The sequence below is a fragment of the Phyllobates terribilis genome, unplaced genomic scaffold (genome assembly GCF_046119375.1).
Source record: "Phyllobates terribilis strain yellow unplaced genomic scaffold, ASM4611937v1 Scaffold_99__1_contigs__length_5935540, whole genome shotgun sequence".
In the NCBI taxonomy this organism is placed as follows: Eukaryota; Metazoa; Chordata; class Amphibia; order Anura; family Dendrobatidae; genus Phyllobates; species Phyllobates terribilis.
Window position 1 is genome coordinate 5,406,905 of NW_027362859.1, and position 72,089 is coordinate 5,478,993.

The following is a 72,089-nucleotide window of genomic DNA, read 5'->3' on the forward strand; positions in this document are numbered from 1 at the left end:
GCGGCTTTCAGATCTCGGAAAGTGGCGACACAAGCAAATTATTTTTATTATTTTTTTTACAAATTTCTGAATTTTTTTTTCATCACTTAAATATAAATCCTATAAATCGTCACTTAAGTAGAAGAGATGACGCTTTACTACCTCCTGCTCCAGTTCCAGCACTTCACCGCTGCCGCTGATCTTTAGTCACTGGCTTCAAGGGTGACATCATGACTGCAGCTCCGCAGCCAATCACTTGGCTCAGTGGCCCATGCTGACAGAGCTTCTAAGCTCAGTGATTGGCTGCAGCAATGATGTGTGCTGAAGTTGAGCCATCACCCCTGCAGCCAGTCACAATAGACCACCGGAAGCGCTGAAGATCCAGAGCTGGAGCAGCAGGAGAAAGTAAAGCTCTGTGTGTTTTCTCTATCACTGGGAACCTCCTATATATTAAATAAAAACATTCCTGAAAACCCCTTTAATCTGACGTTATAGAAAAAGTCTATATCCGGCTACTGTCCTCCCCTCATGAATCACAAAATATGCCAAGTGTGAACAACTCCTGTCCCCAAATGAGGACTTGCAGGTGATCAGTTGATAGTCGGGGGTCTGGCAGTGAACACCCTCAGCAATCAGCTGTGTTTTGCTGGACGTAGTGGCCTCTCCAGGACGCATGTGGTATTACATGGTGCTCTTTCAAAATAATATGTAATATGTAATACATGATATCTTGAAGTCTTCCAGAACAAGATATTGGCAGACAGGTAACGACTTATTACCTACCAGCCATTGTCTCCTTTATCACTCGCTAGTTCTACACATTTGGATGATGTCACATCTTCGCTGGAAGCCGTATTAGGAACCTCCATCGCAGATTTTATCATACAGGACGAGTTCTCAGCCAACAGCTATTTGGCCATTGTTCACATAACGTAAGCCTATGTTATATACAGCAATATGCAGCAGGGTACACGAGATCCAGGGAAATATCCAATCGCCAGAAATGGGGTCAGGAATGGTATGTGTGGCCTTCTCATCCCCCAATCCTGGTATGTGTGGCCCCCTCATCCCCCAATCCTGGTATGTATGGCCTCCTCACCCCCCACTCCTGGTATGTGTGGCCCCCTCATCCCCCAATCCTGGTATGTATGGTCTCCTCACCCCCCAATCCTGGTATCTGTGGCCCCATCACTGCACACACAAAAAATAAACACTTATACTCACCTTCCTTCCTCACCTCTGCTCCAGAGCTGCTGTGTTCTGTCTGCCAGCAGCTCATGTTGGTATCTGAGCAGCGCGCGCTCTCAGCTGTCGAGGTGAGCTGCTGCTGCTGCTGCCGGCATATTAACTCCTCTCCACGCCGGGACTATGAGCGTTGACAAGAGTGAATATGCATTCTCTTTAGTAGCGGGCACTGTAAGCAGGAGCCACGGCTCAGCGCTCCTCCGTGCCCGCTACTAAAGAGAATGAATATTCCCTCTTCTCCACGCCCATGAAAGTGGAGAAGAGGGAATATTCATGTCCCTTTAGCAGCGGGCACACATGATAGCTACAGCAGTCACTACTGAGTTTGCCCGCTCCTCCGCCGCCGCAACCTCCCACCCCCCCAATACTCACCTATCCTACTCGCTCCCCCGAGGCTCACGGGCCCCATAGCAGTGGTGTGGCCTGCCACCATTGGCGGTACGCCACTGATTATGGCTTACAGCCAATGAAATCACAAAAGTCATTATCTCAGTAAATTAAAATACTTTATAACATCAGCTTGAAAAATGTTTTTAAAATCCGAAATGTTGTCCTACTGAAATGTATGTTCAGTAAATGCACTCAGTACTTGGTCGGGGCTCCTTTTGCATCAATTTCTGCATCAATGCGGCGTGGCATGGAGGCGATCAGCCTGTGGCCCTGCTGAGGTGTTATGGAAGCCCAGGTTGCTTTGATTTGGTGTCTCTCATCTTCCTCTTGACAATACCCCATAGATTCTCTATAATAGATTCTCTATGGGGTTAAGGTCATGCGAGTTTGCTGACCAATTAAGCAGAGTGATACTGTTGTGTGTAAACCAGGTATTGGTACTTTTGGCAGTGTGGACAGGGGCCAAGTCCTGCTGGAGAATGAAATTTCCATCTCCATAAAGCTTGTCGGCAGAGTGAAGCATAAAGTGCTCTACAATTTCCTGGTAGACGGCTGCGCTGACTTTGGTCTTGATAAAACACAGTGGACCTACACCAGCAGATGACATGGCTCCCCAAACCATCACTGATTGTGGAAACTTCACACTAGACCTCAAGCAGCTTGGATTGTGGCCTCTTCACTCTTCCTCCAGACTCTGGGACTTTGATTTCCAAAGGAAAATTGGAACTCTGGGACCTTGTGGATGGTGTCAATGACTGCCTTCTTGGCATTTGTCAAGTCAGCAGTCTTCCCCATGATTGTGGAGTATACTGAAACAGACTATGGGACATTTTTAAACACTTAGGAAGCCGTTGCAGGTGTTTTTTGTTAATTATTCTAATTTACTGAGATAATGACTTTAGTGTTTTCATTGGCTGTAAGCCATAATCGTCAACATTAACAGAAATAAACACTTGAAATAGATCACTCTGTCTGTAATGACTCTATATAATATACGAGTTTCACTTTTTGTATTGAAGAACTCCAATAAATTAACTTTTTGATGATATTGTAATTTAGTGAGATGCACCTGCATATGATGACTGTTGCCCCCAGTGGAATATATGCGGTGTCTATTTTGGGATATTTTAGTACACCCATGATGATACTATAGACAGCCATTATACCTGGAATGGCCCCTTCCTTGCGTGCCTTGCTTTTTTTTGCTTACACGTCTAACAATCACATATGTGTTGTGTCCCTTCCCCCATCATCCTATTGTTCTATTGCTGAATAAATATGATAGATTTTATACTCCCTGGACTCTTTTGATGGTCTTTTACCCTGCGGGGTTTTCTTTCATATATGGACTCGCTGTGTGGTGGTGATGGTAGAGGACATTGTGTAGCAGGATCATTTTGGCCTTGTATAGTAGTAATTTTGGGAATATTGGTCTTTGTATAGTGTATTTTAGATTAGCAGCAGTGGTATACTGTAATTATATATGTATAAATCCTCTTTTAAGTGGCAGGGAGGTTATATGGGGAAACATGTACTTTGGGGCTGGGGTCCCTGACCTCTTAGGACCCCAGCAACGCTCCTGCACTGGGGAAAAGCAGGGTCTGGAGGCCACTTTAATATGATCATTTTATGGATATGACGCCAAAGAAACTAATGAAGTGCTTTGCAAAGTGCCATAATTTTCACAATTCTGAAAATAAATTGTAAGTTTAGTTCCACTATAAGTGATCTTAATTCTGCTATGAGAGCTAACCTTCTGAGACAATTTATCAATGCGGTGTGTGAATTGTCACATTAAGCTTTGCTACATCTATACATAGTGAAGTTCAGGATCAAAATGCTGCAGGTCCCATCTCTTCTACAGAACAATCCCATGGAAATAAAGCTGATCATTTTATCAGACGTGATAATTAGAATTTACCTGGTTGGATCCTTTGTTTCTGGTGGTTTCTTTCCCAGGTCGTCATTAAGGCCCTTTACAATAAGCTCCAAAAACTCATCGGACTTTCTGAATCTTTCAAGCGTTTTCTCCATCACAGAAAGGACAGAAAGGAGGCGCTTATCCCAGCAGAAGAGAATCAGAGATATATTGTTCTACATCTTCCAGATATTTGGATTTATTTACAGACTAATGATTAATCTCACATGAAGAATGATAATATTATAAGAGATCACAATTTTGGGGTAAAATTATTCAATTTTTAAAAAATATATATAGCAATTACATTATTCTGACAAGAGCAATTTTATGTTTTTTTCCTCCCCTTTTTCCCAAAAAAATATAACTTTGTTTTTTCATTCACATAGACGGAGGGCTTGTGTTTTGTGGGACTAGTTGTTGTCTGGAATGACAACATTCAATTTAGCACATAAAGTATTGAAAAATGGGGAAAAAATCAAAGTAAGGTTATTATTTTTGTTTGTTTTGGGTTTTTTTTATGAACATTTAAAAAGAATGTGGTTTGTGAGACCATTTTCATCTTGCGAAGACCTAATTTTATAAAATGATCCCATTGATGGAGTTGTCGGCCTTTTCTTGTGGAGAGATCAGTAGTTACAAGTTTCTGATTGCAGTTTTGGGAGGGAAGTAGAGAGACCCAAAAACCACAACCACAACCATGGCACTTTACTGTCCTTTACAGCATTGACCCGACGTGTAATAGATTTATATATAATGAAAGATTGTACTTATGTCAATGCAGCAGAAACAAATATTGTTTTACGCTTTTTCTTTTTTTATAGTTGGCCAGAAAACAGCAGAACCTTAAGCAGAAAATGATATGAATGAGAACATCTGCCCGGCTTGTACCGGATCCGGGGGTGTTACGTACAAGGCGAAGTCCCCAGAATAAGGATTTGCTTCATTTTGGTGCAGAGTTTCTAGTAGTTTCTGGTTACTACTGTTACAGGCAGATGCCGTCTGCATAATACAGCCAGCACCGCCTCAACCCCTCCATGCATGTGGACCCCGGCACAAACACTCAGGTCCATCCTTTTATGCTAAGACATTAATAATTCTACAATTATCACACACAACTTATATACAGAAACCCCCCAACCGTCCCCGATCCAATGGGACTGTCCGGCGGTCGCTGGAGGTCGGGGCTATGTGCTGACGAGCTGTGTTCTGTCAGGACAGTCTGTGTAGTACAAGAACGTCTCATGCCGTGCTGCTGTGATCGCTCCTGGAGAGGGGCAGCATCCACTCCGCACGCCTCGTACACGCCCGGCTCCGCACGCCTCGCACACGCGCGGCTCCGCTCCGTACGCCTCGCACACGCGCGGCTCCGCTCCGTACGCCTCGCACACGCGCGGCTCTGCTCCGTACGCCTCGCACACGCGCGGCTCCGCTCCGTACACCTCGCACACGCGCGGCTCCGCTCCGTACACCTCGCACACACCCGGCTCCGCTCCGTACACCTCGCACACGCGCGGCTCCGCTCCGTACACCTCGCACACGCGCGGCTCCGCTCCGCACACCTCGTACACACGCGGCTCCGCTCCGTACACCTCGTACACGCCCGGCTCCGCTCCGCATGCCTCGTACACACGCGGCTCCGCTCCGTACACCTCGTACACGCGCGGCTCCGCTCCGTACACCTAGTACACACGTGGCTCTGCTCCGTACACCTCGTACACACACGGCTCTGCTCCGTACGCCTCGTACACACGCGGCTCTGCTCCGTACGCCTCGTACACACGCGGCTCTGCTACATCCACACTGTAAACCCCTCCTGACCCCACACATAAACTTCAGCTCATCCAGCACCATGACAACCAGCACAGCAGAGTCCTGCATCCACTGAGGCCCCTGATCATGTGACCCCTGACTCCTCCCCTCCTGTGACCTCATCACAGCTCCTGTGCGCACAGAGCAGCCATATATGTGGTGGCGGCTCTGCAGGTGGAGGTATGTGGAGACCCCCATTACTGGGCGCAGGGGGCATTAACCCCTTTAGCACGGAGACTCTTTTGGGGTCTTGTGTTGCCCCTTTATAAGAATCATAAGGTTTTTGTTCTGTTTCCTGTAATAGATACATACGACCCAACTATGGAGACAGGAAGGGAGGAAACGTATTGTTCTCATAGTACAGGACCCCTTTACTGCCCCACAGTGTAATGCCCCCATTATGCCCCTTATGCAGGATGTATGATGCCCCCACACAGTGTAATGCCCCCATTATGCCCCTTATATAGGATGTATGATGCCCCACACAGTGTAATTCCCCCATTATGCCCCTTATGCAGGATGTATGATGCCCCCACACAGTGTAATTCCCCCATTATGCCCCTTATGCAGTATGTATGATGCCCCCACACAGTGTAATTCCCCCATTATGCCCCTTATGCAGTATGTATGGTGCCCCCACAGTATAATGTTCCCCCAGTACCACCTGAGGTCCTGCAGTTGGAATAATCCCTCTGGAATTGGTTTTCCCTTTGGCTGCTCCCCTACATGTATACCCTCGAGCATGTATACATGCATGTAGGGGAGCAGGCCTTACTAGATATCGAGGCTTTATACAGTAATATACCGCATGAGGATGGTATCAGAGGAGAAAGACATTTCTTGAAATGGAGATCAGTAGAGTGTAGCAGACATAATGACTTCATGGAGGATCTTCTAAAATTCACTATTACTCTTTTTGACAGGAAGTACTTCCACCAGCTCAGGGGTACTGCGATGGGGAGCCCCTGTGCCCCCTCGTATGCTAACCTATTCCTTGGCTGGTGGGAGGAATCCACAATATTCAGGGATGATCATAAGTGGTGGCATCCATATATTGGGGTATGGTACAAATATATTGACTACATTTTTATCATCTGGTCGGGGACGAGTGAACAATCTTTTGAATTTGTCAGGGAACTCAACATCAATAGAGTCTGCCTGAGATTTATATCAGAGATTAATTATTACCAGTTGCCTTTCCTGGATGTAATAATCAAGAAAGTACGAGATGGGACTCTAGGGACATTCATCTACCATAAACCTTCAAGCACTAATAAACTATTGAAGTGGGATAGCCACCACCCCATCCCCATAAAAAGAGGAATACCCCGGGGCCAGTTTTAACGGTTGGGTACTGCCATAATGTCACAGATTTTAATATACAGGCAATAGACCTGAACATCAGATTCAGGGAAAAAGGGTACACCTGGTACATTTTGGATTCCACATCATCGTTTGCAGAAAAATGGGAGAGACAGACACTTCTCCATACCTATCCAAGAGACCAAGAAAAAGATGGTATAACACGAGTAAGAAAAGCTTACAACCATCAGAGTGACTGTATCTTTCATATCCTCAGAAAACACTGGGATATACTTGTGGCTGAACCGGACCTGAGGGTGCTGTAGGATCTACTCCCATAATAACTTTCAGAAAGGGTCTGTCAGTTAGGGACCATTTAGTGCATAGTTTCTGTCAGGAAAATATTGAGAAAGTATTAACAATTTCTCTCTATCCCTGAAACCCCTCTTCATCCCTCTCTTATCCATCATTTGTCACCAGAGGAGAGCTGACACTCCACGCAGCTGTTGGTATGCAAATACAAGTACAAGAAGCTCAGTAGCCTATTCTACTCAACATACGAATGATTCTCCTCTTGGCACAGACCTGGGATAGATTGACACCTTCCAACATAGGAGCAGAGATGGAAGGAAAGAGGAAATTGCTCTTTTAGGCTCAAAAGGGGTTTAACAAAGACTGCAGGATCTTCGGAGTCAAAACAAAATATGGAATAACTAAAGTTTCATAATTCTGATAATGATGGGACCCATATTTTTAGTGACAGGGTCAGCTAGGGAATGATATATATATATTTTCCTGTCTCTGTAGGCCCCTCTGGGGGGGCTGTGGTGCAAAAGTCCCAAAATAACAGATCGCAGCTATATCGTGTGAGGTCTCTGGAGAAAGGTAAAATCATAGCGGAAAAAATTGTATCACTTTCAGGTCTCTATGATCAACCCACGATAAGATATCACTAAAATCAGATTTCTAATAAAGATATGAAGGCTGGAGACCAGCCCCTGTGATGTCATCCAAGGGGTGTGTGGGCAGGTCTTTCCCTTCAGCAGCATAAAATAATCTGCTGAGGTTAGAGTAGTATTCATTGCGTTAGTATATATTTATTATAGCAACTGATCCTGCTGAGTGTCTCCCCTCCACCTATATTGAATCATCTCAGCGATCGTTATAGTAAGTTTTCTTTAATCCTGTTTATTTTGTGTAACTGCTTATATATTGTATTGTCCCCTTTTGTAAAATCTTGTATATTTTTCATAACACTGCCTCCCTTTTGGTTTAAATATAAAATTTAATAGTGCTGTTTCTTTTGTGCTGTAATTGTTCCCTCCCACGAAGCCATACGCTACCAGAACGCAGGCGTCCTCCCAGGCCTGTATTATAGTTCAAATCTGGAGGGTGGTGGCAGCGAGTAATATTAAGTGGGCTATCGTGAAGCTGACAGTGACCGTACAGCGGCATATACACATGTTCCATGCGTTGGAATCCGGAGATGTGATGCCATATGCTCACTGGTCGCTTGCTGATACCTATGTAGTGGATAGTCGGGATCGTGTGCTCCCCACTCCCTGACGAAATCCGGACAGAGTGACGGCAACGGTGAGATATTGTGTGATCTCCCTGGTGGCGTCGCTGCGGAACCCTGACAAATTGGTGCCAAGTGGTGGGATATTACAGAACATCAGTGGTTGGATTGAGCAATCATTCCTGTCACTGAAAACTTAAACGGTTCTTGCGAGAATACTGTGCAGATTTTTAAGAAATAAGAGTCAGTGTTTTAATATTTTTTTATTTGGGACATTATCTGTACGTATAGCAGTTGCATCCCCTACCCCTCTCTTGTTTTTCTGTCCTATATTTTATTTGGCAATGATAGCTACATGTGAAGAGCCCTGGTATCACCAGTAGTCAAAGGAGACTCTCACTGCTCTCTGTGAGCTGAGACAGATCGACCCCACAGGCAAGACCAGGCACCAAATGATTGCTGAACTGTTGCAAGGTGCTGCAGAGCTCGGATGATGGGGTGGCCAGCCAAGTCCCGGATGGTACTGCTGCAGGGGTCCCACCAGTGATTGCCAGCCAGACCCGCAGCCAGGGTAGTGTGGACCCCCACCTGCAGATGGCCTTGGAGCTGCTCACCGCAGACAATCGTGATGGACAACTGCAGCTGGTCCTGAAATTCCAGGAGCGAGCAGAGCAGTGAGCCCAAGCTGACCGAGAGGCTGCTGAGCAACAGGCCCAAGCTGACCGAGAGGCTGCTGAGCGAAAGGCCCAAGCTGATCGAGAAGCTGCTGAGCGACAGGCTGAGGCTGAGAGAGCTGAGCAACAGGCCCAAGCTGACCGAGAGGCTGCTGAGCAACAGGCCTAAGCTGACCGAGAGGCTGCTGAGCGACAGGCAGAGGCTGAGAGAGCTGAGCGACAGGCCCAAGCTGATCGAGAAGCTGCTGAGCGACAGGCCGAGGCTGAGAGAGCTGAGCGACAGGCCGAGGCTGAGAGAGCTGAGCAACAGGCCCAAGCTGATCAAGAAGCTGTTGAGCGAAAGTGGCAAGATGAGCAGCGGTACAAGCTGGAGTTAGCCCGAATCCAGCTGCCGAAATCCACCGCATTGGGCAATGAGACCGGCAACACCAACTGCTTTAAACCCCGTCCGGAGCATTTTCCTGTAATGGAAAAGGACAGGGACTTGAACACATTTCTCTGAGGATTTGAAAAAGCCTGCAGACAGTACCAGCTGCTTGAAGCCCAGTAGGCCAGGTATTTAACCCCAGGGCGCCAAGGATAAGCTCTGGAGGTGTTTGCTTCTCCAATTCGAAAACAAGATGGAGACTATGAGGCCGTCAAGCAGGCCAGGTTAAAAAAAAGTACCAGCTGACTCCGGAGGTTTACTGGAAAAAGTTCAGAGCCCTCCAACGTGGACCACATGACTGCTACAGTGACGTGGTGGATGGGCTCAGGACCAACTTTGAGCAGTGGGTCCAAGGACTGTCAGTTACCACCTTCGAGGACCTGAAGGATCTGATGGTGAACGACCAGTTTCTTGGTCTTCCAGTGGAAGTTCAACAGTTTGTGCTTGACCGGGAGCCAAAGGGGGCTGCCAAAGCAGCCCAGATCGCAGATGCCTGTGAGGCCAACCGCACACCAGAGGTGCGTAAGTCAGCCGCCGCCAGCTGGAAAGGGGGTAAACCCACAACCACCCCCAGTGTTCCAACCAGCTGGCCCTCAGCGGGTTCTGCCCCATCTTCCAGCACCTGGCCTGCATTTGACTCCCATAAGTGTTATGTTTGTGACCAAACGGGTCACACAAGCCTTGTCTGCCCGGAGAGGCAGAAGATGAACACCACACCTGAGGCCCCAGGACCTACTGCAGCCATTCTTTATGTGGGTGAGGCGGTTGGCAGGGCCCGGGAAAACTTACAACCTGTTACTGTGGGCAACACCGTTGCTGTTGGCCTTAAGAACACTGGCGCAGAATGTACCCTCATCCGCCCTTAGTTCGTGTTACCAGAGGAACTCATTGCTGGGAAGACCCTGACTGTCACTGGGTTTGAGGGTATTTGCCGATAGCCCGAGTTTTTCTGGACTTGGATGCGGGGAGGGGGTTAAGGGAAGTGGGGGTGTTGGAGATTCTCCCCACTAATGTGCTATTGGGAACTGATCTGGGACAATTTATTGCCCGATACATCCCTGACCACCCTCCCAGATCTGATATGTCATGTAATGCCACTGTCAATTGACGGTAATGACAATAATGTAAATTTCATGCATAATAAAAATGTATGTTGTGTTAAAGGGAATTCAGCCACCTCACCCTGCGGGGTGATGCTGCTGAGGATCCCCTAAAGCGAGCCAGCATAAGTGCTATGGGCAAGGGGAGCAGGCACGGACACATCAGGAAGCAGGTTGTCCCGTGCGGGTGACCAGTGTCACTCCAGATAGTGACCTGGTCAATGGTAGCTGTCCCATGACTAGCACAGCTCCAGAGGTGATGAGCAGGGATGGGGAGAAACATGGGGATCATAGGGAAAGTGGTTCCGTGCCGCTGACCAGTGTCACGACGGACTGTGACATGGCCGGTCGTAGCTCCCCCCTAGTGAGCATGGCTCCCAAGGTAAAAATGATGGTAGGAAGGGTAGGCCCCACAACTGGGCAAGGTAAAAGAAAGGTGTGTCCCCCCCCCTGTCTGTCAGGAGTATGGGAGGAAGGTACCCATAGCCTGTAAGAGGTGTGGGGAAAATGTACCCCGAACCGATCAGGGTGATCGGAAAGCTGGATCTCCATTCGGTCAGAGTGGGGGGCAAGTTGGGTCAAAGGCATTTGGGCAGTATACGCCATGGTTGGGACACCCCATTAGCGAGACACATGAACAGTGTACATTGAGATCAAACCGAAGACATCTCCTTTTGTATCATTGAGATGATTAAACCCAACGTGAGAGGAGGTGATCACAATAGATGTATCCTCAAAAAAGAATGAGTGGATTTCCAAACTGGATTCACTGGCCCCTAAGGGACACAATGAGCAAATTTCTTATGCCTATTTTGTGTGAATACAGCCCCATTCTGGATTACATTTTTGGATTGTATACTCTACCCATTACTACTCAGTTCCCTGTGAATGAGGTTCACATATTGTTGTACTTCATCGAGATATCTGAGCTCCTATATCAGAATTATTTCTTATCAGTTATCTCCCACATACTATTTGTAATTAACAAGTGTGGTGATCCTTGTGTATCTCTATTTGTGCAATAGAGGTCAAATTTGACCATTTAGGAATATACTGTGGGCCATAACCCCATATCTTATGTAGTGATAAAGTACATCTACATGCCTATTGGGAGGATGTGCAATACTTGTTTTTAGTCTCCCATGACGCTGATCTCAGAGACAGAAAAATCCTATGTTGGTGGAATGCAATCCAAAACCATTAAGCGCTCCGGCGTGGATCGCATGCTTCTGGACATGCGCATTTGCAGATAGGAGACCTTGATGCACTCCGGCATGGAACGCACATGTCCCGCCACATTTGAGCTTTCTGCCCGCCCGTTGTTTTGTGCTGAATTGTGGGGAATACTTGAGAATTTATTTTTGTTCCATCTGTCTTTAGTTGATCCCACTGATGCATCAGATAAGTCCTCAGAGAATTATGATTAGAGGAACCCATGGACACATTAGGATTTGTGAAGCTGACCTCCGCTCTCCTCTATTTCCTTTGAATTTATTGTGTGACCTGTATTTCAGAACAGTAGCTCTTGGTTTGTTTCATTTCCATGTGTAAATTGAATTTGACTCGTAGTCTTTGATATCTCTTTCAAACTTAGTTTTTTTTTATGTCTGAGATCCGTCCTCCAGACTTTGTAAATTTTTTTACATACTTTGTTTGAGTTTTGTATTCAAAAAGGCTTCTACACTCGGTGGAAAACTTTCACCTAGGTTTTTTCAAGAAACAAATATCAAATGCAATGTGACTTGATTATCCTTGGTTAGGGTTTTTTTTAATTTAGATTGTGAGCCCAATGAGGACAGTGATGATAATGTATGTAAAGCGCTGCGAAATATGTTGGCGCTATATAAAAATAAAGAATATATCTATAATATAATCGTACAAGCGTCCCTCTGTCTGAATCCTCTATAGACTGCGCAAGCGTGACACGCCTGCACAGTCTGGCTCTTACGGGTAAGAGGAGTGTGTAGGCACTGAACACATACCGCGATCTCCGGCGCCATACTTACCTGACCGGGAGGAGCGTTGCCACAGCGCCTCTCTTCTTGCCGGAGACTGGGGCAGTAGTGAAGGCGTCGGAATCGGCGCATGTGCATAGCGCTATCAGGTGCCATTTTACTGAAGACACATTTGCAGTGTGTCTTCAGCAAAATGGCACCGGACAGCGCGGTATGGGCACGTGCGTACTCCGGCGCCACACTCCTCTCCCCCGGCTGAACAGGACACCACAGCGCTGGAGCATAGGGAAGAAAGGTGAGTTTGTGCTTTTGTTTTTTTTTTGTATGTGTGCAGCGTGAAAGGGATGAGGGAGCCACCCATACTAGGATTTGGGGGTGAGGAGGCCACGCATACCAGGATTGGGGGGTGAGGGGGCCACGCATACCAGGATTGGGGGGTGAGGGGGCCACGCATACCAGGATTGGGGGGGGGGTGAGGAGGCAACGCATACCAGGATTGGGGGGGTGAGGAGGCCACGTATACCAGGAATGGGGGGTGCTCGCCACCCGGGTGTAGAAAAATGCTCGCCACCCGGGTGTAGAACGGGCTCAATAGCTAGTTTATATATATAAATGTGGACATACACCCTGTAAAGCATGCAACTATGTTAATAAAACCGACAAATTTGAAGAAAATCTAATGGGACAACAATTTGCAATACACAATTTCATCAATTGTACCACTATAGGGGTCATCTATTTAATAGAGTGTATAAAGAGTTACCTGCAATATGTGGGATGGACGTCAGTTCCGCTATAAACATGTATTAGAAGACATTTATCTGACGCAATCAATCCCACAACATTAAACCTGTCTGTGGTTTCAAGACACTTTTCACAAAAACATAAAGGGGATATCAGATCCTTCAGATATTAGGAATAGAAAAGTCTTATAAACCATTAAGAGGTGGAGATATGAAAAGAAAAATCTTAAATAGAAAGTCATATTGGATATTTAAATTACACACTAGAGCCCCACAGGGAATGGACATCAGACAGGATTAATATTACAGTACAATTAATTGTATTTGTCTTTGATTTCCAGTGATTTTATTGAATGTCTCATGCATGAGTTGTATTTGTGTATTATCTTTTTCTTCCATACAATACAGGGTTAAATTGTCTGAGAAGTGCTCAGTAATCAATGGACACCCAGGAAAGGGAAGGATATAAAAGTATCACAGAGGCTCACATGTTGTAAATCAGGAGTAAGCATTGGTTTGGTATGTGGGCACTTGGTGGTATGCCATCACAACAGTTTTTATGAATTCACAATAAATGTGAGGTTTTAACAATATAGAGAATGCTGGAGAATCCATCTCTCCTACTTTCTCTACTTGGACCTTGAAATGTCCCTGACCAGGGCGGCTCCATGCGGTGATCTTCAGACAAGGTGCATTGAATAAACAGTGAGCTGACCTCCCTCTCCATTTTCCCATTATATCCATATTTTCCCTATAGTGATGAATATTTATTTTTGCTAAAACTGTGATATTTTCACTTTAAAACTTTTTTAAACCTTTTTTTATAAACATTTTTAAACAACTCTCATTCGTGCTATCATACAACACAGAAGCCTCTGATTGCTCAGGTGATGCACTGTACTACTGTAGTGCCATGTATTATTACTGCCTGTGCAATAGTAATGTCCCCATACACATGAGATAAGTGTTGACTGATCGGTCATTTGGTAGACGGCTATCTCTCCAGACTCCTCCATACACACAAATATTCCAGGTTTCCTGTGGTCTGTATGAGAGAGTCACCACCAGACTCCTCTAGCGGAGGATTATCTACAGGAAGAACAAACATTTTAGCCTCTGAAATTCAGGATCCCAGATCCTTCTCTGCCCTGACATCATCTGTCGGGAGGCCCCCAAATACATTATATAGTTGACCAAACCCCCCGAAATCAGTGCTTTCATGCAGCTTTAGTCTAATGTGTCTGGGGGCGTTAAAAGGTAATTTATTGATTGCCACCTCTGGCCCGGCCTAATAGACTTTCGTACATTGCAGGCCCAGGCACCATTATTATTATTATTATTAATTTATATAGCGCCATTGATTCCATGGCGCTGTACATAAGGGGTTACATACAAAATGAGAATATCACTACAGTAGACAAACTAACAAAGATAGACTGGTACGGGGGGAAGAGGACCCTGCCCTTGCGGGCTTACATTCTGCGGGACATTAGTATTGTAGGAACTAGTCAGCCCCATACTATTGAGCACTTGGGGGAGGAGGGGCATTCAGCCAAACTCTGTCACACCTTCTTAGATGCCATGTTTGCTTTTTGCAGGAGCAAGTGGTTAAACTGCCAGGGATTTTATTGCAGCTGCAACTGTGCCAGCCTTGCAGTGTACATCTATGTTCTGGTGTCCAAAAGAGTTCATATAAGAACAGAAACAAATGTTTAACATGTTAAAAAATGACAATGTGTCTTCTGCTTTTTGCATGTTTTTTTTTTTACAAGAATTGCTGGTGACAGTTTTCTTTTGAAACATTTTAATATCTGCTTTTTTCTGTTTTTTTTTCTTGTAACATAGGAAAGCCTAAGGCCAGAAGTAAACCCCATAATACACTGTATATGTAGACTTTAGTATCAAATCATTTCTGTCCACGGTGTTTGTGCAAACAAAACAGCTTTTATAAAAGCCTCAAACTTCTGTGTGTGAATCAGACTTGAGATCTAACTTGATAGAAGATTACAGTCTGGGGAAGACGGGAAACATTCATATAGACGGCCAGTGGTGCAGTAGTCAGTGACGGACTCTGGCCAAATATGGTTTTTGAGCCATAGTAGAACATGTTGCCTCATCATGAAGTAGTTATTTCTCATGTTGCTTGTAATGAATATCTCCTGCAGAATTGCTAATGCCAATTCCAGTGTCGGAAAATGAGATGAGAATTAGCGTTATGGAAGGTGAGTGTCAGGAACTCACAAAGAGACGACACTGGGGAGATCACACAATCTCTCACCGGTGCCGTCACTCTGTCAAAATATGTGTATATGCCTCTGTATGGTCACTGTCAGCTTCACCATAACCCAATTATTATTATTCGCTGCCACCACCGTCCAGATTTGAAATATAATACAGGCCTGGTCGGACGCCTGCGTTCTGGTATATGGCTTCGGGGGAGGGAACGATTACAGAAAAAAAGAAACAGGACTATTACATTTTATATTTAATCCAAAAAGAAGGCAGTGTTATGAAAAATATACAAGGATTTTACAAAGGGGACAATACAGTACAGAATATACAGTTACACAATAAAAACAGGATTAAAGAAGACTTGCGTACTAGCCAGATCGCAGAGACAATTCTGTTTAGCTGAAGGGAGGCGCCCCACTTATTGATTTGACTGTTATCGAACAAGATCCATTTATTATAGTCTCTATACCCCCCTGGCAACGAATACTCCTCCATCCTCCGTGGATTCTTTTATGCCTAAGGGGAGACCTGCCCACACAGTACCTGGGATGACATTACGTGGGCTGGTCTCCAGTCTCCATATTTTTATTAGAATATCTGGCTTTTGCGATAATTTATCGTTGGATAACTTATCGTTGGTTATTACTTCCGGAAACCCGGAAGTAATACCATTTTTTCCGTTACCTTCCTTTAGAGACCACACATGACATAGTTGCGGTCTGTTATTTTGTTACTTTTGCACCCCAGCTACCAAGAGGGGCTCACAGCTGCGAAAAAATAAGCATATTGTTCCTTGGCTGACTCTGCCACTAAAAATATGGGGCCCATTATTAGCGGAGCTATGGAACTTCCAACATTCCATATTTCATATCAGCTCCGGACATCCTGGAGTTTGTGTTAAACCCTTTTGAAGCCTAAATGAGTTTTCCTTCAAACTCTGCCCCTGATGGAAGGTGTCAGTCTATCCCATGTCTGTGCTAAGAGGAGATGCATTCGTATGTTAAGTGGGTCAGTAGCACCTTTTGTGCTGCATTTGTCTACAAGTGACTTCTGCTGTGTGTGTTAAATTGCATGGAAACAGTTGGCCCAAATGGTGGATAAAGGAGGGGTGAGAGGGAAATGGGGTTTGGGACTAATTGTTATTATCTTCTCAATATTTCCCTGACCGTGGGTCTATGAGAAACGTATTAAGCTGCAGACTCCGAGAAAGAAATTGCTTATTATCTATGGCCTAAAATATATAGGTTTTATTACTAGATGTAAAGAAAAAACTAAATACTGTCAAATAATAAATCTCATATGTTTCCCCTCGTTATCTCCAATGGTTGTATTATTACACAGGATTTTTATGATGTTACATCGGCTCATCATCTTCTCATTCAGGTCTCTACAATATCGGATCCTCTCAGTGAAGATCTTCTATATAACACAATTTTCCTGATTTCCCCATCAAAGATGGATATGGACAGAGACAAGATGGTGGAGAGGATATTACACCTCACCCTAGAGATCCTCTTCCGGCTTACTGGAGAGGTGAGACATTCTGATGACGTCACATTACATCATTCTTATCTATGGGAATAACAGATGGACAGAACTGAAGAGGTGAGGACTCTGAAAATGTCTGGAGGGAGATTTATGAATGTGTCTCTCCATAACCAGGATTACACAGTAGTGAAGAAAACCTCTAGTGAGCGCCATCAGGTCCATGTGTCTGAGGGATGGGAAAGAACCCTGAGCCCATTCACGGGGCCTTCATCTCAAGCCTTGATACATGATGACATCAATGACCAGAAGATCCTAGAACTCACCTACAAGATGATTGAGCTGCTGACTGGAGAGGTGACACTGCTGGGACATTATATAGCAACACTATGAAGGGATCGGGGAGATGACTGTATCATTGTATGTGTCAGGTTCCTATAAGGTGTCAGGATGTCGCTGTCTATTTCTCCATGGAGGAGTGGGAGTATTTAGAAGGACACAAAGATCTGTACAGGGACGTCATGATGGAGGTTCCCCAGCCCCTCACATCACCAGGTAATAGGACTAAATACACACGGCCTATAATTATCTGTATGTAAAGAATGAATTCAGTCCCTGTATGTGTTTCCTCCAGATCTATCCAGTAAGAGGACAACACCAGAGAGATGTCCCCGTCCTCTTCTTCCACATGACTGTAAACTAGAAGATCCCAATGTTCCTCAGGATCATCAGGTAGATGGAGAGAAGGTGTCATGAGATTTCCCCTATGATGTGTAGACGGCTGTAAAGGTCTTGTGCTCAGTCTTGTTTTATCCACCAGTATTATATGTTTTATACTTGTGTAATGAGAACGGTGGAGATGGCAGGATTAGAGCCGATCATACATGTGACTTCTCCATCTACTTTTATATTTGTTTCAGGGTGAAGATCTGATCCATATTAATACTACAGAGACATATGTGAGGGGTGATGAGTGGTGTAAAGAGGAGATTCCTACATATGACTACCCAGGTGAGTAGTAACCACTAAATACACAGAAGTCACAGATTCTTCTTAGTCACCAGCTGTGGCTGCTTTATCGGTGGTGTAGTCCGGCTGTGTCACAATTGTGTGATCACCATTTTGCCGCTAGACCACAACATTCTCCTCCGTTCAAAAATGTTCAATTTACTTTGTGTAATTGTAAAAGCCCTTTTCTATATAACTTACAACCTGGAGAATACCCCTACCCCCTGGGATTAGGAGACGCTGACCGTTACCTGCCCAGATCTGTAAACTACAAAGCCAAATGACAGCGTACGTAGAATGTGCTGACAAGTGAGAAAATCACTTGAAGAAAAATATTATGATGGGCCTGTAAGAGAAAGCGGAGGGTAATGATGCTGTTGGCTTCCTAGAACCCTGATATCTTATTGGATGAATCTACCTTCTCTCCCTTCTGTGCTACTGAATGTGCTCATATGGTCCCTACAAGACCAGGGCCAGTCTTTCTGGCCAAACTTCACTTTTATTATCGACAACATTAAATGTGCAGTGAGGGCCAAGTGTGAATTTCTGTCCAATAACAACAGAGTTTCCCTTTATCCTGAGTTTTCAATATCTTTTAAAACCAACTAACTTCAAACAGGATTGCAATAAACTATACAAAAAACATTACTCCTGTGCCATGATATATCTCTAAGCTGTGCATGGCTGATGGCTGTAATATACATCTTTACCAGTACGTCCATCATAACGGCACGACAGGAGTTAAGTCCTCTGTTCCTCTAGGGACAGGAAACACATGAGAGGTTAAAAGGCCCCCCCTCCCCCCCCTCCCCATCACACCCTCAGTATGTTTTTCCTGTCCCTAGCAGGACAGGACGCTATGGAGAGGTTCTCCGAAGATAAGAAGTTACCTGAGAGCCAGGGGGATTGGGGGGGTCTGAGAACTCTCCCCTTCCTTCGGTCCAGAGGCTCCATGCTGATACTCCTTTGCGGGGTCCCTCAGCCAGAAGACCGCCGCTTGCCGCTGTATCCCCCGGACAGGGGGCTCTGAGCGTTGCGCTATCCCACCGGCTGAGGGGCCGGCGTGCGCTCCACGGAGGAGCGCGGTGTATGGCTTCCGGCGGGAGGCGGAGTGATCAAGGAACATCCGCTTTGGGGCCGGCGTGCGTTCCAGGGTGGAACGCACGCCGAGCACGGTGCGAGACTTCCGGCCGGGAGGCGGAGTCAGAAGAGCGGACTTCTGCTTTGGCCAGCGTGCGTTCCAGGGTGGAGCGCACGCCGCTTCTCCCTTCCGGCATTGAGAAGAGGCTTCGGCATCCAGTACGCACAGGTGCCCGGAGGCAGTGGTGAGCCTCCAGGGCATTAAGAATAACAATTATCGTTGGGGCGTGGCTACCACCTGGATCAGGTAAGACCCTATAAAAGGGTACACCTCAGCCACACACACACACTGACACCATGGAAGCTAATCCTTCACGGTCAGAGGCCCCTTCAGAGTCCCTGGGCAGTGTGAGTACAGCCTTAGGCCCTTCTCTGGATAAATCAGAGTATTCTAGGACAGGGTTTTATAGTAAATCTCCGGTGTCCTTTTATATTTTTTTATGGATTAGGAGAGGGCAACCCAGAGGTCTGGACCTTCTTCCAAGAAATCAAGACGATGTATAGACTGCAACACAAAGCTTCAGGACTCATATAAAAAGCGGCTGTGTAAAAAATGTATAGCCGAGGTCCTAAAGGAAGAAAAAACTTCCTTTTTGACGGATATAAGATCTGATACGTGAGGAGGTCCAGAGTACAGTCTCGAGCCTCATGCCTTCCCGTACACAGCCGTCACCCCAAATAGTTCAGCCCTCTCCTCGCCAGAAAAGACCTAGGTGGGAGAGGGAAGAGGCGTCTGAGGAAGGAGAATATTCAGATTCCGCATCAGAGCACAGTCTAGAAGAGGATGAGGATCGCTTCTCTCAGTTACCCTCACAAGAGAGAAAGAAATAGGTCTTCTCTACGGAACATACGGATGAGCTGTTAAGGTCCATCAGGCATACTATGAACTTAGAGGACACTCAGGTCTCCCATTCCAGACAAGATGAAATGTTCGCAGGTCTGAGAACTCAGAGAAATAGTGTTCCCTGTAAATGAGCATTTAAAATCAATGATTATGGAGGAATGGGAAGAAGTGGAGAAAAGACTCATTGTGCCAAGAGACTTTAAATCCCGTCTTCCTTTCAATCCGGAGGACATCAAACTTTGGGAGGAAATCCCTAAAGTAGATGTTCCAATAGCGAAAGTGGCTAAGAAAACATCCATCCCCTTTGAGGACTCTTCTTGCCTCAAGGACGCAATGGATAGGAAGGCAGAGAGCATGCTCAAGAGGAGTTGGGAGGCCTCAGCAGCCATAATTAAGTCAAATATCGCTGCCACTTCAGTGGCAAGATCCATGTGCCTTTGGTTAGACGAGCTGTCAGATCAAATTAGGTCGGACTCCCCTGTAGAGATGCTATCAGACTCTCTTCCCATGTTAAAGCTGGCAACTCAATTCATGGCTCATGCCTCGGCCAAATCAGTCAGATTCGCAGCTAGATGTAGCGTATTATCTAATACAGCTAGACGGGCGATATGGCTAAAGACGTGGTTGGGGGATAGCCACTCAAAGAATAAATTGTGCTCAATCCCCTTTTCGGGTGCTCGGGTCTTTGGTCCAGTGTTGGACGAGATCCTAGAAAGAGCATCCGACTAGAAAAAAGGATTTAGGGTTAAAAGATACCAGCCCTTTCGTGGACCCCGTCGATCCCATAAACGTGATTACAGGGGTAAGGGTAAGACGGGGAGATGGTCTTACAGGAAGGGAGGAAAGGACAAAGCAGATCAGGTCACCTCTGGGGCCCCAGCTAGACCATGACACCATTGGAGTAGGGGGCAGGCTTCTTTTCTTTCAGGACAAGTGGGCGTCCATTAAAAAAAACAATGGATCCTGCGTTCCTTAGGGGAAGGTTTCAAAATAGACTTCTCCCATACCCCCCCTCGTCGTTTCCAAATCACTCGTCCTCGCTCCCCCGTAGATCTCAAAAGTCTATGGCAGGATATATTAGTCCTTCAATCCCTACACGTGGTGAAACAGGTCCCCCCTTCAGAGCAGGGTTTAGGCCATTATTCCTCCCTCTTCTCGGTGTTAAAACCCTCGGGCAAACGCCGTACGGTTATAAACCTCAAGCCCTTAAACCAGTGGGTGGAATACAAAAGGTTCAAAATGGTAACTATAAAAGCCAGCATTCCATTGATAGAGAAGGGATCGGTAATGTGCACCCTAGACCTCAAGGATGCATATTACCATGTTACAATTCACCCAAGTCACCAGCAATACCTAAGGTTCGCTCTAGAGCAGGAAGGCACAGTACACCACTTTCAGTTCACTTGCCTACCCTTCGGTCTCTCCTCGGCCCCCTGAATATTCACAAAGGTTATGACAGAAGTAGCGGCCTTCTTAAGAACACAGGGGATTATAATCATCCCTTACCTGGACGATATATTGAGTCAGAGTCTCTTCTTCTCAGTCAACAAGAGCATACGATCGAAACCCTGGAATATTTGGGGTGGAACATCAATTGGGAAAAATCAAGCCTCCATCCAAGTACTACAAAAGTATTTCTAGGGGTACTCTTAGATTCCAGTCTTCAAAAGTCCTCCTTGCCCCAGGAGAAAAGAGAAAAAATAAAACTGGAAATTTACAACTTTGAGAAACGGAAGACCACCTCAATCAGATACGCCATGCGGATCTTAGGACTGATGACCTCATGCATTCCAAGCATGAAATGGGCACAGGCCCATTCAAGGCCGTTACAGAAGTCGATCCTGTCAGTTTGGAACAGACGACCATCGGGGTTAGACAAGAAAATGAGACTGTCAAGAGAGCTAAAAAACTCCCTTTCCTGGTGGACAGACCTTTCAAACTTGGAAAACGCAGTAGACTGGATCCTTCTTCCTTCAATCCAGATCCATACGGATGCCAGCCAAAAAGGCTGGGGAGCAAGCATAGGAAACAGACATCTACAAGGGATGTGGCCCAAGGAGATACAACACAGGTCGTCAAATTTCAGAGAGCTAAAGGCGGTCTGGGAGACTCTTCAAAGATGCCAGCATTTGCTCAGAGGAAATCATATAAAAATTTTCTCAGACAACAGCACCACCATCGCTTTTCTTCGTAGACAAGGAGGTCCAAGAGGAAAATGGTTACAATCCTTGGCGTCAAGAATTTTCTACTGGGCGGAGAGAAATGTCCTTTCAATATCGGCTATTCATCTAAGGGGGTCCGAAAATGTGGTAGCAGACTTTCTCAGCAGAGCAAGAGTTGGTTCCTCAGATTGGGTGCTGAATCCGGAGGTGTTTCATCAAATCATTCAACGATGGGGCACCCCGTTCATAGACCTGTTCGCAACAAGGAAAAACAGGAAGCTGCAGCGCTTTTTTTTTCCTTGGACCCAGCCGACAGCCCAGAAGGAATAGATGCCCTTTCTCAATCGTGGGGGACCAAACTGGTGTACGCCTTTCCTCCAGTCCCTCTCATCTCAAGAGTACTAAGGAAAATCCAACAGGAGAGGGGAGCTCTTATTCTGATAGCGCCCTACTGGCCCAAAAAGAGCTGGTTCCCTCTGCTACACAGGATGGCGGTGGATCACCCATTCAGACTCCCAGCCAGGAGAGATCTTCTATTGCAGGGTCCCTTGTTACATCCGAACATCCAATTCCTCCAATTGATAGCATGGAACCTGAGAGGCGGATCCTAGCCTCTAAGGGCCTTTCTCATCGGGTAATTACAACTCTACAAGCCTGTAGGAAACCAGTAACGTCAGCCATCTATACTGTAATGCACACGCCCGGACTGACTGGCGTGTTCGTGTTTATGTAGTGATTCCACTGTGCCATGAACCGGAGAGTGCCTGGAGGGGCGTAACTAAGTATCTGCCCGATCCGACCAAGGTCGCACGACGGCATACGACGCCAGTGCACCAGGGAGGAACCGAGCAGAGGAACCAGGGTCTACTCCAGGTCAGACTCCGGACACGGCTGTTGACCCACACCGGGGAATACAGGAACAGGAAGACTAGAGCACAGGCTGGGTAGGGTCCAGTACAGACTGAGAGACAAATTCGAAACCGCAGACGCGGTAGACAGAGCTGAGCAAAGCGAAAACCGCAGACGCGGTGGACAAAGCTGAGCAAAGCGAAAACCGCAGACACGGTGGACAGAGCTGAGCAAAGCGAAAACCGCAGACGCGGTGGACAGAGCTGAGCAAAGCGAAAACCGCAGACGCGGTGGACAGAGCTGAGCAAAGCGAAAACCGCAGACGCGGTGGACAGAGCTGAGCAAAGCGAAAACCGCAGACGCGGTGGACAGAGCTGAGCAAAGCGAAAACCGCAGACGCGGTGGACAGAGCTGAGCAAAGCGAAAACCGCAGACGCGGTGGACAGAGCTGAGCAAAGCGAAAACCGCAGGCGCGGTGGACAGAGCTGAGCAAAGCGAAAACCGCAGGCGCGGTGGACAGAGCTGAGCAAAGCGAAAACCGCAGACGCGGTGGACAGAGCTGAGCAAAGCGAAAACCGCAGACGCGGTGGACAGAGCTGAGCAAAGCGAAAACCGCAGACGCGGTGGACAGAGCTGAGCAAAGCGAAAACCGCAGACGCGGTGGACAGAGCTGAGCAAAGCGAAAACCGCAGACGCGGTGGACAGAGCTGAGCAAAGCGAAAACCGCAGACGCGGTGGACAGAGCTGAGCAAAGCGAAAACCGCAGACGCGGTGGACAGAGCTGAGCAAAGCGAAAACCGCAGACGCGGTGGACAGAGCTGAGCAAAGCGAAAACCGCAGACGCGGTGGACAGAGCTGAGCAAAGCGAAAACCGCAGACGCGGTGGACAGAGCTGAGCAAAGCGAAAACCGCAGACGCGGTGGACAGAGCTGAGCAAAGCGAAAACCGCAGACGCGGTGGACAGAGCTGAGCAAAGCGAAAACCGCAGACGCGGTGGACAGAGCTGAGCAAAGCGAAAACCGCAGACGCGGTGGACAGAGCTGAGCAAAGCGAAAACCGCAGACGCGGAAGGAACAGGGCTCTGTTCACACGGAACAGACTAGAAGGGAAAGGCAGAACCAGATACCCACAGGGTACTTGCAGAGAAGTAGCGAGTGGACCACAAACTCACAAACGGAAGTACAGTGACAACGAGCAGGAGTAGGTACGAGTTCAGACTCTGCAGAAAAAGGAAAGGAACGGACATAGAGAAAAAACAGGTAAAAGATAGGAGAGAGTTCAGACTGGAACTGAGTGTACGGAGGAGACCGACACTGCAGCGGGATACAGGAGCGGGTCTGGGAATACGGCCCCCAGAGAGGCAGGACGAACAGGCAAGGAGCGTGTTCAGACTGGCCTGGAAATACAGCCTCCAGGAAGGCGGAACGAACAGGCAAGGAACGAGTACAGACTGCAGGTTAAGGTACACAGATAGGACACAGTACAGACATGGGAACAGATACTGCAAGACAGGTAACATAGACAGGACCTGGCATGTCAGAGACAAAAGCCAACTGACAGGGCAAGATGCTCAGGCCTGGGTTAATGGGGCAGCTGGTTTAAATACCAGGTGACAGACAGCAATATGCTGAGGACGCACAAAGGGTGTGCCTGCAGCAGGTACAAAAAGCAGGAAGTGATCGGGCGCCGCCCTTAAGCAGCAGACACAGAAGCAAACAGACAGCATGGAGGGAAGCCAGAGAGACACCCTGGACTGGAGATCAAGTGCGCGCTCTTGCACAGTGGGAGATGGACCACTATGCAAGGACGCCGCCAGGTATGTTACAGTACCCCCCCCCCTTACGCACCCTCTTCTTCAGGCCTGCCAGAATGTTCCGCAGGGAATTCGAGGGCCAATCCTTTACTTCAAGGAGATCACTTCCACTGTCCACTGGAGAAACTGGTCTCATCTGGGTAGCTAGGATGCTACCTCCTATCCAGCCATCCTCAGCAACAGACGAAACAGGTGGAGTACCAGGAACAGCACACAGGGAAGTCTCTCTCCACTTATTATCAGGTAGCACCCCAGAGGGTTCAGGAGACAACTGGAAGTCCTCCGCCGGGTTGAAGGAGTGCAGAGACTCGGGGGTAACCTCTGCTTCGGGGTACATCTTGTCAAACTCACAGGATGAAATGGGCGAGGTATCAGGTACAAGGTGTAGAAAAGTCCCTGTTACCTTGTTATCTGGTGGTACCCAGGAGGATTCAGAAAACAACTGGGAGTCCTCCGCCGGGTCGGAATAGTGCAGAGACTCGGGGGTAACCTCTGCTTCGGAGTACACTAGGTCAGACTCGCTGGATGAAGCGGGCGAGGTATCAGGTACCGAATATAGAAGAGTACCTGTCCATTCGTTATCAGGTAGCACCCCGAAGGGTTCAGGAGACAACTGGAGGTCCTCCGCCTGGTCGGAGGGGTATAGAGACTCGGGGATAACCTCTGCTTCGAGGTACATCTTGTCAAATTCACAGGAAGAAATAGACAGGTTATCAGGTACAGGGTGAAAAAAAGTCACTGTCTCTTTGTTATCTGGTGGTACCCCGGAGGAGTCAGGAAACAACTGGAGGTCCTCTGCCGGGTCAGAAGAGTGCAGAGGCTCGGGGAAAACATCTGCTTCAGAGTACACTAGGTCGGACTCACTGGACGAAGCAGGTGAGGTATCGGGTACCGAGTATTGGAAAGTCTCTGTCCATTCACCACCAGGTGGCACCCCGAAGGGTTCTGGAGACAACTGGAGGTCCTCTGCCTGGTCAGAGGGGTGTAGAGACTCATGGGTAACCTCTGCTTCAGAGTACACTAGGTCGGACTCACTGGACAAAGCAAGCGAGGTATCAGATCCAGGATATAGGAAAGTCTCTGTCCATTCACCACCAGGTGGCACCCCGAAGGGTTCTAGAGACAACTGGAGGTCCTCCGCCTGGTCGGAGGGATGTAGAGACTCGGGAGTAACCTCTGCTTCGGAGTACACTAGGTGGGACTCACTGGACGAAGCGAGCAAGGTATCAGGTACAGAGTATAGGAGAGTCTCTGTCCTTTCGCTACCAGGTAGCACCCCGAAGGGCTCAGGAGACAACTGGAGGTCCTCCGCCAGGTCGGAGGGGTGAAGAGACTCATGGGTAACCTCTGCTTCAGAGTACACTAGGTTGGACTCACTGGATGAAGCAGCCGAGATATCAGGTACCGAGTATAGGAAAGTCTCTGTCCATTCGCTACCAGGTAGCACCCGGAAGGGTTCAGGAGACAACTGGAGATCCTCCGCCTGATCGGAGGGGTGTAGAGACTCAGGGGTAACCTCTGCTTCAGAGTACACTAGGTCGGACTCACTGGACGAAGCAAGCGAGGTATCAGATCCAGGATATAGGAAAGTCTCTATCCATTCACCACCAGGTGGCACCCCGAAGGGTTCTGGAGACAACTGGAGGTCCTCCGCCTGGTCGGAGGGGTGTAGAGACTCGGTAGTAACCTCTGCTTCGGAGTACACTAGGTTGGACTCACTGGACGAAGCGAGCGAGGTATCAGGTACAGAGTATAGGAGAGTCTCTGTCCTTTCGCTACCAGGTAGCACCCCGAAGGGTTCTAGAGACAACTGGAGGTCCTCCCCCTGGTCGGAGGGGTGTAGAGACTCGGAGGTAACTACCACTTTGGGGTACCCATTGTCAGGCTCACAGGACGAAGCGGACAAAGTATCGAGTACCGGGTGTAGAGAAGTCTCTCTCCATTTGTCATCGAGTGGTATCCCGGAGGATTCAGGAGGCAACAGGGGGTCCTCCGCCAGGTAGTAGAGGTGCACAGACTCTGAGGTAACCACAGCTTTGGAGCATCCTTGGACATGCACACCGGTTAAAGTGGGTGAAGCATCTGATGCCGGGTGCAGGAAGTTCTCCTGTGTGGAGTCTGGATGGGCAGAAGTCTCTTCGGGCAGGAGAACTGGTGCACTACCCACGCACATTACCCGTTGGGGCTTCTCCGGGATACAGGGAGATGAAGCTTCAGTAGGGACTTCAAGGTTGGGGTCAGGAGGTCTCAGGGAGGACAGACCCTGGCGTGACCGCTTGCCTCTACGCCTAGCACGTCTGGACTGCCTCTTGAGGTTGGGAGAAGTATTCCGGAAAGCGTAGTCACCCTGTGAGGATTCTGGGTGGGCAGTAGTCTCATTGGACTGGAGGACTATTGCGCTACCCACACACATTACCCATTGGGGCTGCTCCGGGATATTGGGAAGTGAAGCTTCAGCAGGAGCCTCCGGATTAGGATCATCGAAGACCATTAGAAAGGCCACCAGGAAGGCCATTAGGTCCAGGAGGATCGGATCCTGTGTTTCATATAGGGGGTTGATCCATTCCAAGGCATCACCCGCCAGGTAAGACATAATGAATGCCACCTTAACCCGATCGGTGGGAAAACATAGAGGGTAGAACTTGAAGTGTAGCATGCATTGCTCCACAAATGCACGACTTTGTCTTGGATCCCCATAATAACGTAGCGGATCCGCAGGAACGAGAGCAGATAGATCCATCTGGACGGGTGCGTAATTCGCCTGGAACTCAGCTAAAGGGAAAAAAAAAAAATTATTTATTTATTTTAATGCATGTATTCGCTGGAAAACTTCTCAGAGAGCGAAGGCCGTGGGGCTCAACGGGAACCATGGCCTGAGCATGCTGTAATGCACACGCCCGGACTGACTGGCGTGTTCGTGTTTATGTAGTGATTCCACTGTGCCATGAACTGGAGAGTGCCTGGAGGGGCGTAACTAAGTATCTGCCCGATCCGGTCGCACGACGGCATACGACGCCAGTGCACCAGGGAGGAACCGAGCAGAGGAACCAGGGTCTACTCCAGGTCAGACTCCGGACACGGCTGTTGACCCACACCGGGGAATACAGGAACAGGCAGACTAGAGCACAGGCTGGGTAGGGTCCAGTACAGACTGAGAGACAAATTCGAAACCGCAGACACGGTAGACAGAGCTGAGCAAAGCGAAAACCGCAGACGCGGTGGACAGAGCTGAGCAAAGCGAAAACCGCAGACGCGGTGGACAGAGCTGAGCAAAGCGAAAACCGCAGACGCGGTGGACAGAGCTGAGCAAAGCGAAAACCGCAGACGCGGTGGACAGAGCTGAGCAAAGCGAAAACCGCAGACTCGGTGGACAGAGCTGAGCAAAGCGAAAACCGCAGACGCGGTGGACAGAGCTGAGCAAAGCGAAAACCGCAGACGCGGTGGACAGAGCTGAGCAAAGCGAAAACCGCAGACGCGGTGGACAGAGCTGAGCAAAGCGAAAACCGCAGACGCGGTGGACAGAGCTGAGCAAAGCGAAAACCGCAGACGCGGTGGACAGAGCTGAGCAAAGCGAAAACCGCAGACGCGGTGGACAGAGCTGAGCAAAGCGAAAACCGCAGACGCGGTGGACAGAGCTGAGCAAAGCGAAAACCGCAGACGCGGTGGACAGAGCTGAGCAAAGCGAAAACCGCAGACGCGGTGGACAGAGCTGAGCAAAGCGAAAACCGCAGACGCGGTGGACAGAGCTGAGCAAAGCGAAAACCGCAGACGCGGTGGACAGAGCTGAGCAAAGCGAAAACCGCAGACGCGGAAGGAACAGGGCTCTGTTCACACGGAACAGACTAGAAGGGAAAGGCAGAACCAGATACCCACAGGGTACTTGCAGAGAAGTAGCGAGTGGACCACAAACTCACAAACGGAAGTACAGTGACAACGAGCAGGAGTAGGTACGAGTTCAGACTCTGCAGAAAAAGGAAAGGAACGGACATAGAGAAAAAACAGGTAAAAGATAGGAGAGAGTTCAGACTGGAACTGAGTGTACGGAGGAGACCGACACTGCAGCGGAATACAGGAGCGGGTCTGGGAATACGGCCCCCAGAGAGGCAGGACGAACAGGCAAGGAGCGTGTTCAGACTGGCCTGGAAATACAGCCTCCAGGAAGGCGGAACGAACAGGCAAGGAACGAGTACAGACTGCAGGTTAAGGTACACAGATAGGACACAGTACAGACATGGGAACAGATACTGCAAGACAGGTAATATAGACAGGACCTGGCATGTCAGAGACAAAAGCCAACTGACAGGGCAAGATGCTCAGGCCTGGGTTAATGGGGCAGCTGGTTTAAATACCAGGTGACAGACAGCAATAGGCTGAGGACGCACAAAGGGTGTGCCTGCAGCAGGTACAAAAAGCAGGAAGTGATCGGGCGCCGCCCTTAAGCAGCAGACACAGAAGCAAACAGACAGCATGGAGGGAAGCCAGAGAGACACCCTGGACTGGAGATCAAGTGCGCGCTCTTGCACAGTGGGAGATGGACCACTATGCAAGAACGCCGCCAGGTTTGTTACATATACTAGGATTTGGAAACAGTTCTGTAGCTTTGCAGGTCAGTCTGTGGGAAATTCGCCTCACCCCAATATTCCAACGTTATTGGATTTCCTCCAAGAGGGATTTGATAAGGGTCTGAGGCCAAATACGTTAAAAGTTCATATCTCGGCCCTAAGTGCTTTTTTGGACTACTCCTTAATAGACCACCCATGGATATCAAGGTTCATAAAAGCAACTTCTCGTTTAAAACCCACGATAAGGAGTCTAGTACCGCCATGGGATCTGAACCTGGTGTTGAGGGCTTTATGTAAGCCTCCCTTTGAACCCCTAGAAGAAACATCAGTAGACCTGCTTTCTATGAAATCAGCCTTTCTTGTGGCAGTTACTACAGCGAAACGGGTAGGCGAGATCCAGGCCCTCTCAGTTCTGGACCCATACCTTAAGATTCTGGAAGACAGATTGGTTCTTAAATTGGACCCCTCCTTTCTCCCTAAGGTGGTGTCCAGTTCGAACCTGAATCAAGAGATAATACTGCCGTCTTTCTGCCAGTCCCCCAAAAATGAAAAGGAAAAATCCTTCCATACCTTGGACGTCAGGAGGGCAATTGTTCAGTATATAGAAATCACAGCCCCCTCCCCAGTTTTGTGTTCCTAATCAGAACCCATTTTTCAAATCTGACGTGTGTCACTTTATGTGGTGATAATTTGGAATTCTTCACAAAGGATAATAGGAAACAAATGGAGCTTACAAATTATTTTCCAACTTCTTTTGAATCCGACAATCCCCTATATGCGGTTGTACACTACTGTCTGGGCACATGGCAGGTTAAGAAGGGAAGAAGCGCCATTTAGCTATTGGGAATGCAGATTTTGCTGGAATAGTTTGCAGACACAATGTATTGGGGGCACTGGTCATGGTCACCCGGAAGATCAAAAGATGGCTACCACAAACAGGCTTGGCACGATCTACCCTGTTTACAGATTTCACAAATTACTTTGCTCATCACCCTTTAACCCCTCTACATGGATCTGTTCTTACACAGAGACCCCTAGGCTTGGGCCACGGTGTTACCTGCTGTTCTGTGGCGTGAGATGGGAAGAAGAATAGTCAAGTGGCCGGGTCAGAACCAGGAGGTCAAAGAAAATACAAAATCAGAAGACACAAGATTAGTCAGTAAACGGGCCGAGGTCACAACAGGAAACAAATACACAAGCCGGGAGCTGAGCACAGAGGACTGAACCAGAGGAGAACAAGGCTGTATCTGGCTGCTTCTGGCAATATGCTTCCAGCTTTAGTAGGGTGTGGTGCTCTCCAGTTGGCTAAAGCAGGGAGCAGATTACTCCAGCTGGACAGCACACACACCCATACTGCCAGACTGGATGGTACTACTGGTCCCAGGCACCCTAATCTTAGTGGCTGGACAGAGCCTGCGCCCCCCAGAGCTTCTGATTCTGACATCTCCTCCATCACCAGCGCCGCCTGCAGGATGAATAAGGCGGCTCCTGGTGAGAGAAGCAGATGTAAGAGGAGATGAAGCAGAAGGAGAAGCTGACGACCCAGAGGAGATGGGACACACCTTTTGCAGAAGCCCTAATATGACAAAATGTCAGAATATCAGAGCAGTAGAAATCCCCATAAAGTGACTCCATTTTGGAAATTATAACCCTCAGTGAAATAATCTATAGGAGTAGTGACTATTTTGACTCCACAGTCACTTTTCAGAAATTAGCACGCAGTGGATGTTGGAGAGTGAAAATTGTTAATATACCATTTTATTACCCAACACATAGTGCCCAGATTGTGCTCCGTAAATTAAGTGAGTTGTTGTCACTATATCAATGCCAAATACATGGAGGCTAAATGCGGTTTGGGCACACTGCAAGGCTCAGAAGCGAGGGGGAGATCTGACTTTGGGAGAGCGGATATTGCTGGATTGGTTTATGGAAGCCATGTTGCTTTTCAAGAGCATTTGATCCACTAATAATGTGGAAACCTCTGTTTTCCACTGACAGATGATGGACCTGAGTGGGGACTTGTTTTTTTGTGAGATGAATAGAAGTTTTTATTGGTATTATTTTCGCCTACATAACATTGGTGGCTTTTTATTCCATATTTGGGAGGCAGAATGAACAAACAGTTGAACACTACGATCTACTGGTTCATCCTATGAGGTTTTCTATTAGACTGTGAACTGTCATTGTCCTGGTGAATAATTGCATTTTTTATATAACTTGCCTTTTTTACGGACAGTTTAAGTAGAAATGTTCAAAAATATAAAATTCAAGGATTTTTTATTAAATAATAATTGGTTTTATTCTTGGCAGATGACTGTACCAGGAGATCAGAGGGACAGCTGACATCTTCAATTTTTAAATCCGATGATCTTGAGATTCCACGGGATACAATTGAAGTGAATGCCATTACTCCAGATATACCATCATCCCTTCACAGCAAAGGTCTCTCATTTGATCCTTTGCAACAGGATCTGTCTTCTGATTCATTACTGACTACTAAGGAAAATCAAAGTCACAAAATAAGCATTAAAAAACAAATTGCTCCTAAAGCAAAGAAGCCATTTTCACGTTCAGAATATACAAATAGTTTTCCCCTCAAAAAGTCTTTTCTTAAACATCAAAAAATTCACACAGCGGAGAATAGATTTTCTTGTTCAAAGTGTGGGAGATGTTTCAATCAGAAATCAGATCTTGTAAGGCACCAGAGAACTCACACAGGAGAGAAGCCATTTTCCTGTTCAGAATGTGGGAAATGTTTTACAGAGAAATCAACTCTTATTGCACATCAGAGAACTCACACAGGGGAGAAGCCTTTTTCATGTTCAGATTGTGGGAAATGTTTTGTTCAGAAATCACATCTTAATATACATCAGAGAACTCACACAGGGGAGAAACATTTTTCATGTTCAGAATGTGGGAAATATTTTACAAAGAAATCAACTCTTATCGCACATCAGAGAACTCACACAGGGGAGAAGCCTTTTTCATGTTCAGAATGTGGGAAATGTTTTACAGAAAAATCAACTCTTATCACACATCAGAGAACTCACACAGGGGAGAAGCCATTTTCATGTTCAGAATGTGGGAAATGTTTTGCAAAAAAATCAAATCTTATCAAACATCAGAGAACTCACACAGGGGAGAAGCCTTTTTCATGTTCAGATTGTGGGAAATGTTTTGCACAGAAATCACATCTTAATATGCATCAGCGAACTCACACAGGAGAGAAGCCATTTTCCTGTTCAGGATGTGGGAAATGTTTTACAGAGAAATCAAATCTTATCGCACATCAGAGAACTCACATAATGGAGAAGCCATTTTCCTGTTCAGAATGTGGGAAATATTTTACAGAGAAATAAAATCTTATCGCACATCAGAGAACTCACACAAGGGAGAAGCCTTTTTCATGTTCAGAATGTGGGAAATATTTTACAGTGAAATCAACTCTTATCAAACATCAAAGAACTCACACAGGGGAGAAGCCATTTTCATGTTCAAAATGTGGGAAATGTTTTAACCAGAAAGTGCATCTTGATAGCCACCGGAGAACCCACATAGGGGAGAATGCCGCAACTACACCCAACAAGTCTCTGTACTGACTAAAAAGGCCCTAGCTGCACAACTAAAAATGCCACTACGGATCTACCGTATTTTTCGGACTATAAGACGCACCCAGGTTTTAGAGGTGGAAAATAGGGAAAAAAACTAGAATGTCCTTCAGCTTCTATGGCATGCTGGGAGTTATATGAACCAGAGAGACCATAGGTATTTTCAAAACCCCAAAGTAACATAATCAAAACACCATATGTTAGACTAAAAAAGATCAATGATTTATTTATATATTTTTTTTAAAAAGAGAACACATAGGTATAAATAACATGTGTGAAAGGGCATAACATGGGCATGTGAGGCAGCAGGGGGTAGATGGAGACACAGCTGGTATCCAATTCACATTGGACCTATAATAGGTCACATAGTCCAACCCATACAATCCATAAGTCAAGCAATGTGTGCAGAAAAAAATTATAGAAAAAGTTATAATGACATAGATCAAGTGACCTGTAACAAGTCACAGTATAGACAACCATCAGATGTTTTTTCAGCAACACATAAAAAGTACAAGCATCACATGGAAAGGGTTAAGTAAGACATACTTAGTGAAAGTAAACAGATAATCAGCAGTGTCAGGGGAGGCCCCGACACGTGTTTCCGTACTTCCTCAGGGGGCGTGGTGGGATGTGTGTGGATTCAGGGCCTCTTATATATACACATGGGTCCCATGTTAAGCAATCAGTTACTGACCAATAACGGTGCATGTCTCCACATTGCAGCAGACATTGGGGGCAGCGGCGCGGTCTCAGGCGGCGTCAGTGGGCGGGAACTCCCCCACTGACGTCACATATTCCAGGGTGCCGCCCACCCGAGACCACGTCGCAGCTGCATGACCACAGCATCCGGCGCATGCGCACAAGGTCGGACCACAGGAATCGATCGTGAGCATATAAGGAATAAATATGGAGCAGGACAGACTACTTAACAACAAAGGAAGAGATACATCATATCGGTGGAGTGACAAGTGTTACCCCATTCACCCTGCACCAAAAGGTCATCCATGTAATACATAACAGATGATATTGCAGTAAATGTCCATACTAAACAGGTGTCCATGTCCGCTCCTTATCCTTAAAGGGAAAGAGTTCAATTTGATCCAACCAATTTGTCATCAAAAACAATCAGGTTCTCTTCCAATGGTCTGATGAAGCCCCAGACACAGAGAGAGGCCGGGGGAAATAGAAGTGAGCTAAAAAAATAAGATAAAAACACACACTTACTAAAAGACAGACTGAAAAGAGAGAAATATAGGGCAGAAATGCAGAGATAAATCAATAAAAAAAAATTATTATTTGATTAATACTAAACCAGTATATATAGGGAGTGGGGGGATGGGGTGGGGATTTTTTAATTGCCCCCCTCAAAGTACACCAGGGGGAGGCATCTAGGTAGGAGGACTTATAAAAATCATGTTGAGGGCAATCACAAGAGGAGTCAAAGAACATGCTAAATCTAATAGGTAAAACCCATAGATAAAAGTAGCCAAGAGAGCATGGATCATACCCCGAGGGCGCTCACGTCCAAGGAAGAGGAGACACGGAGTGGGCAAACAACCACCAATGGCTAGAGGAAGGGGGAAAAACTCAATCATTCGTTTAGGCCTGCTAGTGACATAGTTCCCAATCTATAGATCCAGTGGCATTCTAATTTGACCAATGCCTTCTTTACATCATCACCTCTTAGGCCCAAATGGACCTGATCAATGCCACAGATCTGCAGACTCTTAGGGTCGCAATGATGATATTGCTTAAAATGTCTTGGCAGGGTCTGAAGTGATGATACATCCTCCACCTCCCCAGCCCCCAAATTATCCAAAACGTGCTCCCTCACGCGTCTCCTCAACTCCCTAGACGTGAGCCCCACGTAGATGAGCCCACATCCACAGGTGGCATGATAAATGACGCCAACGCTGCTACAAGAGATATATTGCCTGATGTCAAAAACTCTCGTGCCATCTGCATTAGAAAATGTTTTAGTCCTAACCATGTTCCTTTTAAAGGAATAGAGGAATCCAAGTTATCTGTAAACAGAAAGATTGTGAGGGAATATTTAGCTAACATAAATGAGTTCAAGTCTCCAGGTCCAGATGAATTACACCCCAGAGTACTGAAGGAGATCGTAGAAGAAATTTTAGAACCACTCTCCATAATCTTTGAAAAATTTTGGAGAACAGGAGAAGTCCCAGAAGATTGGAGAAGAGCAAATGTTGTTCCTATCTTCAAAAAGGGGAAGAAGGTGGACCCAGGGAACTATAGGCCGGTGAGTCTGACTTCTATACCAGGAAAGATCTTTGAACAAATTATTAAACAACATGTATGTAAGTACCTGGATAAGAATGAAGTGATTAACCAGAGTCAGCATGGGTTTGTAACTAACAAGTCCTGTCAGACTAACTTAATTTCCTTCTATGACAGAATCACTGACTGGGTGGATCAGGGAAATGCTGTAGATATAGTATATCTTGACTTCAGCAAAGCATTTGACAAAGTATCTCACACCATCCTTATTGAAAAAATGACCAAGTATGCAATGGACCAGGCAACTGTTAGGTGGATTCATAACTAGCTTAGTGATCGGACTCAAAGGGTGGTTGTAAATGGCTTCACATCCAGCTGGATGAATGTCTCAAGTGGGGTACCACAGGGCTCCGTCCTGGGACCTGTATTGTTCAACATTTTTATCAATGATTTAGATGAAGGAATTGAGGGTAAACTGATTAAATTTGCTGATGACACAAAGCTAGGAGGGATAGCTAATGCTAGAGAAGAGAGAGAGAGGATTCAAAAAGACCTAAATAAACTGGAGCAGTGGGCAGCAACCAACAGAATGGTTTTTAACAGGGAAAAATGCAAAGTACTACATCTGGGCAATAAAAATGAAAAAAGCATATACAGAATGGGAGGAATAGAGCTAAGCAACAGTACATGTGAAAAAGACTTAGGTATACTAATAGATCATAGACTGAACATGAGTCAACAGTGTGATGCAGCAGCAAAAAAGGCAAATACAATTCTGGGATGTATTAACAGAAGCATACAGTCTAGATCACGTGAAGTCATTATCGGTCTTTACTCCTCTTTGGTCAGACCTTATCTGGAATACTGTGTACAGTTTTGGGCACCACATTTTAAAAAAGACATAGACAAACTGGAGCAAGTTCAGAGAAGAGCGACCAGAATGGTGACTGGTCTGCAAACCATGTCCTGTGAGGAACGTTTGCAGGATTTGGGAATGTTTAGCTTGCAAAAAAGAAGACTGAGAGGAGACTTAATAGCTGTATACAAATATGTCAAGGGCTGTCACATTGTAGAAGGATCATCTTTATTCTCATTTGCACAAGGAAAGACTAGAAGCAATGGGATGAAACTAAATGGGAGGAGACACAGATTAGATATTAGAAAAAACTTTTTGAGAGTAAGGCTATGTGCCCACGATGCAGAAATGAAGCAGAAAATTTCTGCAGCATTTCTGCATCTCCCTGGCAGAAAAAAACGCATGCAGATTGTGCATGCGTTTTTCCTGCAGAATACATGCGGATCCACATGCGGGTTCACATGCGTTTCTGCATGCAGATTGACAAGCACTTTCCAGGCGATAGCATCACTTGGAAAGTGCTTGACAACTAGGTCACACTGTATAAATCCATGCAAACAGCATGGATTTATACAGTGTGAACCGTAAAAATTAAAACAAATAAAGCTATACTCACCCCCGAGGCCCCGGCGTGGCTGCAGCGCTGCTTCCTGGCTGGTTCCCGGCTGCCGGCATATCGCGAGACAGAGCGGTGAAGGGCCTGCGGTCACATGACTGTGACGTCACCGAAGGTCCTTCAGCGCTGCTGGCATTTAGAGAGAAGACGCCGGACGGGTGAGTATAAACTTTATTTGTTATTTTATTCTTTTTTTACAGGTATAATGGTACCCAGGTCTGGATGAGAGTCTCCTCTCCTCCAGAACTGGGTACCATCCGCACATAGAGACGCATAGAAGCCGCTTGTAAATATGTACAGTCGCGGTTTCTGTGCGTCTCAATGCAAGTCAATGGCGGGAGTTCCGCTGCGCTTCCGCAAAATTAAATGACATGCTGCGGATTTTTGTACGCAGCATAAACGCTGCAGAAAAATCCGCAGCATGTGCATAGAACATGCGGAATCCCCTTGGGGACCATGGGGTGCGGATTACCTAGCGTTTTACAAGCGTTTCCGCTGTGGAAATTCCGCAGCATAAACGCTTGAAAAACGCTACGTGGGCACATAGCCTCAGGGTGATTAATGAGTGGAACAAGCTGCCACGAGAGGTGGTGAGTTCCCCTTCAATGGACGTCTTCATACAGAGGCTGGACAGACATCTGTCTGAGATGATTTAGTGAATCCTGCTTTGAACAGGGGGTTGGACAAGATGACCCAGGAGGTCCCTTCCAACTCTACCATTCTATGATTCTATGTTTCTGCAGGAGAGGCAAGAGCCACAGGGATAGCAGCCCCACGTAGGGTTGCCAACATTGAAAGGCAGGACACTCTGGCATACATAGTGACTATGCACCAGAGTATCCCTGAGACTCCTGCCCCTCCTTGCTGTCATAAGAGGACGATCCGGCAAAACCTCCCGGAGACTTGGGTCAGTTTTTAGGATCCGCCAGTGTCTATCAAGGATGTTCCCGATGGCGTGCCACTGATTATTAAATGTAGATATGAACCTCACCACGGGTTGGGCGGTGCAAGCAGCTCTTGTCTGGAGGCACTGTATCCACACACATCCCACCACGCCCCCTGAGGAAGTACGGAAACACGTGTCGGGGCCTCCCCTGACACTGCTGATTATCTGTTTACTTTCACTAAGTATGCCTTACTTAACCCTTTCCATGTGATGCTTGTACTTTGTGTTGCTGAAAAAACCTCTGATGGTTGTTTATACTGTGACTTGTTACAGGTCACTTGATCTATGTCATTATAACTTTTTCTATAACTTTTTCAGCACACATTGTTTGTGACTTATGAATTGTATGGGTTGGACTATGTGACCTATTATAGGTCCAATGTGAATTTGATACCAGCTGTGTCTCTATCTACCCCCTGCTGCCCCACATGCCCATGTTATGTCCTTTCACACATGTTATCTATACCTATGTGTTATCTTTTTAAAAAAATATATAAATAAAGCATTGATCTTTTTTAGTCTAACATATGGTGTTTTGATTATGTTACTTTGGGGTTTTGAAAATACCTAGGGTCTCTCTGGTTCATATAATGTTTAGTGGTATGCGCCTTATTACATTCAAGGTCCTATTGGTCATTGTTATTTTGTTGTATTATGCTGGGAGTTATAGTTCGCCCTACATTTATTTCATGTGATTTCCCTAAGGAGAACTATAACTCCCAGCATGTCCTGCAGCTTCTATGGCATGCTAGGAGTTATAGTTCATCACAGTGGTAGTGTTTTGCTGTATGTGCTTTAATGCTTGCCTCACTGTTTCTTGTTTGGAGGGAGCGGGGTCGCACTACAGGGAGAGGATCATCAGGGATCAGTGGCGCTGTTATGAATTCACTATGGCAGTGTTAGACATGAGTTAGTGGGTGGTCCCGGGCCAGATCACATGCTGCAGTGACAATACCAAAGAGGCAGGGCTGCGGGGGACTGCATGCTGTGCTGTTTTGTGTTGCCCTGGCCCTGCAGCATGTGATCTGGCCCAGGACCACCCACTAACTCCTGTCTAACACTGCCATAGTGAATTCATAACAGCGCCGTTGGATTCACTATGACAGCTCCATCGGGCTAAGCAGGGAGAGGTATCACACACAGCAAAATCAGCGGTGCTGCCATTAATGCACTTACGCTGCATTACACAGGAGAAAGTGGGGTGTCCCGGGCCAGATCACATGCTGCAGTAACGATACAAAAGAGGCAGGGCCGAGACAACACATAACAGCACAGCGTGCAGTCCCCCCGGCCCTGCCTCTTTTGTATCGTCACTGCAGCATGTGATCTGGCCCGGGACCACCCACTTTCTCCTGTGTAATGCAGCGTAAGTGCATTAATGGCGGCGCCACTGATTTTGTGGTGTGTGATACCTCTCCCTGCCCTGCCACTCGCTACCTGCAGTACGACCACACTCAATCACCACTGCTGCTGCCTCCGCCCCACAACACCACAGTAAGCACCATAATATCTATAATTTGACTAGATTCGGACCATAAGACGCAACCCCTTTTCCCCAAAAAATTTTGGGGGGAAAAAGTGCGTCTTACGGTCCGAAAAATACGGTAACTCCCTAATAGGCCATTGAGGAGTTTCTCGTACCTTCGGAGGAACCAGAGGGGAGGTTGCAACACACTGTCAACCAGGGGAAAGGAAAGTATGAAGTAAAATATGAAAACTCTGAATGAGAAACAAAAACACATTCATATAGGGCAAAGAAGGCAAGCTAAGGAGAACCAAAAATAAAAGGAACAAGTATAATCTCCCAGAAACCTAACATTGTTAGAATGAAAAGGTACTGGGAGGGAAAGCAAACTGACCGGGAGGATAGTTTCACCTTTGTGGTTAAACTTACAACATTCATCCTCACCAACTGTAAATGTAAACCTGTCTATTTATAATGACCACGGGCAAGATAAAGATTCCCAACTCACATCAGGACCACAAGATCCCAGGTACTTTCAGCTGCATCACATCCAATGTAGTGTACTTAATTATATGTAGCAAATGTCCAACTGGGGGTCTGTATGTAGGGGAGACAAGGCAAAAACTTAGAACAAGGATGAATTCTCATCGCCACACAATAAAAGAATCGATCTACTTGTGGCCAAACATTCACGGACATGAAATTACTTGTATTAAAAGGTAACTTCAAATCTCAGAGAGACAAAGTTATGACAACCTTTGACACACTCAGAGCAGGAATGAATGTGTCTCATGGATTTATGTCTTTACATCAACTAAGGAATGTGCTCCTCAGACCGTTTGGGGGCATCACAATCATGGACCAGACCTCAATCACAGGACAATAAAACTTTCATACTCCTGATCTTTGAACCTTTCCAATATTTACGGCCACAACTGCTTCTCCCTCTCCCATACTGATAGTTCTGCTTCATGTCACTTGTCTTATCTATTGCATTATTCCTGTGCCCTCTTGTGTATAAATATGTGACTCTTCAGATTTTATGTTATACTATGCCTGATGAACCAACTTGAGTAGTCTCGAAAGCTTCAAATTTATTACCTTTTAATGGCTAACTGAAGATGGTATCAACCACTGATGACTCTCAAATTGTAATATTTTTCTCCAAACAGCAATTTTAAGATCTCTCCACAGGTGTTCAATGGGATTTAGATCCTAGCTCATTGAGGGTCAGAACTCTCCAGCACTTTGTTTCCATCCATTTCTGGGTGCTTCTTGAAGTATGTTTGGGGTCATTGTCATGCTGTAAGACTGATGACCTAGCACACAAACACTGCTTTCTGACACTAGGCAGTACATTGTGACCCAAAATCCTTTGCTAATCTTCAGATTTCATGATGCGCTGCACATAGTCAAGGCACCTAGTGCCAGAGGCAGCAAACCAATTCCAAAACATCTTTGAACCTCCACCATATTTGACTGTATAGGTTGTAAATGTATTAATTATGTTGCGCACCATGGACAAAGGAACATCTGGATCTCTGAAGATGGACCTTGAAATTGTTGATATTTTTCAACAATTTTGGTTCTTAACTCCTCAGACAGTTCTCTTCTTTTTCTGTTTTCTCCATGCTTAGTGTGGCGCACATATGCACCCAATGCAAAGATTGAATCAACTTCTCCCTTTTTTATCTGGTTTTAGGTGTCATCTTCATATTGCCCACACCTGTTACTTGGCACAATTGCATTTGAAGAAGCTTCACATGCTTGAAACTAAGTTATTTACCCACAAGTTTGGCAAGGTGCCAACAATTGTGTCCGGCCTATTTTATGTGGTTTTGTGTGAAATTATGTTCAATTTGCCTTTTTTCTCTATTTTATTGTGTTGTTCCAATACATATAAAGGAAATAAACGTGTATAACAAAATGTGTAATTGCAATAATTTTCTGGGAGAATTACTTCATTTCTGGAACAATTTCAAGGGATCCAACACTTTTGACCATGACTTGTTTTTGTTGCCTTTTTAATTTGCTGCAGCATATCATCCTCTACGTGTTCAGCTATATTAGGAGGCTTGTGGCAAACTCCAATTAGCAGCTTTCCATTATTGCCATTTCCATGCACATTTACTCAGACTGACCCTCTACATCAGGGATATAAAACTCAAAACATGCAGAGGGCCAAAATGAAAAACGTGGACAAAGTCGTCGGACAACCAGTTTACAGGATAATGGGCCCAACATAGTCCTCCATACAGAATAATGGGCCCCACATAGTCCTCCATACAGTATAATAGGCCCCACATAGCTTTCCATACAGTTTAATGGGCCCCACAAAGTCCTCCATGCAGAATAATTGCCCCACATAGGTGTGGTGGTTCTGGTGTCGCGGGCTTTCCCTCTCTGCTTTCGTTGGTAAAGCACGCAGTGGATGCTGGGCTGTGACGTGCGGTGAAATCCCATCCACAGCCCATCAATCAAGGGGGAGCGCGTCACTTGCTCACGCCCAACTGCAGCCGGAACTTGACGTGGCATCAGCGGATGTCGGAGCCGGCTGCAGCCGGGGTCACGTGATGCCTGGTGATAGCGCCGCCCACAGGCAATAAAGAACAAGCAATTTATTTACAAAAAGACTTGTTGCCACTATATAAATCCATAGTGGCAATGTTAACAGTAATGGACAACCTTTAATTAATAGGGAACAAAATCTCTCCTCCTCTGGCATGGAGGACTGTAATCTTGAAAAATTCCCAAACACTGGATGAAAACTACCGCAGCTAAAAAAAAAGGCAAAGTCCCGATAACCTTAGAGGAATGTTTATTTAGAGCACACTCGGTTAGAGGCAGAAATTCCACCCGGTCTTCCTGATTGGAGGAGACAAAACATCCCTAATACTGCTCTATCTCCTGGTTCATTCTTTCCGTTTGACCATTAGACTCGGCATGATAGACTGAGAGAAAAGACAATGGATAGAGAAGGAGGGGAGGTGGAGGCTTACCATGTTGAGAGAAGGAATGACTTCAGCTGGAGAAATCCTGTGGGCGCTGCACCCATCGGTGATTACAGACCATGAATGGAGAAAAAAAAAGTAAGGCTGCGTTCACACATTGCGTATTTTCAAAAAGCGCGCGCAAAAATACGCAATGTGCTTTGTGTCTGCCAGCAAAGTGAATGGGAAATTCACTTTGCCGTTCAGACACTGTGTAATTTTACGCAGCGGGAAAGCGCAGCTGCGTAAAGAATTGGCATGTCAATTCTTTACGCAGGGCAGCCCACGCTTTCTCACTATTGTGCCCATTATAAGCGATGGAATTACGCAGCGGTATTCACACACTGCGTAATTCCATCGCTTTTTTACGGAGGCGCAGGTGGATACTCACCTATCCAATGTCAGGGGAGAGGCGTCCGCTCCGGTCCGCTCCAATCCCGCGCTTCCAGCATCTACCGGTGAGCCGATCAGCTGTTAGCTAACTGGCTTGTAACTGGCTTCCGGTCAGCTGATTGCTTCACGGCAGATGCTGCAAGCGCGGGACGGAGCAGACGCGTCTCTCATCCATCGGGTAGGTGAGTATCCATAGTCTGTACATACACTGCTAGGGACACACACACACACACACAGTACACGTCACCCTTCATTTCACACTGCGTTTTTTGCTGCACTTTTTTACGCAGTGTGTGAATGGAGATGCTTTTTTTACCTGTGTAAAAAAACGCAGGTAAAAAAAGCAGGAAAATACGCAGCGTAAAAAAATGCAGGGAAATACGCAATGTGTGAACGCAGCCTAAAAATGGCACATCCAACCAGGACACATAAAAGGGAAAACATTTTATTTGAAGAAAAAAGTTAAATCATGGAAATAAATTCAGAAACCTCAGGAAATCCTGATGCGTTTCAGGTGCAGAACGCACCCTTAGTCATAGGTAACACATAAATGCTGCTATATATCTTAAAGAACAATGTCCATTGACTGGATAATGAATTAATTAACCAATACTGAGGCATCAGGTGTTTGCATACACATAATGTGAGTACATGGCGTTATAAGCTGACATGAATGACATAGATATATTAAATAAAAACAAAAAGACTACCGCAGGGAAACACAGCACCATCTAACACCATCCCAAAAACCACACAACTGGATACCAGAGAAAAGCAAACACCCTGCCACACTCAACAATGGACTAAAGAAACCAGCGATCTTGGGAAAGAAAAAGGGCAGATTGTATTAACATCAGAAGTATGGATCCTAGCTGACTAACTCACAACTACCAAGAGAAGCAGTGCGGCTCAAAGAGGCACATAGCACCACACACGAAACCACCGATATCCCGCCGAAGACACCAAGGAACAACATGTCCCAGCAATCCCGGAAAGCCGTCTACAAATACGAGCACAGCAGACACGGCCAACACTGCAACACAAGTGCCAAACGCCATGTTACACTCCAAGAATGAACTAGAAGAACCAGCAATGTTAGAAGAAAACACTGCATTGTATTGACATCAGTGGTATAGATTAGGGTAACTAACTCCAAGCCAACGAGGAATAAAGTGCGGTTTATAGGGGCACATGATGCTACATCCAAATACACTGACTCTGCGATGGAAGCACTAAAGGACAACATGTCCCAGCAGTCCCAGAAAAACAGACACGGCGAGCATGGCCAGCGATGCAACTCAAATGCCACAACGTCGCCACATGTGAGTGAAATGATTATAGCAATCTATACCGGCGGCCTGGATGAACTGATCTGCCGGCACCATACTGGAACCTCTGAGGAACAACTGGTCCCAGGAGTCCTGACTGACGAACCATTGCTACCAATGCAGCAGACATGGCTGACAATACAACTGAATGCTGCAACCTGGACGCAGGTGAGTGGAATGAATGTGAACAATTGTAAAACAACAAAAGCCAACGATCCAATGGACCGGCCGTCTACACTACTGCGATAGACACAGATGGAAATATATACAAAGTCCATAAGGGAGTTTTATCGTCTCTTACTAAACGCATTGCCAGATAATTATTAGGAGAAAAAACAAGTGTGAATGGTGAATCAGATAGTGATTCACAGGAAGCAGATACATCATTTACAAAAGAAAACTGAACGTGTGCACAGGGTCCGACTGTGAGATACATATAGTGAATCACAACTGATCATTAGACATTATATAGATTAAATGTCCACGTTCCTGAATAAGGAAACACATTATTTTGATGTAAAATTGAAATTAAATATACATCGCCAAGCCGAAAAACGGGGAAAATGTTCGTAGATGAAAAACAAATCATTTTTGAAGTCCACGCCATGGTGGTACTTTGTGTTTAAAGTCAAGATCCAATACGCCTCCCTCAGGGCCGGCTGCTTTTTCCAGCTGCCACCACGGGCTGCAAAATTGACTTTTTCGAGTCTGAAAAATGATAAACACGAGGAGTCCCCTTTATGTATTATGGTAAAATGTTTGGCCGCACCAGAATACCCCGAGTTGTTGGTGATATTGTGGAAGTGAGGTTCAAAGGACCCCAACCCTTTGCTTATCCCTTGCCAAATGAACTTATTCAAGTGTATACGTGAAGCTTTGATATCGGACAAACAGAGTCAGATACTGAACTTCTCTTGAAGAGAGATGGCGCAGGAAAGATGTGTTTATTATTCCAGCATAACATATATATGTTCAGTATAAAGGAAGGTCCCAATAGGGCGTCGCCCTGAGGCAATTGAGCAATCACAGTGGTCTCTGGCCCATGGTATAGATAAGTCTCATTATGTTGTCCTATGGGGTTAAGTGTTTCCCCCCCCAGATATTCTCCTCATTCCTCGGGATATTCTCTTGGGTGGTGTCATGTTGAATCCTTTGTCTCGTCTCTTTCTTGTAAACAATTTGAAAGTTCACCTCTATAACCAGCTTCAACTAGTTCTTTCAGGATATTTATATAGTGACACACGAGTACAGATATCTGATATATATATATATCAAGGTTCTCATAATATATATTAACCCCTTACTTACCGGGGACGTATTAGTACGCATATTTGCGATCCCCCCGTTCAGTGAGGGCTGCTGCGCTGAGCCCTCACTGAACGGAGCACATGTCAGCTGATTCTTACAGCTGACATGTGCCCGCAACAGCCGCGGGTGGAATCGCGATCCACCCACGGCTGTTAACATGTTAAATGCCGCTGTCAACCTCCGACAGCAGCATTTAACGCGCTTCCGGGTAGCGCGTCATAAGCCCCGCCCACCTGCGACCCCGTCACGTGATCGCGGGTCGCCGATGGGCGTGCATGACAACCCAGGGTCTGCAGCAGACGCCTATGGTTGTCATGATCTTGTCGCTATGAGCGCCACCTAGTGGTCGGCGCTCATAGCACAGGACCATTTCTGCTGCATGCAGGGGACCTGCTCGTCCCCTGTATGTAGCAGAGGCGATCAGACAACTGCTGCTTCTAGTCTCCTATGGAGACTATTGAAGCATTCAGTAAGTGAAAAAAAAATGTTTTTAAAAATATATATAAAAAAAAAATATATATAAAAGTTTAAATCACCCCCCTTTCGCCCCATTCAAAATAAAATATATAAAAAAAAAACCCACATACACATATTTGGTATCGCCGCGTTCAGAATCGCCCGATCTATCAATATAAAAAAAGAATTAATCCGATCGGTAAACGGCGTAATGAGAAAAAAATTCTAAACGCCAGAATTACGTTTTTTGGTCGCCGCAAAATTGCAATAAAATGCAATAACGGGCGATCAAAACATCAGATCTACCCCAAATGTTATCAATAAAAACGTTTGCCCGGTGCGCAAAAAATAAGCCATCAACCAGCCCCAGATCACGAAAATGGAGACGCTACGGGTCTTATAAAATGGCGCTATTCTTTTTCTTTTTTTACCAAATTTTGAAATTTTTTTTCACCACTTAAATATAAAAGAACCTATACATGTTTGGTGTCTATGAACTCGTAATGACCTGTAGAATAAGAAGGGCAGGTCAGTTTTAGCATTCAGTGAACGTGGTAAAAAAAATAAATAAAAAACAACTGTGGTATTGCACTTTTTTTGCAATTTTACCGCACTTGGAATTTTTTTCCCGTTTTCCCGTACAGGATATGGTAAAACTAGTAATGGCGTTGAAAAGTACAACTCGTCCCGCAAAAAATAAGCCCTCACACGGCCATATTGACCAAAAAATAAAAACGCTATGCCTCTGGGAACAAGGGGAGCAAAAACGAAAATGCAAAAACGGAAAATGCTCCGGGGCTTAAGGGGTTAAAGTGAGGGTATATATGACTAAATGATATCCAATATAACAGATATATGCAAAACAAGATTGATAACATATAACAAAATATAAGTATAGATATTTCGCATACATCAGAGTTTCATATAATGTTTTTTAGTAGATTTTAGAATCTTATCTTTAACAGTCCCTCCTAAAAACATTTTTGAAACCCTTCATTAGACCCCCTCTCTGCTTAGCACTTGTAGAAATACATAGCAAAAATTTCACACAAAAGAATCTAGAGGTTACATTTAATAATATAAATTCTAGATATAAGTAAATGAATACTGCTTTCACAGCTCCCTTCTCCTTTGGCAGTGGGTGAACGCTCCAGCCGAAGTGCAAACACACAGACCCGCCCACGTACTGCTCCGCCCCTAGTGGGAGGAGCCAGCCGAGGCCAGATTCCCCAGACAAGCCTGTCCGCTACACTGCCGGATGGACATGAACACACACAAACCACGACAAACAAGGGAACTATACAGCTGCCACAATCAAGTGTTAAGGCCCCTTCACACATAACGAGATCGCCAGCGAAATCGCTACTGCGCGACGGGGCCTTTAGACTTATTACTTAAGACTGACTGTTTAATCTGGATTGTTGTCAAAGATTCTTCTGTCCAGTTATTAGTTTCCTCATCAGTTATTACCATTATAGGATCCACAGTTTTTATATTAATTTCCGTATACAAGGAACAACACAACATGCCATCATCGCTAATATAATCATTATTACAAGAATTGCCATCCCCACCTGAACTAACCATTTCTGCCAGCCACTCATCCATGAGAAATACTGGTCCCAAGGATCCTTGATCCCTGAATTTTCTTTAAATTCTTCTGATAAACTAGTAAGTTTCTTTAGAGCAATTGTTACTTTGCCTGTAGGGCCAACATTATCTGGAATATAGGTACAACAAGAGTCCCCGAACATCTTACATACGCCCCCTTCTTTTCTGAGTAATTGCTACCTGAGACTCGGGATTCTGAACGCTCACAAAAACAATGCAGTAAAGGATATACAGTCTCATGGCTGTGCTGGGGTCTTCTTGCATTGTGAAGAGTGGATCCAAGTGGCCTTCCCTTCTACTTTGACTGATGTAGGTGTCACAAAGATCACTTGGAATGGGCCCTCGTATCTGGGATCCAGGCAGGACTTCCGGACGTGCTTCTTAACAACCACCCAGTCTCCAGATTTGATTGAGTGAGTATGCTCGTCACTGTCAGGATCTGGGATGGAAGACAAGACTGCAGCGTGTGTTATTGTTAGTTCTTTGGACAATTGTATTACATAGTTAACAATAGTATCGCTACCTGCAACCATCTCTTAGGGGAAATACCCTCCCAACCTTGGGGCTCCTCCAAACAAAATCTCATAAAAAGTCAGTTTGTGTTGGCCTGTCGGGGTGTTTCTGATTGAGTACAGGGCAATGGGAAGACCATCTGGCCAGGGAATTTGTGTCTCCTGATTAATCTTCAACAATTTGGACTTTAAAGTACCATTCAGTCTCTCAACCTTCCCACTACTTTTGGGATTGTAAGGCGTATGAAGACCTAAGCTAGTTCCTACCATACTCCACAGATCCCTGTAGAGTTGGGCCGTGAATGCTGGTCCCTGGTCACTTTCTACTACTTCTGGTACCCCAAACCTACATACAACCTCTGTCATCAGTTTCTTAGCTAGCTGTGGTGCGGGCTGTCATGTTAGTGACTGGGTAGGCCTCAGGCCAACCTGAAAACATATCCACTATTAACAGAACATATTCATATTTCCCTACTTTGGGCATCTGAATATAGTCAACTTGGATTCTCTGAAATGGGTACAATGGTTTTTGCCAGATGTTTGGGTGGAGTCTTCTCTGTTTTTCCTGGATCGCAAGTTGCACAGATCAAGCAGGCCTTTGTGTATCGCAGAATGGGTGTTGATATTCCAGGTGCCAAGTATAATTTGTTTATCTTTTGGAACATCTGATCTTTTCCCAAGTGTGTGGCTCCATAAGCCCATGAGATTGCCGCTGGATATAGTGTTCGTGGAAGGCATACTCTTGGACCTAACATCCATAGGCCATACTTGTCCTGCTTGGCTCCCGACTTTTTCCACTCTTCTTTTTCTTCTGCTCCAGCTTCTGCCTGATGTTTGTATAGTAAGGTCCACGGTGGTGTTATATGTTCACTCTCATTCTGGTCTTGGATTTGTCTCTGACTTCTTGTCATAACCATTGTTTGGGCTGGGATTTGTTGTTCCTGCCGTGCCACTTCTGCTGTCTCTTTCCCTGGGCAACACTGAAGGGCCCCGTCCTTGGCTGCTTCATCTGCATAATGATTACCCAGGGCTTCTTCTGTATCCAAGCGACTGTGTGCTCGGACTTTGATTACAGCTACTTCTTCTGGCAACTTCAATGCCTCCAAAAGGTCTTTTACAAGACCTGCGTGTTTGATGGGTGTCCCGGTGGCTGTAAGAAATCCTCTGTTCTTCCACAGATAACAGAAATCATGTGCCACACCAAAAGCATAGTTCGAATCCGTATAGATATTAAGCTTCTTGCCCTCCCCTGCCTTGCAAGCCTCTATGAGTGCAACTAGCTCCGCCTCCTGAGCTGACATGGACGGGGGCAATGGGCCTACCGAGACAGGCTGGTCCATTGTGACTACTGCGTAGCCTGTGTGGAATCTTCCTGCTTTATCAGCAAACCTAGAGCCATCCGTCCACATCTGGAGGTCTGGATTGGGGAGGGGCTCTTCTTGGATCTTCAAATTATGTTGTGCTTCTGACATCATCTGTTCAATGCAATCATGCTCAAGAAGATCTTCTATGTTCGGGCCGTCTGGGTCAAAATCATGTGGCCTGAGATTAACGGGAGGAGAATTGTCCACATCATCCCCCCTGGAAAGAGGCAGCAGAGTGGCAGGGTTGAGTACTGTACGTCTGTGGAGAGTGATGTTCTCAGGAAGCAAAAGGGAACACTCAAGACGGACATGTCTTTGCACAGATAGGAATCTTGGCTGTGTCTGAGCAAGGATAGCCTTGAGGTCATGAGGAGCCATAACACGGGTTTCATGTCCAAGGATCACATCAGCCGTCTTGTCAAGAAGCAAGTGTGCAGCCTGAACAGCTCTGAGACATGAGGGGGCGGCTCTGGCAACAGGATCAAGCCTTGCTGAGTAGTAGGCAACAGGTCTCATGCTGCCTCCATGTTTCTGGGCGAGAACTCCAGAGGCATGTCCCTTGACTTCGTGTACAAACAGGTAGAAGGGCTTGGTATAAACAGGTATGCCCAAGGCTGGGGCAGATACGATGGATTCTTTTAGCTTCTCAAAGGAGTCATACATCTGGCTGGGTATGTTATGACCATAGGCGATAAGATTACTTTCTCTTAGGGCATCATGGGATAATCTTCTTCATCTGTAGTTAACATGGCAGTGACTGCTTTCTTCTGCTTTAATAGACACAAGAGAGGACAAATCTTGCCACGTAGCTGAGTATGTCTTCTGAATAGCCAAAACTGCACGGTAGAAAGGCATGGGTTGTTTCTCTGGGTCTGGCAATTGGTTGCAGAGTGTCATGGCCTGAGTCGGTGTGAATTTTACATACATGATCGGTTCTGGTTTGCCAAGAGCAGGTGGTGGCGTGATAGGTTTAAGGGTTAAATTAGATGGTGGTCTAGGTAGGCCTGGCAGCAACTCTTCTTCATCCCCATCATTTTTAATTGGTACTGATGTGATGGGAGTCACATGTGTTTGACAAGCATCTTTCATCGCCCTTGCAGTGTCAGTCTGTTTACTGACTAGACGTATCTCGGTTAGATGGCAAGAAGGCTTAGAGGCCTCTTCTATCACTGTCTGTAGTATCTCCCTTGCACATGCTCTGACTGGGTATCCAAAGATACGGGAGCTAATTAAAGGAAGTGCTATAGTCTTAATGCCAGCAGTCTTATTTGCAATGTCTAATGCTGCATGTACAGTCTGGCGCAAGATCCGTGCACTATTATCTGGATAGGAAGGGTCATAGATGGGCCCCACTGCATGAATAATAGTATTACAGGGTAAATTGCCTGATTCTGTAACTGTGACCATTCCTGGCTGGAAAGGACCATGTCGTAGTACAATATTATCACTTTCCCTTTGAATACTGTCTCCCCCTGCCATAACAATATCTCTAGCCAAGCCACCCCTGTGCTGCAGGTGGCTATTGGTAGCATTCACTATAGCATCCACCCGTTGAGTGACCATGTTCCCTACACCCACAGAGATTAGTACCCCAACCCCTGTCTGTCCCTGGGTAATCATTTTCTCAAAAATAGGATCCCAGTCCTCTGGGGGGCCTGACACAAAGCTACCATTATCCACATGTTGATATGATGGGGCAACAGATGGAGCCCCTTCACCTGACTGAGGGACAGGTGATGTAAGAGCTGGGAACATTGGTGTTGGAGGTGGGGGAGATGCTGAGGTAAATTGCTGAGGTGGGGTGTAATATTGTCCTTGCATAGTCACAACCGGATATATAGAAACTGGTGGAGAAACTAATTGGGCATTAGGCTTTGGAATATCTGTTGTCTCATTGTTATCAGGCCTTCCAGGTGGAATAAGATGGCCGCCACAGGAAGTACCTGTGGGTGGGACTTCCTTTGAGTCATGCATTCCAAAGGTGGGAGGGCACCTGGGTGGTGTGTCTGTCCGAGAGCAGTCAAGAGTAGGCGCTGTGGCTACAAAGTCATTGGGGAGGGGGGATGGTCTATGAACTCCACAATGTAAACCATTGTCCCGAGAGTCTAAAGTTTGCACATCACTCCTAGAACATTATAAGGTGGTGGCTCAACAGTTTTCAAAGCAACATTAAAAACATGGCGCTTAACATACATGTAATATACATCATCATTATCATCTGTTCTCTCCTGCGCTTCCCATCCCTCTTTTGCTATGTCATTTGCTATACGACCCCAGGACATAGCCGCAGATAATAAACCTGTATCCTCTAGTTTACCCTACTTTTTTTTTTTTTTCTTTAAAGCTATTTTCCACAGCCCCCGCTGAAGTCTTCTCCTCTTATTCATTCCTACAATGTCCATTAACTGTTTAACTCTAGCAACATACTTAACCCCTTCCCTGTCGGCCGGCCACCAGTGTCTGAGCCGTATAGCTGTTATTCGACACCAACTTTCTTTGTGAACAGTCTCAAGAATTTCTGCATGGCTGACGAATGTTGACACAATACAAACAGAAAGACGGACCAGACAAAGTGAATTCTTGTGTCAGTATGACTCAATGAAACAGAATAATCTCCTTATAATAACCGCAGATACTAGCTGACCAGCCTAGCTTCTGTTTCCTACCCTCGTGCGTTCTATCTTCCAAGAACAGGACGTTTTCTAGGGAGCGATACAGAACTGTAAAACTTTTTTTTTTTTTCCCCTCACATCATCCTCCCTACGTTCTCTCAAGAACAGGAGGTATATGGAGATGCAATGTGAGATTACACCTAGGAGAGTACTTTATTCACAAGTCACACACGACAGCCCATCCACTAAGTCAGTCTCAAACACAAACAAATTAGAATAAGCAAAGGTTACAGTGGATTGGAATGTAAGTGGGTTTCGATAACACCAGCAGGGTCACACCTACCCCCACTTAAGGATTACCACAACAGACCGACTCGTGCCCTCTGCTAATCTATGAACGACTGGAAACACAAGCAAGTCTGTAATTACAGTGTAATTAACTAGACTTACCGTGTTATGGGGGTGATCAGGCCCATCCAGTCATTCACGATCCACAGCTGGACACCTTCATTCGGTCTGCCCTGGTGTGGTGCCCGTGTGGTGCCCCACATTGGTTGCGCCAATTGTGGAAGTGAGGTTCAAAGGACCCCAACCCTTTGCTTATCCTTTTGCCAAATTAACTTATTCAAGTGTATATGACGTGCCCCCTGGGCCTGTGCTGTGCAGGGGATACCCGGAGCCGGATCGCTGGGGGTTGTAGTCCTCCGTGGCTGTAACCCGATCCGTGCCCAGGGCGGTCAAACCAGTGGCAGTCTTATTAGTGTGATAATAGTCCGACTACGCCACCCATGGATTGCGGTCATTGCGGACCGCCGATGCAAGGCAGACTGCTGGGGCTGATGGTGTAAGCAGCTTAGGTAGTGTGACTCCCCACGGGAAGAGTGCAGCCCCAGGGCAGTTAGTGTGGATGGTGGGGGTGATAGTGCGGATAGCCCCAATACCAATAGTGCCGGAGGAGCAAAAAGTCACAGACAACGTGTTGCAATCCAATGTCCTTTACTCACAGTTTGTATTCTCCAGGTCACTGTCGCGAAGCAGTGACCACCCAAGCCGTGCTGCGTCCACCAGGCAAGGGACTCGGTCAACTCCCAGGTCTTTCTGGAGTATGTCTCAAAGCTCCTTTCCGTCCTTTCTCTGGCTCGTGCCCCACCAGTGACCAAGCTTATGTCCAGCTCCCCCGGGCCTTCTCTTGGGAGGGCTACGTGCCCACGTCCCTGACCCTATATGGTATGCCTTCCTAGCAAGGTGTAACGAGGGGTCGCACCAAGGGCTGGTCACGACCTCCGGTTCTTGGCTGAAGATGATTTGCTTCCACCAATTTGGGATCCGGTACCCTGTTCTGCCAACCCGTCACCCGCAATCTCCTGGGTCCTTAGGGTTCTCTCTTCCTTCTCGTTCCTGAGCCTTTCTGTTTCACTTGTTACTTCTGTTCTGGTCTTGTTCCCTTTTCCTTTCCACTGTTCCTTCTCCTCTCTCTCTCTCTCTCTCTCTCTCTCTGGCCCTGGCCTCTGTGCTAGGCCTGCCCAGGGAGCAGAGCCCATGCAGCAGCCCTGCTCCCTGCCTTCTCCACTTCTCCTCACAGACTGAACTTCTTCTTTTTCTTTCAGTGCTGGCTGGGCCTCACAGGCTAGGCCCGCCTCCGGAGCAGAGCTCCACAAAGGCCCTGCTCTGTCACTTCCTCTCTCAGACTGAACACTGATCTAAGATGGTGCCCACCTTTTATACCTCCCTCAGACCATGAGCCCAGGTGACTAGCAACCAATGGGCTCCTTCCTATGCTCAGGACACAACCGCTATCTGCCCCTACAGCACTGGGTATTCCACCTCCCTCCCCACTCCAGCCAGGGACAGATGCTGTCGTGCCTGCACTTCTGTCTAGTGGGAGCACCGTTGAGCTGTCCCTCGGAAATAGGGTGTGTGTGCTGTATGCAGCCTACTGAGCCTTGATCCATACTCCGTCCTTACCCGGGAGTGGGATATCACACCTCTGGTTTGAGGTGCAATACCCCTGTAGCAGCCGAGCCCTTGGGGTGCTACATTCCCCCCTGGTAAAGCACAGCACGTCCTCGGGCTGGAACAGAGCAAAAACAATTCACAGGGTATGCAAAAACTTTTTCAATAACTGCTTACATCAGGAAACAGACACACTTGTACAATTCCCTTCATGGGAAACACTCTGATAAAACACTTTTGGTTATTACTTCCGGAACTCTTTTACCATAAAACACATTATAAAACTTTTGCAAGTAAAACATTCTTCAAAAACACATTTTTGACTTCTGGCCGCTGTGGAACTGGCAACCAGGTATTCACTGTTCTCAAAGGTGCTTGAGGTAGAGGTGCAGTTTCATTATAAAACCAGTAGGGGGCGCTTTAAGAAGCGCAACTATTTACAAGGGATTGGCCGTTCCCAGTCCTCGGCCGGTTGGAAAGGGGGAATGGCTGTTCTCAGTCCTCAACCAGGTAAGGAAGGGGGTATCTTGGAAACGGGTAACAGTCTTTTAGCTGTCCCAATGGGGACCACACTTATTAACAGTTCAAAAGAAAAACAGTCCTTGTACCCTGACGGGTAACTTTGTACAGTTCCTTACTCAAGCTACTTTCTTTTAATAGCTATGTCCTCCTTGAGCTCCCTCCTGAGGGCAGTCTTCAGACCCGTCCGGGTCCCCTTGGCTTTCCTCGTACTGGTGGTACTGCAGCTTCTCCTCCGTGAGCCGGTAAACGTGGAGGGCGTACTGTCCCTTGGCACCCTTGTGCAGTAGGCCTTGCGGCGGGGTCTGGAGAAGGCTGCTGTTGATTACGCCCGGGGTCAGAGGGTGCGACTTTGGGCCTGGGTGCGGGCTGGTGGTGGCGGTGCCCAGGGCTGGAGGGCTCGGCTGCAGGGCTTGTTGCGGGGTCTGGAGCAGGTCGGTGTCTGCGGCGCCCGTGATCGGCGGCTCCACCAGGGGGCCCGGGAGCAGGCTGACGCTGGCAGCGTCCGGGACAGAGAGACTCCTCTTACCTGCTCCCGCGACCGCTCCTGCGTCACGCGTCTTCTACTGGCGCTGGTCGGGGCCTGCGACGACTGGGGCACTGCCGATGCTGGGCAGCTTAGTCTGCTGCCGGTCCGCCATCTTGCTCTCCGTTCCCGATGTCTTCCTCCCCCCGGTGGACCGTGGCCTACCTTGCGATGATCTTCCTCCGTAGGCCGCGGCTCCGCAGTCGATCGTAGGGGTTGAGGACCTTGCGTCGCGCTCCTGTGACGTCAGCGTCGCTCCCTCTCCCTTCCAGGACCTTACGCAGCGTCAGTGCGTGGGGCGGAGCTTCGGATCTCGCGCGCTTTCGGCGTCCACGCCCCTCTTCTTCCCGCGCGGTGTCCCGAAAATGGCGTCCGATGGCAGGAAACTTCTCTCAGGTAAGTGCAAAAGTCTTTTTCAGGCACGCAATACCCGTTGGTGGCGGGTTGGTTTGAATCCTGCCGACTACGCCAAAGTTGACGCGCCCCCTGGGCCTGTGCTGTGCAGGGGATACCCGGAGCCGGATCGCTGGGGGTTGTAGTCCTCCGTGGCTGTGACCCGGTCCGTGCCCAGGGCGGTCAAACCAGTGGCAGTCTTATTAGCGTGATAATAGTCTGACTACGCCACCCGTGGATTGCGGTCATTGCGGACCGCCGCTGCAAGGCAGACCGCTGGGGCTGATGGTGTAAGCAGCTTAGGTAGTGTGACTCCCCATGGGAAGAGTGCAGCCCCAGGGCAGTTAGTGTGGATGGTGGGGGTGATAGTGCGGATAGTCCCAATACCAATAGTGCCGGAGGAGCAAAAAGTCACAGACAACGTGTTGCAATCCAATGTCCTTTACTCACAGTTTGTATTCTCCAGGTCACTCTCGCGAAGCAGTGACCACCCAAGCCGTGCTGCGTCCACCAGGCAAGGGACTCGGTCAACTCCCAGGTCTTTCTGGAGTATGTCTCAAAGCTCCTTTCCGTCCTTTCTCTGGCTCGTGCCCCACCAGTGACCAAGCTTATGTCCAGCTCCCGCGGGCCTTCTCTTGGGAGGGCTACGTGCCCACGTCCCTGACCCTATATGGTATGCCTTCCTAGCAAGGTGTAACGAGGGGTCGCACCAAGGGCTGGTCACGACCTCCGGTTCTTGGCTGAAGATGATTTGCTTCCACCAATTTGGGATCCGGTACCCTGTTCTGCCAACCCGTCACCCGCAATCTCCTGGGTCCTTAGGGTTCTCTCTTCCTTCTCGTTCCTGAGCCTTTCTGTTTCACTTGTTACTTCTGTTCTGGTCTTGTTCCCTTTTCCTTTCCACTGTTCCTTCTCCTCTCTCTCTCTCTCTGGCCCTGGCCTCTGTGCTAGGCCTGCCCAGGGAGCAGAGCCCATGCAGCAGCCCTGCTCCCTGCCTTCTCCACTTCTCCTCACAGACTGAACTTCTTCTTTTTCTTTCAGTGCTGGCTGGGCCTCACAGGCTAGGCCCGCCTCCGGAGCAGAGCTCCACAAAGGCCCTGCTCTGTCACTTCCTCTCTCAGACTGAACACTGATCTAAGATGGTGCCCACCTTTTATACCTCCCTCAGACCATGAGCCCAGGTGACTAGCAACCAATGGGCTCCTTCCTATGCTCAGGACACAACCGCTATCTGCCCCTACAGCACTGGGTATTCCACCCCCCTCCCCACTCCAGCCAGGGACAGATGCTGTCGTGCCTGCACTTCTGTCTAGTGGGAGCACCGTTGAGCTGTCCCTCGGAAATGGGGTGTGTGTGCTGTATGCAGCCTACTGAGCCTTGATCCATACTCCGTCCTTACCCGGGAGTGGGATATCACACCTCTGGTTTGAGGTGCAATACCCCTGTAGCAGCCGAGCCCTTGGGGTGCTACATATACGTGAAGCTTTGATATCGGACAGATAGAGTCAGATACTGAACTTCTCTTGAAGAGAAATGGCGCAGGAAAGATGTGTTTATTATTCCAGCATAACATATTTATGTTCAGTATAAAGGAAGGTCCCAATAGGGTGTCGCCTTGAGGCAATTGAGCAATCACAGTAGTCTCTGGCCCATGGTATAGATAAGTCTCATTATGTTGTCCTATGGGGTTAAATGTTTCCTCCCCAGATATTCTCCTCATTCGTCAGGATATTGTCTTGGGAGGTGTCATGTTGAATCCTTTGTCTCGTCTCCTTCTTGTAAACAATTTTAAAGTCTACTTCTATAACCAGTTCCAACTAATCCTTTCAGGATATTTATATAGTGACACACGAGTACAGATATCTGATATATATACAGTACAGACCAAAAGTTTGGACACACCTTCTCATTTAAAGATTTTTCTGTATTTTCATGACTATGAAAATTGTACATTCACACTGAAGGCATCAAAACTATGAATTAACACATGTGGAATTATATACTTAACAAAAAAGTGTGAAACAACTGAAAATATGTCTTATATTCTAGGTGACAGCTGATGTCGGCGGTCGCGTGACCTGTCACATGACGTCATCGCAGCTCCTTCACACCACCACGACCGATACAACACACCGGACGCAGCGGAGAAAACACCAGGGGACATAGGAAAGTGAGTATAATCTTTATTTTTTATTTTTTACCATCTCTATTCTTTTTTTTTAACTATTACTCGGTCACACCTTATAAATCCATGCCGGTTGCATGGAATTATATAGTGTGACCAAGTTGTCAAGCACTTTTCCAAGTGATGCTAAAACCGCTTGGAAAAGCGCTTGATAACCCGCATGCGGAAATGCATGCAAAAACGCTTGACAAACGCTTCTACCTGGCAGGAAAAAAGCATGTAAAATCCGCATGCGTTTTTCCTGCCAGGGAGAAGCGGAAAAAATATGCAGCATTTCTGCATCGTGGGCACATAGCCTAAACTTTGCCATATGCATGGAGAACAATACCAACCATCACATGGCCACCTAATGGTTGATACATGTAATGTTTAATTTTGGCACAGATATTATGGATCCAAAACCCAAATAGTCAAGAAAACTTACACTCGCCTTGCAGAAATTCAAAGGTATCAAATTCACTATACATATGGTGCAATACAAGAAGCAGAAATAAAATAAATGCTAGCAGAAAGTTACAAGGCAATGGAAGGGAAATCCAAACAATTATATGGAGAAAAGCACAGGCCATAAAAACTATGCACAGCCGCAATGTTATAAAAAATAACAAGAAATTTTTATTGAATCTTCAGACAAGACCATTACCACAGTACAAAGAATAAAAACATTAAAAAATAGGCAAACATTGCTCTATGTAGTATCAAGAAAGGGGATGAGAATATCAATATATTCATACAAATAAACCCCCTTAAAGCCGCAGGTAAACAGTAAACTACTTATCACATCCCACAGTATAAAACATGGTCAAATCCAAACAATATTGCACTTTGTTTTGGTGAAAAAATTTAAAGGGATCTGGCCAAACAAATAACCGCACATACTGGATGTACACATGGCAGCTAATTCATTTCATTTTTAAAAAATCAACTAACACGTTAATGTGTTGTAGGAAAAGACTGGAAATAACACTGGCCTGATAAGACGCCTAAATACAAGCTCCAAAATCAGGCCACAGACACACACTGCATGTTTAATACATGTTTAAGCTAGGTTGGTTACTAACAACCAAACTTTAAACTAAAAATATGGGTATGAAAAAGAGTTCACACAGTAATATATTAATATTTAAGTACATAGGCTATTTTGAGCAAAGTAAAATCAATCTAAACATGTCTGCTAATGTCTGTGATGTTTAGGCCTTTCTAATTACAAACCACACAGCACAATGACCAGTCTATGCATTTATAAAGTACATTTTGTTATGTTAAAGGAACAGCCATCAGATAACTTACTAAACTTTGCCTGCTTAGCTGGTGAATATGTGGCCCAACCTGGTCTTGGGAAGAGCTGTTCATCTACAACGAGCCAAACTCACTCTATTGTCAGCATGTCATGGTATCAGGGGCGGGTTAGGCCAAGGGGCAGAGAGGTAAATGCCCCCCAGGCCGGTCCTCCAGCAGAGGTTTTGGGCTGCCCGGCCGTCAGCCATCACCTCAATACTGCCGTGGCCACTCTCCACTGCACGCGCCCTCCCATCAGGGTGCGCGGCCTGATGGGAGGGCGTGCGACCTGATGGGAGGGCGCGCGACCTGATGGGAGAGCACGCTGCCTGATGGGAGGGCGCGCGACCTGATGTGAGGGCATGCGCAGAGGAGAGTGGTCGCGGCACTATTGAAAGGGGGATGGCCCGTGGGCCCACAGGGAGGTAGTGATCTACGTTGGAATGGCAGAGGTGAGTATTTATTTTTTTTAATCTGGAGCCATGTATACTGTGTGGAGCACCATGTGGGGCCATGTATACTGTGTGGAGCACCATGTGGGGCCATGTATACTTTGTGGAGCACCCTGTGGGGCCATGTATACTGCATGGACCATCATGTGGGGCTGTGTATACTGCTTGGAGCACCATGTGGGGCCATATATACTGTGTGGAGCACCATGTGGGGCCATGTATACAGTACGGAGCACTGTGCAGGGCCATGTATACAGCATGGAATACTATGCAGGGTTATGTATACTGTGTGGAGCACTATGCGGGGCCATGTATACAGTACGGAGCACTATGCGGGGCCGTGTATACAGTACGGAGCACTATGCAGGGCCGTGTATACAGTACGGAGCACTATGCGGGGCCATGTATACAGTGTGGAGCATTATGCGGGGCCGTGTATACAGTACGGAGCACTATGCGGGGCTGTGTATACAGTACGGAGCACTATGCGGGGCTGTGTATACAGTATGAAGCACTATGCGGGGCCCATTATACTGTATGGAGGACTATGTGGGGCCCATTATTCTGTATGGAGGACTATGTGGGGCCCATTATACTGTATGAGGACTATGTTGGATACATTATACTGTATGGAGGACTATGTGGGGCCCATTATTCTATATGGAGGACTCTTTGTGGCCATTATACTGTTAGGAGGGCTGTGTGGGGATTACAGTTGGAGAATGATACTATGATGGGGTCACCATACTTTGTTGGGGAGATTGAGAGAGAGGAGTACAGTAGGGTCATCATACTGTGAGTGTGGAGGAATTCACAGTGGGTGTAGTGCGGCGGTGTTCACACTGTGCAGTAATGAGGCAGTGACCCAAGGAAAGTCCTACTTAAACGGCTTTATTCAGCAAAAACTCACACAGTGAAGGCAGCATTATCCTCCGGATCGCAGCCCGGTTGTCCACAATAGTCCATACAACAACAACCGTTGCTGGGGGTGACTGCACCGCTGTTTCACTCCAAGGTGTTTCAGAAGCTTGGCCGTCCCTTCACACAGGCCTCTATAGCACAGAGCCTCCTGCTCTGCAGTCTGCAGAACCAAAAACTGACACACCTAAACCTTTGCTGCAGGTTTTAAACAGGAATCTGGGGCCATGAGCCACCTGTAAGACCCGGGCTGGACGGAGTGGACCGCCCCACTGCCATTCCTGTAGTCCACTCCAAGAATAAAAGCCCATGCTGGGTTTTACCAAATCTGCCTTGGACAACTAGTTTGACCAAGTCCAAACTTACTTTTATCCTGCACTGCAATCACAGCTATCTCTGTGACTGCAATGCACTCCAGCGGGTTTAATATGCCTCTATGCACATTCTAGGAGAAACATACCGTTCCTCGCATATGATTCCCGTCACTGCCTCACATATCCCCCCCTCTGTTCAAACTTGTGGGGTTGAACACTTATCACCATACAGGGTGTCCTTGACAGGGCATCTGCATTTCTCTGCGACTTCCCAGCCCGATGTTCCACCAAAAAACTAAAGTTTTGTAGGGACAGGAACCATCTGGTGACCCGGGCATTCCTCTCCTTTGCGTTTCTCATCCAGACAAGGGGCGAATGGTCCATAACTAAGCGAAACTGTCGCTCGAGCAAATAATAGCGTAGGGACTCCAAGGCCCACTTAATTGCCAAGCACTCCTTCACTACGCTATAATTTTTCTCTGCCAGGGTAAGTTTTCTGCTCAAGTGGGTGACCAGATGTTCTTCTCCTCTTGCAACAGTACTGCACCTAGGCCTACCTCTAAGGCATCAGTTTGTACGATGAAGGTTTTCTTGAAGTTGGGGCTGATGAGCACCGGCTGTCCACACAACGCCAACTTCATGGACTGGAACGCTTCCTCTGCTTGAGGGTTCCACCAAATCATTACCGACTTCTTACCTTTTAACGGATCGGTCAGGTGTGCCGTTCTCCCACCAAAGTTAGGTATAAATCGTCGGTAGTACCCAACGATGCCGAGGAACGCTCTCACTTGTTTAGTACTCACAGGCTTGGGCCAATTTTGAATGGCCTTGATCTTGTTTATTTAGGCAGTTTGACAACCCCACGGACAATCACGTACCCCAAGTACCGGGCTTCCTTGAGACCTATCGCACATTTTTTTGGGTTCGCTGTCAGGCCCGCTACTCTGAGTGAATCCACTAGTGCTTGTACCTGGGGCAAGTGGGTCTGCCAATCAGTACTAAATGTTACAGATCCGGGTGGTGGAACCTCTGTGCTGCGGTGCAAGGAGGGACCCAGAGGGGCGTAACTAGGTATCAACTCGGAGCGACCAAGCTCATACAGCGGCTCAATCGACACCGTGACCAGGGAGGGTCCGAGCAGAGGGACCAGATGCTACTCTGGGGACAACCTTGTAAGGGAGCAGGTGACTCCCACGGTACAGATGGCAGGGACTGACAGGTATTGCAGATGGGCATAGCAGGCAGGCTGACAGGCGATCCGGGTAGATGGACTGGAAGACACGGCAGGTAACAAGCAGGAACCTCCAGGTAGGCTGACGGGTAGGCACGGCAAGAGACGGGCGGGAGCCTCTAGGTAGGCTGTCAGGTGGTCACAGCAAGTGACGGCAGGAGCCTCTAGGTATGCTGTCAGGTGGTCACGGCAAGTGACGGCAGGAGCCTCTAGGTAGGCTGTCAAGTGGTCACGGCAAGTGATGGCAGGAGCCTCTAGGTAGGCTGTCAGGTGGTCACGGCAAGTGACGGCAGGAGCCTCTAGGTAGGCTGTCAGGTGGTCACGGCAAGTGACGGGCAGGAGCCTCCAGGTAGGCACGGCAGGAAACAGGCAGGTGCTTCCAGGTAAGCAGGCGGGCAGAGCCCATAGACAGACTGGCGGACAGAGCGAAAGACAGACTGTCGGGCTGGAGTGAAGTCAGGCTGGCGGACTGGACTGGTAGTCAGGCTGGCGGACAGGACTAGTAGTCAGGCTAGCAGCGGGACCTGAGGGCTGAAGCAGAGGTGAGTACACTATGCTTACAACTTTGCTCGGGCACCTCCATTTTGGAAGAGGAGCCTTATATATGGGACGACCTCCGGCTATTGGCCGGGGACTCCTTAGGATGGCGCGCGTGGCCCCTTTAAGAGGGAGGGAGCGCGCGCGCGCCCCAAGCACAGTGCCCGAGAAGCTGCGCATGCCGGCAGCTGCAGGAAGAGGAGCGCCGGAGGATGCCGGGCGGGGAGCGCGGCGGTGAGAGTGAAGGCGTCTCTGCCTGGAAGGGGGCAGAGACGCCGATGCTACAGTACCCCCCCCCCCCTTTACGCCACCTCTTTTTTAGGCCAGAAATAAATTTTTTAAGGAGAAGCGGGCCATGAATGTTCTCCCTGGGTTCCCATGTTCTCTCCTCTGGGCCAAACCCCTTCCAATCCACCAGAAAAAAGTTTTTTCCTCTTACCCTCTTAGTGGCCAGAATGTTCTCTACCTCAAAAACGTCCTCAGTGGAAACCGGATCAGGGGGAGTACCTGGATTGTTGGAAAAAGAATTAAACACAACTGGTTTAAGGAGAGATACGTGGAAGGAGTTGGGAATCCGCAAGGTGGCCGGGAGTTTTAACTTGTAGGCCACGGGGTTGATTTGTTTGAGGACTTCAAATGGACCGATGAACCGAGGACCCAACTTATAGGAGGGTATTTTGAGACGAACATGTTTGGAGGAGATCCAAACCTTGTCTCCCGGACGGAATTGAGGCGGATCCAGACGTCTCTTGTCAGCATGTTTCTTCATCCACTCAGAGGACTGAAGAAGTGCGAACCTAGTATTTTCCCAAACGGCGGAGAATTCACTGACCAGAGACTCCGCGGCAGGGTTGTCCACAGAGGCAGAGACGGGAAACGGAATCCGGGGATGTTGACCGTAGACCACAAAGAACGGGGATTTGGAAGTAGATTCGCTCTCATGGTTGTTGTAGGAGAACTCGGCCCAAGGTAGGAGCTCCACCCAATCGGTATGGTGAGCGTTAACAAAGTGCCGGAGGTAGCTGTTAAGGTTAATACGCTCCACTTGGCCATTGGACTGTGGATGGTAAGCGGAGGAGAAATCCAGGGTGACATCCAGCAGCTTACATGTAGCTCCCCAGAAGCGCAAAGTGAACTGGACCCCTCGATCAGATACAATGTGGAGGGGTAGGCCATGGAGACGGAAGATGTGATGGATGAAGTCTTTCGCCAGTACAGATTCAGACTGGAGACCAGGCAGAGGGATGAAGTGGGCCATTTTAGAAAAGCGGTCAGCAACCACCCAAATGACCGTACAACCGGCAGAAACAGGGAGATCTGTAATAAAGTCCATAGCAATCTGTTGCCACGGGGCAGCAGGTACGGGAAGAGGCAGGAGGCGACCGGCTGGAAGATGTCTGGGAGCTTTGTTGCGGGCACAGGACGAACAGGCCGAGACGAAGTCTACCACATCCTTGCGCAGGGTAGGCCACCAGTAATGCCGGGTAATGAGCAGGAAGGTCTTCTTCTGACTGGCATGGCCGGCTAGTTTAGATGAATGACCCCAGTGAAGAACCTTCTCACGATCCGGAACCAATACAAACGTCTTACCGGGTGGGAGACGAGTCAAATCCAAGGGAGCCACATTCATCACTTTGGAGGGGTCGATGATGTGCATAGACTCCTCCTCTTGATCGGAGGACAGGAAGGATCGGGACAAGGCGTCAGCTTTAACGTTCTTGTCCGTCGGGCGGTAATGTAGGATAAAGTCGAAGCGAGCGAAGAACAAAGACCACCGGGCCTGACGCGGATTGAGTCTTTGGGCATTCTGGAGCAAGTAACGCCATTCCTACAGCGCCAATTTGATGGCTAGCAGTTCTTGGTCTCCTATAGAGTAGTTGCGCTCAGACGAGGAGAAGAGTTTGGAGAAGTAGCCGCAGGTTACCATTCTCCTGGAAGAAGATTTTTGGGTGAGCACCACTCCGGCTCCGGCGGAGGACGCATTAACTTCCAGGAAGAACTGTTTGTTGCAATCCGGACGGTGTAGCACTGGGGCAGAGGAGAAGGCTTGTTTTAAGGAAAGGAAGGCCTCCTCAGCTTCGGGCGGTAATTCCTTAGGATTTGCTCCCTTGCAGGTGAGCGCAGAGATGGGAGCAGTCCGGGAAGAGAAGTGCGGGATGAAGAGACGATAGTAGTTGGCGAAGCCCAGGAATCGCTTTCAACCCCTCCGGACGGGACCACTTTAAGACAGCAGAGAGCTTCTTGGGGTCCATTTGTAGACCTGTCTGGGAGATAATATAGCCCAGGAACGGAAGAGAGGTCTGCTCGAAGAGGCACTTCTCTTGCCTGAGCCTAAGCAGGACCTGACGAACATCCCTCCGGTGTGTGGGAAGATCCGGAGAGAAGACCAAGATGTCGTCCAGGTACACCACCACGCAAGAATATAGAAGATCACGGAAGATGTCGTTGACTAATTCTTGGAAGACGGCGGGAGCATTGCAGAGACCGAAGGGTACCACACGGTATTCATAATGACCGTCCCGGGTATTGAATGCCGTCTTCCACTCGTCTCCTTGACGGATCCAGACCAGGTTATACACCCCACGTAGATCCAGCTTGGTAAAGATCTAAGCGCCCTTAAGGCGGTCAAACAACTCAGAGATGAGCGGCAGGGGGTATTTGTTTTTGACCGTGATTTGGTTGAGTCCTCTATAGTCAATACATGGACGTAGCGAACCGTCTTTCTTCCTGACGAAGAAAAATCTGTCTCCAGCCGGGGAGGTAGATTTCCAGATGAATCCCCTGGCCAGATTTTTCTCGATGTACTCCGACATGGCCCGGGTTTCGGCCGACGACAACAGGTAAATACACCCATCGGGTGGAGTGGCACCGGGTTGCAGGTCGATAGGGCAATCATATGGCCTATGAGGTGGCAGTGTCTCTGCCTCCTTTTTGTCTAAGACATCTGCATAGGACCAGTAAGGAGCCAATAGACAGGGTAGATTAGCCGAGGTAGGTGGAGGACGAGCCGGAACCAGGCAGGTCTTATGGCAATCCTGCCCCCAACGGAGCACCTCACCGGATTGCCAATTCAGAACGGGTTCATGTCTCTGTAGCCAGGGTAGACCTATCAATAAGGAGTGAGAGAGTCCGGAAAGCACATGGAAGGAGATCCCGCTGGTATTTTCTATAATTTACCTCCCCTACCTTCTCCCGGACTTCATATGGCCCTTGCCATTTGGCCAAGAGCTTACTCTCTGCAGTGGGCAGTAATACCAATACCCGATCCCCTTCTTTAAAGGACCTGACTGTGGCCCTTTTATTATACAGTACAGACCAAAAGTTTGGACATACCTTCTCATTTAAAGATTTTTCTGTATTTTCATGACTATGAAAATTGTACATTCACACTGAAGGCATCAAAACTATGAATTAACACATGTGGAATTATAGCAGCTATTTTACCAAGAAGGCCTGCTGCACAAAGTCTCCTCTTAACAGTTGTTGAAGAGATGTGTCTGCTGCTAGAACTCTGTGTGGCATTGACCTGGTCTCTAATCTGAGCTGCTGTTAACCTGCGATTTCTGAGGCTTGTGGCTCAGATAAAATTATCCTCAGAAGCAGAGGTGACTCTTGGTCTTGCTTTCCTGGGCGGTCCTCATGTGAGACAGTTTCTTTGTAGCGCTTGATGGTTTTTGCAACTGCACTTGGGGACACTTTCAAAGTTTTCCCAATTTTTCGGACTGACTGACCTTAATTTCTTAAAGTAATGATGGTCACTCGTTTTTCTTTACTTAGCTGCTTTTTTCTTGCCATAATACAAATTCTAACAGTCTATTCAGTAGGACTATCAGCTGTTTATCCACCTGACTTCTGGACAACACAACTGATGGTCCCAACCCCATTTACAAGGCAAGATATCCCACTTATTAAACCTGACAGGGCACACCTGTGAAGTGAAAACCATTTCTGGTGACTACCTCTTGAAGCTCATCAAGAGAATGCCAAGAGTGTGCAAAGCAGTCATCAAAGCAAAAGGTGGTTACTTTGAAGAACCTAGAATATAAGACATATTTTCAGTTGTTTCACACTTTTTTGTTAAGTATATAATTCCACATGTGTTAATTCATAGTTTTGATGCCTTCAGTGTGAATGTATAATTTTCATAGTTATGAAAATACAGAAAAATCTTTAAAGGAGAAGGTGTGTCCAAACTTTTGGTCTGTACTGTATGTTCGACTCTGTGCTGCCTGGGCATCTATTAGATGCTCTTTTACTATAGACATGACCTCCGCGATCCGATCCTGCATATTTCCCACGTGTTCAATTACACTCATATGCGGAGTCGGCTACTGTTCCCATGTCTCTTTGGCTACGTCGAGCAGACCCCTGGGATGCCTGCCGTACAGTAGCTCAAAGGGTGAGAACCCTGTGGAAGTCTGTGGTACCTCACGGATGGCAAACATTAAATAGGGCAGTGACATGTTGCAATCCCTCCCAACCTTGGAAACCACCTTTTTTAACATGGACTTGAGGGTTTTATTGAATTGCTTGACTAGCCCGTCGGTCTGTGGATGGTACACCGACATGCGCACCTGTTTTATTTTCAGCAGGTCACATAGTTCCTTTGTCACCTTGGACATAAAAGGAGTCCCCTGATCTGTAAGGTTCTCCTTAGGCAGCCCAAGGCAACAGAACATGACAAACAGCTCCTGTGCAATAAGTTTAGCCGAGGTGTGGCGTAGTGGAATGGCTTCTGGGTAACGGGTTGCATAATCGACGACCACAAGTATGTGTTAGTGGCCACGAGTGGACTTTACAATGGGCCGCAGCAAATCCATCACAATCCGTTCAAAAGGTACCTCTATAACCGGCAGAGGTACCAATGGGCTACGGAAGCTTGCTGTTGGTGTGGTCAGCTGACATTCCGTGCACGACTCACAATACCTCTGTACATCAGTGTAAATCCCAGGCCAAAAGAACCGCTGCAAGAAGTGCTCTTGTGTTTTTTTAACCCCTAGATGTCCCCCCAGCAGGTGTGTGTGGGCCCGACGGTGTGACTGTGGCACTACTAGTTGTTCCATGACCTCGTCCCGGTTCTTGTTAACCCTATAGAGTAAATCTTGGTTGACCACCATGTATGGAAAGACAGTCTCTGCACCCGGTTGCGGAGCCACCTCATTTACCTCTATTACCCTTTCCCGTGCCCGGGTAGGATCCTGTAGCAGAGCTGTCCCAAATGCTCCCCGGGACACTTCCAGCTCTGGGATCGATAGGGTCTCCTCGACCTCTCCTGCCAATATCTCTAGGGGGAAACCTATCGGGTTCTCTAGGTTGGCGAACCCTACGGCAGGTATCCCTGACTCGGGATCTTCAGGTTCCGCACCCGGACACACTTTTATTCTGGGAGGGTTAATCTTACATTCCCACAAGGACCAAAACAGTGGCAAATCTCTTCCCAGAACAGTCCCGTAAGGAAGAGTCTTTAGCACGCCAGCCACATGTTTAACCTCTCCGCACGGAGTGGAAGAGGTAACCTCCGCCGTCGGATACTCGCGGAGTTCACCATGAATGCATATGACCCCCACTTTCCCCGCAGTGGGTTCCAACCCAGAGATCAATAACCCATGGACGAGGGTAACTAGGCTCCCTGAGTCCAAGCGAGCCTCTGCTCGATGTCCATTAACACCCACAGATGGAGTTCCCCTGTTGTTCCGACGGGGTCCACGGTGCAGACGGTCCCAGCATACATAGACAACCTGCGGTTAAACCCGCAGTCCATGGGTTCAACAGTCGGGGCAGTTGGCAGCCATATGTCCTGGCCCTTGACATCCCCGGCACCTAATAGCGGTGGCACCGCCAGTCCTCGAGACCGATTAAGGGGAACTGGCCTTCGGCCACCCTCACTCTGGGGTACCCCCTTAGTGTGGGCTTGGTTCTTACTGTCCCCAGCAGAGGAACATGACCCTTTCCCAGGCTCCGGGGCTTACAGGGGCCGGCGTGCCATTTGCATTGGGGAAGAGTCCCGTACAAAGTCCTGTGTGGCTGTATACTGCTCAATCAGGCTAACCACCTGGTCGAGATTACCTGGGTCCCCTTACCTCACCCAACACTGTATGGCTGCTGGCAGAGTTCGCACCAGCCGGTCCACCACCACCCTCTCTACCATTTGGGCTGGGCTCAAGGTCTCAGGCTGGAGCCACTTTTTGACCAACTGTAACAAGTCATATGCCTGAGACCGAGCAGGTCGGGACTTCGCAAAGGACCACTGGTACATGCATTGGGCTCGCACATAAGTATTAACCCCCAGTCAGGCAAGGACCTCATCTTTCAGTTTCTTGTAGTCCTGAGCATCCTCCCGACTGAGGTCAAAGTAGGCCTTCTGAGCGTTGCTCATCAGAAACGGAGCCATCACTTCAGCCCACTGATCGGCTGGCAGGCACTCCCGCTCTGCTGTGCGTTTGAAAACTGTGAGGAAGGCTTCCATGTTGTCCTCAAGATCCATCTTCCTCAACGCTGCTCTTACTTTATCTGGGGCCTCACGTCGAATCGGTATCGGCATTGGGGCCGTTTCTTGCAGGGCAGCAATCTGTTGCAGAATCAGTTCATTAGTATTTTGCTGCTGCTGGTACAGTAGCTGCTGATGATGATTGTGCTACTGATCCCGCTCCTGTTGTTGCCGCTGGAGATTCTGTTGCTGCTCCTGCTGTTTCGCTGGGCGAGTACCAACTGCTTTAGTAGCTCCTCCATTTTGTCTGTGGCCCCGGGCTGCAAGGTGGCAGGCCTAATAACAGACATGCAGCTGGCGTTGGGGTATGCCTCAGTTCACATTGCCCACATTATTCGCCATACTGTAGTGCGGCGGTGTTCACACTGTGCAATAATGAGGCCGTGACCCAAGGAAAGTCCTACTTAAACGGCTTTATTCAGCAAAAGCTCACACAGTGAAGGCAGCTTTATCCTCCGGATCGCAAACGGGTTGTCCACAATAGTCCATACAACAACAACCGTTGCCGGGGGCGACTGCACCGCTGTTTCACTCCAAGGTGTGTCAGAGGCTTGGCCATCCTGGGCTCTCTGTGTTCCCTTCACACAGGCCTCCATAGCACAGAGCCTCCTGCTCTGCAGCCTGCAAAGCCAAAGATTGACACACCCAAACCTTTGCTGCAGGTTTTAAACAAGAATCTGTGGCCAGGGACGGAGCAAACACAGACAGTCACTGCTGGCATCGCCCACGTATTTGAATATTGCTCCCGGCAAGCGATGATATTATTGTGGGGCGCATGACATTTCTACATGTTCAGCGCTGGACCCGCGCCTGAGCAGTGAGGCTGTGCCGCTGCTTATGGGCCACTGCTGTATGCTTGCCCCCTAGGCCAAAATTTGTCAGCCAACAACCTGCATGGTATCCCTCTGTTCTGGTGTCCCAAAGTTCAGGGTGCTGCTCCACAAGAGATATTAGCTGTGCTGTGTCCACACTGGGGGCCATTCTGTAGAGTAATCTCACCACACTTCCAAAACACCACCACTCTCATACTACTGCAACTTCACCTCTCACAAAATACTGCCAAGATTAGCCAAAACTTTTCAAGAAAACAAGGTCTAGACACCTGGCTGATATTGAAACAAATTGTTTCTATATTAACCCTATAACCATTACAAACGCACGCGGATGGCACACCGATGTCATCTGTGTGCGGTACGTGTTTACACAGACCCATTGACTTGAATGGGTCTGTGTGATCAGTACTGTCGTAAAAAAATGGACACACGGTCCATTAAAGCACACGGAGATATGCACAGACCCATAGATTTGAATGGGTCTGCGTGTCAGTGTCTCCAGTATGTGTGGAAACTGTCACCACTCATACCGGAGATACTGACCTGTGAAAGAGGCCTCAATTCCTCCTGACCCCACCCATAAACTTCAGCTCATCCAGCACCATGACAACCAGCACAGCAGAGTCCTGCATCCACTGAGGCCCCTGATCATGTGACCCCTGACTCCTCCCCTCCTGTGACCTCATCACAGGTCCTGTGCGCACAGAACAGCCATATATGTGGAGGCGGCTCTGCAGGTGGAGGTATGTGGAGACCCCATTACTGGGCGCAGGGGGCATTAACCCCTTCAGCACGGAGACTCTTTTGGGGTCTTGTGTTGTCCCTTTATAAGAATCATAAGGTTTTTGTTCTGTTTCCTGTAATAGATACATACGACCCAACTATGGAGACAGGAAGGGAGGAAACGTATTGTTCTCATAGTACAGGACCCCTTTACTGCCCCCACAGTGTAATGCCCCCATTATGCCCCTTATGCAGGATGTATGATGCCCCCACAGTGTAATGCCCCCATTATGCCCCTTATACAGTATGTATGATGCCCCCCACAGTATAATGCCCCCATTATGCCCCTTATGCAGTATGTATGATGCCCCCACACAGTGTAATGCCCCCATTATGCCCCTTATGCAGTATGTATGATGCCCCCACACAGTGTAATGCCCCCATTATGCCCCTTATACAGTATGTATGATGCCCCCACACAGTATAATGTTCCCACTGTACCACCACCCCCCCACATACAGTTTAATGATCCCACAGTACCGCTATCCCTCCCCACACAGTATAATATTGCCACAGTACCGCTAACCCCCATACACAGTATAATGTCCCCACAGAACTGCCATCCCCCCACATACAGTATAATGTTCCCACAGCACCGCCTGAGTTCCTGCAGTTAGAATAAGTCCTGAAGTTTAAGGGTACTTGCCCATGATCCGGACTAGCAGCGTTTTGGACGAAGCTCACCTGCGCTGCGTCCAAAATGCTACATTCTACAGTAGAAGTAGAGTGGATGGAATTTCTATAAATCCCATGCCCACTGTGCTTCTATTAGACTATGTGCAAACCGACCTGCGGCACGGGTCTACGAGCCGCAGCATGTCAATTTCTGCTGCAGAGATGCCAGTCTCCGCAACAGAAATTTCCACAATACATTGTATAGGATGCATGAAATCTACATGGTTCAGTGAACAAATGCGTATTGAAGTGCTTGATTAGAACTCAGTGCTTTGGACGCAGCCAAATAACGCTGCATCCAAAGCGCTGCTGGTTCCTGATCATGAGAACATAGCCTTACAGTTGGAAAAATCCCTCTAGAAAATGTTTTTACCTTTGCCTGCACCCCTACATGTATACCCTCGAGCATGTACACATTCATGTAGGGTGACGCGCCCCCTGGGCCTGTGTTGTGCAGGGGAACCCGGAACCCGACCTGTTGTAGAATGCTGGGGGTTGTAGTCTCCGTGTGGCGGTGTCCCGGTCCGTGTCCAGGGTGGTCAAGCCAGTGGCAGTCTATTTGTATTGTAATAAGTGTCCGACTACGCCACCCGTGGATTGCGGTCAGTGGGGACCGCCGCTGCGCTGCCGACCGCTGAGGCTGATGTTGGTTGCGCAGCCGAGTATGGGATAACTCCCCACGGGAGGAGTATTGCCTCAGGGCAGCTAATGTGAGAGAGATGATGGGAGTGCTGGTGTGAGCGTCCCAGTACTTATGGTGCTGGTGCGGCGAGGAATCACAGAGACGTGCAGTTGCAGTTTTCAAAGCTTTACTCACGGTTGTTATTCTGGTCACTTGTGCACATGAGGGACCGCCTGAGCCGTGCTGCGTTCACCAGGCAAGGGACTCGGTCAACTCCCAGGCAATTCCAGAGTGTGGTTCAGAGCTCCCCTCTCTTCCTTTCTACTGGCCGTCCCCACCAGGGACCCACCTTTGTCCAGCTTCCTCGGGCCTTCTGTTGGCGAAACCTCTCTCCGGTTTCCCTGACCCTATACGGTATGCCTTTCTGGTGGATGTAGTGAGGGGTCGCACCAAGATGTGGTCACAACCTCCGGTTTTGGCTGAGGATTAGTCGCCTCCACCAATTCGGGTTCCGGTACCCTGCTCTGCCAACCCTTCACCCTGTATCTCCTGGGCATATGGGGTTCCTTCTGCCTTCGTGTCTCTGGGCCTTTCTCTGTGTTCCTTGCTTCCTTTCTCCTCTGTTCCAGTTCCTTTCCTACTTTCCTTTCTCTTCCTTCTTCTCTCTCTCTCTCTCTCTCAGGCTCCAGCCTCCTGACAAGGCCTGCCTGCAGAGCAGAGCCCATGCAGGGGCTCTGCTTCCCGTCTTCTCCTCAGACTGTCTCCACTGAACTGAACTGGACTGGACTCAACCCTGTTCTAAGATGGTGCCCACCTTATATACCTCCTTCTGACACCCGAGCCCAGGTGACTAGCAACCAATGGGCTCCTACCTATGCCCAGAGACCCACCCCTATCTGCTCCTACACCACTGGATAT

General features: G+C 47.5%; 1 protein-coding gene across 1 annotated transcript; it reads left to right on the plus strand.

Moving 5' to 3' along the window:
- Positions 1–16,683: 16,683 nt before the first annotated feature.
- Positions 16,684–33,341, plus strand: LOC141198717 (uncharacterized). The gene is made up of 6 exons (XM_073663135.1): positions 16,684–16,829; positions 16,959–17,138; positions 17,213–17,336; positions 17,416–17,513; positions 17,702–17,792; positions 31,470–33,341. Exons 1-6 carry the CDS (start codon positions 16,752–16,754, stop codon positions 32,516–32,518), a joined length of 1,620 nt encoding a protein of 539 aa, XP_073519236.1. The 5' UTR covers positions 16,684–16,751; the 3' UTR covers positions 32,519–33,341.
- The last annotated feature ends 38,748 nt before the right edge of the window (positions 33,342–72,089 follow it).

Coding starts and splice junctions, on each gene's coding strand:
- LOC141198717 (XM_073663135.1), top strand. CDS start 16,752: ATGGATATGGACAGAGACAAGATGGTGGAGAGGATATTACACCTCACC. Junction 16,830..16,958: donor TCTTCCGGCTTACTGGAGAG/GTGAGACATTCT, acceptor CTCCATAACCAG/GATTACACAGTAGTGAAGAA. Junction 17,793..31,469: donor TCCTACATATGACTACCCAG/GTGAGTAGTAAC, acceptor TATTCTTGGCAG/ATGACTGTACCAGGAGATCA.